This window comes from Nicrophorus vespilloides, unplaced genomic scaffold (genome assembly GCF_001412225.1).
Source record: "Nicrophorus vespilloides isolate i.1.1-1 unplaced genomic scaffold, Nicve_v1.0, whole genome shotgun sequence".
In the NCBI taxonomy this organism is placed as follows: Eukaryota; Metazoa; Arthropoda; class Insecta; order Coleoptera; family Silphidae; genus Nicrophorus; species Nicrophorus vespilloides.
The window spans coordinates 1076839-1148927 of NW_017100098.1; the positions used below are offsets into that span (position 1 = coordinate 1076839).

Below are 72089 nucleotides of genomic sequence, written 5' to 3' on the forward strand. Positions count from 1 at the left end.
TTAATCTTTGCAATTAATCATTTGTCGCGGCTCGAATTGATTGCTTCAAATAGCGGCGCTAGAAATAATATGGGGAGTGCGAATTCGTAAGAGAAGGATAGAGAGAGACAGAGAGAGAGAGAGAAAGACAAAACCGTGTTCTGATAATATTTACATAAAGCTGTTGACTTTGGCGTTTAGTTTAATTTATCTTCTACTCAGAAGGAAACTTCCTTCGCGTATTTCCTTACCGAAAGCACGCAAAAAGGAATAAATAGAATTATATCGATTCGTGGTCAATATAATGTATACTCTCTGTATTTGTACTGAACTTTTTCAATTGCAAACTTGCGTTCGTGTGAATAATTGATGCGTAAGTTTTCAAAGTAATTAACGAATTTTTGGAGTGACTTCTTAATAAATGATACCGACTAATTGTGTATAGAAACTTTTATTTTGTTATTACCAGTGCGGAAAAAAATATAAAGGTAATCCTTTAACTAATTGATGGCTATTTTTATTAAGCTTTTCCCACTGGACTTAATCGCATGACAAAAAAGGGACAAAGAAGTAAAACAATGCTCAATCGATGATCAAAGTGGGATTAGTCAATAAAGGAGGAGTTTGCAAGAAAAACGAAAACATACGGACGAAGTTAGAATATGTTATTCCAGCGTTTTAATTAAAACCGTTATTTTTATTACAAGAATTAGAGATACAAATTACTTACACCATTAAAAACTTTTCTAATTAAGACATCATTTGCATTCGCGAAAACAAAATGTAATTATTATTTTATTTTGTTTTTGTATTAACAAATACCATGGACAAATAAATGAAACACAAGTAATACTTATGGGTCAAAATATCAGAATCCTTCTGTGGTACATACGGGTTAAGGATATTTCGTTGACAATAATAACGATTAACAGTATTTGTTTGATTCTCTTTACAGTTTCAGTCGAAAGATTATAAATTAATTTTTAATAAGGTTGATAAATTAAGATTGAAATGTATTATTTTAATGATTACGTGTCGCTCAAGCAAGGGCGGATCTCGAGATGGGATGTTCAATAATATTTTATGCATTTAATGCGTTCAGATGATGAATTGGAGTATTGTGAATGGATGTGCACAGACATATATTTAATTACTATATAATAAGTCTGCTATTGTTCTAAATACAATGAGTGTGTACAGTTTTCATGTAATGATCTTTGTGTTATCCATTTTAATTAAATTACGTGCTCTTATTACGTAATTACATACCGTAACTATATATTTATTTAGGGCGAAAAAAGAGAGAACACTGGCTAAGTTATATAACACCCTTTCTGTTGCAGAATTCCCTTAGTTTTTACGAGGGTACAATGAGACAATTTGAGGTGGCGTATCCGACGGTTAATGGCGCGTACGAGTGTTATCAGACTGGTGGAGCGGATGTGATTTAAGGGTTGAAATAGAGAACACTGAATCCCTCTTGCGACTAAAATCCGTTAATTATTATTACTTATTGACCTGCTTTAATTTAATCTAAACAGTGTATATTATTTACAAAAATATATTTGTTATGATTGGAAATATTTTAATTACTAGATTTGAAATTATAATTAATTATTTTAATTACTTGGTTTGGTCCTCGTAATGCTCTTACTTGTTAATGAACCACAAACTATTGAGGACCTCAAAGATGAAATTCGACACAACTTTGACGAAATATCCCAAAAATTGGTCAAAATGATCAAAACAGTACTGTTCTATATCACACATAACCTCCATGTCTGTACTTTCTAATAAAGCAAAAATGTATCAATTAACAAATGAAAAGATGTATTTTATAAAAAAATGGAGTATCAGTTTATTTTGGGACACATTTTACTTATATGTTTCTTACATTTTGCATAAAACATGGATTTTAGATTTAATTATTTCATGATTAAAAAAATAATCAACAGTGCTGTTTTAATATCAGATTTTAAATTAAAGTCAATAAGTGCTATTTGATGAGTAAACCTGAAAAGATTTATTTCGAAGGTGTAATGAACTCGCACTGCGTTTGCTAAGCCCTAGCAATTGGGAAGTAATCAATATTTCTGGCGCTTATAAAAAGTTTCCGATTTATTCTTTTTTTTTACGTAATGAAAACGCTTGTCGGAAAAATGCAATTTATAAAAATTAGCGAAAGCAGAATCATGCCCTCCGCTTGATGACGAAAAAAACTGTCCCGCGATTTATCAAAAAGGCAGGTGGAAGGATGAAGGTGCCAGGAGCAAAAAAAACAAACAAAAAAGAAGATATCAGGGAATATGAAGAGGAATGAGACAAATTGCCGTCAGGATGAGCTGAGAGAAAGCTGCCCGGGAAAATAAAATCGATTTGTTTGGATTACCTGCCTGTGTGGAAAGGAACGGCCAGATCTTCAACTAAATTTATTAACAAACAAGGCTAAGTAGATCAGAAATCTATGAGTGATTTATAAATAGGGTGGGTAGCATAACAAATACTATGATTACATTTAAAAGATTTAGAATGTAAAACATATATAAATTGATACTAATAGTTTAATTTAAAGTGTTTCTAATCTTATTTGGACTAATCAACTAAAGTCTTCCCGTCACTAATTATTTATTTTGTCTTAAATTCCATTTAATTCACAACTTTGATATAGACCAATATTATATTTGTGTAAAAAACTTTAATTTGTTTGTTCTTTTTTCTACTTTTTATATTTTGTTACTAATAAAGATTTTTATTATTATTAAAATGAATTAAATTTATTTCGTTATTTAAATACAGAATGGGGAATAGTTTTCAAAAATACCATGAAGTTAAATGAAAGCATAGTCTTGCTCGACGTGTTTACTTAACGAGCCTCCTGACCTTATCGATTACCTGCAGATGCTTGGGATCTAGATAGAATACAAAGCTCGCGCATAGCGTTCCATTTAAGTATAGTCCTGTTACAGCCGGATTGCCTGCAACTGGGACGTTCTAATGGTCATCCTCCCAGATGACTATGCTACTCATCCAATTTGTACGTGTCATATACAATTATACCCAGATTGTCATACTGACATATAGCTCAGCGTGCTAATTATGAATTTGTATCACATTTCAATATTGTTTTCAATTTTGAGAAGTAAACACATTTGATTACTATTGTGATATTAAAATTGAAAAGTATATTTTTACATAAATTGAACTTATGAAACCTCTTGAAATTATGCCAACCTTGTATAAAGATTATGAGAATATTGATTGTAACAACATAGATATTGATTATTAAATCTTGATTGGAAATATGAACTTTTACTAAACGGATTAAAGATATTCCAATGCTGTGTGTATTCACGAAAACGCCTCTCGCTGGGTGTGTTTATTTACAAGTAATTTTATTTCGAATTCGAGCACGCAATGCAAATACTCGATAATATCATAATATTTACTCCGAGCGATCAAGCTGAAGCATATTCCCGTATTATTCCTATCCTATATGTACTTTGTGAACAACCGATCACATCGTTCCTGTTTGATTGTAATTGGATTATATGTCATGGGCGTATGCTTTTTCATTCCATAAATAATTTATATATAAATTCCCACATTATATATTTTTACAACTTATTTATAATTTCTCTGTACAATTGGTTTTATGATATTCATTCATAGTATAAGTGTGGTACATACTGGATATCAGAATTACTAATTTTTCCCGTTTTTGTACATGGAAAACCAAAGTTATTCCACTTCTAATTCCAAATTTGATGATATTTATTTGAATTAATTAGTTATGGGACATATAACTTTCGTACTTATGTATAATTATAAATTGTTTTTAATTAAATTTTGATGATAACTTAGTATTAATAAGTCAATCATACAATATGTAAACAATTGTAAATGTTTTTTTTTTACTTTCGTTCGATTATTGTTAGCATTGTACTCGAACGTTATCAATATCACATTGATACATTCAACTGGGAATCTATGCCCGCTTAGAAACTCATTAAATTCTCAATTTTTCATATTAAACTCTCGTCCATCATTTTTCTGGTCGCGAGATGAGAATTCCAATATTGCAGGAGCCGCTCTCTCGATATGATTTACGAGCCGCCGCCGATTACCGAACGAACAAACCGCTCTCGCACAGCCCTCGGGCATTTCACCGCGCGGCTACCGATTCTGACAATTCTGCCATTTACCCTTTAATCTCTAAACAACGGTTGCAACCAGAACAGTCCACAGAAAACACACACATACATACAGACAAACAAAAAAACAAACACGAGCACAAATACAATTCTGACAGCATACTGATTAAAGGATTACTCTTGAACAACGTAGCCTTTGGTCATAACAAGTTAATTTAATGTACCTTTACCAATACAAGTATATTTTCTTTTATATTGTCTTTAAATTAGTTAAGTTATATAGAATTTAATAAAATTTCTCTGAGTATTAATTATTGGATTGTTTTAGAAAATATATTAAATTCAATCCTTATTCCGACCGAATTACAATTTATTTACTACCTCCGTAGTATATCTATTAGTTAGTTAGTTAGTCAACTAAATAAATAACGCGCAAATAGTTTGGCATATGTCAACAACAAATTGCATTTATAATCAGTAATAACAATACACTGAAATAAAACGTAGAACATGTTTGTATATTGTGCATATTCGTAATTTAAAGCAAGAAATGTGCATCACATCTTGCCAGATAAATATTACATAAACTAAAATTTGAATTGCTTTAAAGAGAACTTTAATATACTAGTTGAATGATGACTTTCTAATTTTTTTTCATGGTTACATCAAAGATCAGCAATATTTTTTCAATACAGAGAATACAGATAAGAAACATTTCCAGTTTTGTCTATCAATTAACTGCAACATTTGTAAATAATTAAATGGGCGATCTGTTATAGACCTTGCACAAGGGGTTCTACTAACTAATAGATTTGGCAAGTAGCCAAATTGAATCTGATTATATTATATAATAATATATGGGAAATATTTGGCGGATCTGTAAACAATTAATGTAAAATACTAATTATTAAATACATAATAATTCTTATAAATAATGTTGTGTATTGAATACTCGTAACTTGCCAAGTAATATCAATCATAGAAAATATTCGTTGATCAGAAGTAAATAATAAAATTGCAATTTTTTTAATTATTTTCTTGAATTGTAAGAATTCTTATTGGGACACGAAAAAGAAATAGCGATAAGAAAGTAATAGCAATTTGAACGATTTCGATACGAAAACATTTCTACGTATCTATGCGTTGCGATAAAAATCTGCAATTGTAGCTGCAAATCATATCGTTGAACGCTAAAGAGGGGATCGGTCTCTTTTCGTTATTAACATTTCAATAAAAGTAGATAAACTACACTTTCCTCTGATATTGTTTTTAAAAAACTAAATATCTTTTTATTAAGTATGTTTACAGCACTATGAATATTTATATATATTCTACTTGTAGAATAACCGATAAGTTTGGAAGTATCATATAAAACGTAGTAGTTTAATAAATGTTTGATCACGTAATATGTTATTAGCTATCAACATTATTTTGTGAGATTAAAAATGAATTGAATTATGTATATATAAATAGGCATAATAATTGTTCATGTGATTTAGAGCAATTAAAAAAAAATGCTGCTTAATCCATTAATGCGGTTATATTGAATGCACAGAATGCATTGGATTGCAGCGAGCGTTAATAAATAAAATAGGGGATGCTATTACACGCGTATAGGCTGAAGTTAATAATTTCCCGAGCACCGGTTTATTTGCTAAAATTAGTGGTGGGATTATAAAATAGCGGCGAGGTGAATAGAAAATAAAAGTGGTTATTTATAATGAGATCGATCCGAAACAGTTGCCTCGTAACAGGGTAAACTAAAATCTGCGGTACTCGAATTTAATTAAATATTTTAAGTTCATTAACTAATAACGAGATATGTGGGATAAATGGGTTATTCAATGTGCGAAGTAGAGATGTATAAATCTAATACTGAGTTAAATGGAGACGCGCTGCACAAAAAGGGTTTCATATTTTTTTTTGTCCAGGCAAATTGGAAATTTCGTCCGAAATTGAATCGGGGTCCTTTCTCACGATGAAAGGACAAAAAGGGTCTTTTCAGGACAGCCTTGTAAGACCCGAGCTGAACGTCGAAATTACGAGTATTTGCTTTTCACTCTCTCCCATGCATTTTTTATTTTATGACACCGATATAATAATTAAAGTGCACTTAAAATTACCACATGCATATAATCAAATTAATATCCAAAGCATGGTTGAAGTATTTTTTCTAACACTTCTTCATTAAGAAATATTTTATCCACATTTTTTAAATTTGTTTTTATAGATTTTTCTGCGGTGTTTCAGCTCTTTAATAAATTATATTTACCAGAAAAAATGTTCAAATTTTTCAAATTTATTAAACAAAGAAAAACTTGACTCATTGTCTACCATTTGGTTAACTTGTCATGCGATTAAGTCCAGCATCTTTTCAGAACTAATATCGAAGCTTAATCGTCAACATAACGGTACCTTTTCAAAGAAAATAGTTGTGTAAGAACTAAGCTTAGGCATATTTTCCTGCATAAAAGTTTCAAATTTTTTAAAGCCCCATAATTGCAAGTTAACGCTTTCGAGAAGAGCTTAATCTAATTGAGATATGGTGTATAACATGGCAATAAACCAGTCAAAATTGTTGCACGTAACCTTTAACTTAAAACAAGATTCATGTCATTCAGCCAAACTCAACAACAAAGTAGTTCAAATATCTTTATGGGTAAGATAAGGTACACCTGGACACAAGACTGACTTGGAAAAATCATATGGAGGCAAAGCGCGAAACAAATCAAATTAAATTTATTGGCTATGGAGAATAAATTTTTGATGTACAAAGTTACATTAAAATTAGTGACCATTATTCCTAGCTCATCAAATATTAACAAATTTCAAGTATTCTAAAATTTAATTGCCGTATAAAAATCGGATCGCATTTGGAATAAGGATAGTAGAACAGATTCTTCAAGAAATGCAAGGACAGGCTGGATTCGCATGTAAATCCGTTGACGGTCAACCTTTCGGACAATGACGTGAAAACAAGAGGATTGAAGCGTTTCAAGGCATTTAGATTTGACTAATTATATGATATATGATATACTAATGTCAACAGCGAACATATTTATTCAATGTTCTAGCAAATAGATTGCAAATAAATATGATAAAAACATTTATTTATATTTTAATTAAAGTAATAAGTATAATATCCGACTGTTTTTAATTAGTCGTATTTCATATTAGTTGGTGGGTGCATGTAGTTTTGCTTCTTTTGTACTTCAATTCCGCTCCACTTTCGGCTTTTTGTTTGTTTACTTTTTTTTTCTATGATGTGGGAGGATTTTTTTTGTTCTGAAAAGTATCAGCTGTTCCGACAAGATAAAACCGGTGGTGTTGGGTCCGCTGGAACGGCTTCTGATCACGCCACAATAATGCGGACGTTCCATAAACAAGCGCTTAGCTTCAGGGTCGAAAGTGCATTGCTCCAAATCCCGAAGCCCTTGCACCCTTCGTCCCTTAATACTATTTTAATTTTTATGCTACGTCGCGAACGCGTTCGTAATTTATTTGTTAATAATTATACGTTTTGGCGCATTCGGAATGCGGATGTCCGGCGCTCGGATTTGCAGACGGACGCTGAAAATGTGATAATTAAATTTCGCCATAATTAAAACGTAAATGTGGAACCGCAGCGAGCGAGTTTTAATAATTTGCCGTACGTGAGCGAAAACATACAAAATAACAGGGAAAATCCAGATCCGGCAACATCCTGCTGGAAAAACAATTTCATGCAAAATCATCCAAGCCCGGCATATCCACCGTTTGTTTCATATATATGATACAAATAGAAATCACAGTTTACATGTTCTCCTCCATAAACAATACAATTTAATATAGCGCATTTCGATAACAACATGCAGGCGATAGGTAGATATGTAAGGAAGATACTATAAATCATTAGGAAGCAAACATGAAAGAGTTTACTTTAGGTTACGGATACCTCAGCTCCAGATGCAAGGAAAACATAAACGATGCCAATAAAAAATGTAAAATAAACAGGAACCATTTCGATACAAATTGTATCAAAATAATTTTTAAAAGTCTACATACACTATTTATAATATCGCATTAAAAAGGTAATTAACTGTCTGAATCTAATTAACGACATTGAATAATCGATATTTTTACAAAAAAAAATTATTGAAAATATATTCACAATCGAATTATTATAACAGTTTGCTGTATTATAGATATATTAACTTTTCTATAGGCAATAAATTTGAAGCGACAAACGGTCCAATAGAACCTGTCAGAAACGTCTCCTTCCCAGAAAATAGAATTTAAAAAGTTTCTTAGTAAAAGTTCGTGGACCACTTTCATCAAATACACGAAGTTTTCTATTACATTTACTTTTTACTTTAAACGTATCTCTGAATTTGAAAAAAAAATTGTATTACAATTGATTTTTTAAAATAAATATATTGAGATAAATAAGTAAAATATACAAAATTAAATTAAATTTTTAACAGAACAATTATTTGCTACATTATATTTCATTGTTAGTAGATTATATTTCTAAGATCTGTGATACAATTCTTTGATTTGGAAAGGCAACAGAAATTCATAACAAGATGGTTAGAATCTAGTTCAAGTGCACCAAAGAAGGCAAGGACTATTTCATCAGCAGAAAAGGTTATGACATTAGTTCATTTTGTTAATAGATTATGTTCAGAAAAGTAAAATAATTAACTCAGAATATTATATATTGGATCAATAGGATGGAAAAATTCGTGAAAAAAGACCTGGTTTACAGAAAAAATAAATAATCGATCACCAAGATAACTGGAATATTGAAAAAAAATCTGGTAAGCGTTTTTTGTCCAATCAAAAAGCAATTGATGACGTAGATAGTTATTTTGTAGCTCTTATTTTCTACTTTAAAAAATATTGTTTACTTTTTAATTGCTGTTTTTATTTACTTACGCTTAACCTTAAAGTGTATGGCGTTACAGGTTGAATAAAACGTTCACACGTGACATCTCGTTTTTTCTTTTCGAATTTAATCATGGCTCCAATGCTGAACAACACTGGAATTAGCAGACTAACTCGTGTGTTCACTGCAGAAAGTGCTGAATCATTTGTAATCAATAGGAAATGTACAGAAGTTTGGGTTATTATAAGCTCTACAAAAACAACTAAAATCAGCGCATTATTGAATGTACATCTTTGCTTGCTCGACAGTTATTAATTTAGTAATATTATGGACTATTTTGATACTTTAATTTCGTAATTAACTTAAAAACATATTATTTAATGAAATTAGAAACACAGGCAACATGATATGTAAACTATTGGTTAATTATGAAAAGGGAATCGATACCAATTTGATACATATTATATTAAGCATTTCGATTCAGAGGTACAACGATTTGCAGCATAGAATGACCCAGTATGCTAACAGAAGCAGGAGCAGCAGCAGCTCGTTAATAATTCCAATAACGCCTCTACCTTCACAACTGCCGTCGCCGATTCCCATGCACGTAGTTACGGAACATCCACGAGTGGTCTGGTTTATTGTCTTGCACACCTATGTTTGATATCCAACCCAAATACACGAAATGTTAATATCACGTACTAGAATTATCGCCTAATTTTGCGTTGCAGGTCAGAGATAGAAATGCAACTAAGCAATTAAAATTCTCACCTACTAATTACTTGTATACTTTTTTTCTATTGAGAATTGTGGGTAGACGCGAGTAAAGACGGTGGAAATGTTCTGCTGGAGGACGTCGATAATTCGAGTACGTGATGGGAATTGAAAAAGATCGGCCTCGTCGTTATATAAAGCCGAGGGAAAAAAATCTATTACGAGTCGCGTCTCTGCCTCAAATCTCCTTATCGCAATACGACGTGTTAAATCTTACGCGCAGTTTCCTTGAATTTAATAGACACTAATGGCATTCCAGGCACTACCCACAGACGAAAAGAATGGATGCGATAAAGATATCAAAGTTATTGGATAATTTCACCAAATATCATTTTTCTTCCTATCTCGCACAATATATAATCAAATGTTTCAGCTTACTCTTCAAAATATCTACGTATAATATTATAATTACATTGATATTTACACCATTTTTACAAAAAAAAAATCACTTTAATACTCTCTTGAAGATGGAAGAAAACTTTAGAATTTGATACTTGTCTATTACTGGAAATATAAAAATGTCACTAAAGCTATAACTAAGATATATTCTGTTTATGGATATTAACTTAAAGAACTTTGCAAAGGTAATACGCTAAGTTTATAAATATAAATTAGAAAAATTTGCTTGGTATGAGGAAAAATCTCGCGAGATTTATTTTGCACGTGGGACAAACTGCAAATCTGTTCTACCGTTGACATTAATATGAAGAAAATATAAGCAAAACAATTCTTTGCAAATATATTTGCAAGATTTTCTCAAAATTGTCACTATTTTATAATCCGATTTGAAATTTAATTAAAACATTCTACAAATAATACAGATGTTCAAGATGGTGAAGATGTTAATTAATAGATTATTGTTGTCTTACTTTCAAGTTAGTATCCATAAATAAATTTAAATTTTCGGTATGAATTATAGTCACAATGGGGCTGCAACATAAAGCCGCCTCCCGATATGATCTGGATGATGAATGAGAGGCGGCAGGCGATCCTTTTATTCCTTTCTCCCAAACCCGAACGAAGATAAAATTCATCAGGAAAAAAAATGTACAACACGAAGTTTCAAAACATATTTAAATCGCAAAACTGTTCTATTATGTGCAATGCCATTTGCGTATTTAGATGCTTAAATTTAGGCCATCAATAATCTGCAAGTTATCGACAGCGTAAACACTACATAGAGGCAAAAAAAAAATAAAGTTTCAACAATAAAAATCCTCTTAAAAGGGTCATACTATAATAGCACATCAATATTAAATTAACCAGGATTTAAAAACGTACACATAGTTATAGAAATTTGATAAAAATATGAGTGTCCAATTGTACATTGATCCAATTGATACAATTTCATTTTGTAAATAATATCTTTGAGTTTCGTTTCATTCAAAAATGAAAATATCATAAACAAAATGAAATCGTATACAGAAAAAATTGTATTTGTAATTGTAAACTCGTGTCTAGGTAACTTATATAAAAATATAACATCATAACCATATTATTAATACCCTTTTACCTTTTGCGGTCTAGAGGAGGATATATTCGCAAAGCATCAATAATGAAACAGTATCATAAATCTTTTTGAATGCATTTAAATTACAGAAATTAAATTTTACATAAACTTTAAAATGCAATTGAAATATTACTAATATAATAATGTAAATTTTATAATGGATCTATTGAACACATTTTCCCATGAGATATGTAATATGACTACTCTCAATAAGGAATTATATAGTATATCAATAAAGTGTTCTAATCCAAAATTAGATTTTCGATTTATTGCTTTTCTGATTTCTATTTTATAAGCGTTGGCTTAGAAAAAGACGCGAAGAAAATGGAAAACGCAAAATTAAAGTAGAGTAAGAGAGAAGGAGAGTAAAAAAAAGAATGTCGACTGGGGAAAGGGAGAGAGGTGAAAATGTAGGTGGTTTCGCAACGAAGAGTTTTATTTGCATTTTGCCAGTCGCGGAGGCGGAGGCGAAGCAAATGCAAACACAATCTATCTTAGTTTTGACGTTTTAATTGAATCAGATAAAATGGAACTAAAGTTGAATATACACACTGCTTCGTCTATTCCCACCGAGTTGGAATGCTGAATTTTCAAATATTACCTTTATATGCGTTTTTTTATCAATTAATATAATATACTTTAGTTTTCAACATTGTCAAACGAAATTCATACGAATATAAACTAGCTTATCGTAAGTTGCCTATTGATTATATAATAATTGTATACTTACAAAACATCGTGTAAGTAAACAGATTAATGGAATACATTTATTGAAGTTGGTGTTCGTAGTAACTGAATCCTTACTTCCATTTGATGTCTTAAATGGAAGTAAGGATTCAGTTTCCTAATAGTTAAATTGTCCATTACCACTAACATAGACCAACCAACCAACATAACGTTCAAAAGAAAACTGACATTTTAAATGTGTCGTCATTTTTCTCGGTAAAACTAGATTAGAGGTGTTTTATATACTGTTATTGGTAAACATTGAGTAAAAATTGATCGAAAAACGAGTATAAATTATAATAAATCACATAAAAATTGGTGAAAATTTTCCTGAAACTGTTCGCAGATGCCGTACCTGGTTTGCTCATTGTAATGCTCCTACTCTTATAAATTAGAATCAACGAGTACTGTTATAAACAAAAAAAGTATAAATTAGACTTCTTTCTTTCGAGTTATCTTAATGTTCATCAATAAACTACAAACCATTGAACACTTTAAAGATGAAATGTGACACAAAATTGCCTAAATTTCTCAGCAATTATGTCCACATGATATGAAAAATTTCGTAAAAAGAGATTATCAATTAAAAATATGTTGTTTAAAAAAAATCAGTTCATTTTGGGACACCCTTTATATAACCATGATAAAAGGTATTATACTAAGCCGTTCTGTTTTCGTCCTATGTTCATATAAGGTTCATAAAATTATTTGCAATAGATGAAAGAATAATGAATCTTAGTAATAATCACATAATCGTGATTTAACGAACATAATCCGTCAAAAGACTATACGAACTGTTCGTTAACGGATCACCTATAACATATATGTGATATATTTCTTTATCTTAACATTATGTTTACATATGAAATTGATAATCATGTTCGAGGATTGAAAAAAAAGTAAACAAATACATAATTTTTAAGATGAGTTTCTCGTTTTTACTACATCTGTTCCACAATTTTAAGTATCTCCGTTTGTTTAATATAGTTATTCTCATGGTATGATTCAGAGGTGTATTTTAAGAGATTTTGCTATTTAATTTAGGATGTATTAATTTTACTAATAAGGTTAATTTGAGCAGAGTGGATATTAGTGAATATCATCGGTACTCTTTTTTTGTTGTTGTTGTTTCGGATTACGTGAATCCATCGCTTGGATTCTCAGGATTAAGGGAGGAGCAATTCCGTGAAAGGGTAGGCTGTCGAAATTTAATCAGACAGGCAAAAACAAATCCGGTTCGCTGGCCACTTGATTAAAATTCATACGTGCTTTAGTCACTAGGGTCGACCGAATGGATGGATGGATGTGGGATCTCTTAAGGGATAAACGCTAAGTTGCCGATGCCACCAATTCCGATTGTAAACTCCCACTCGTTGCCTTCAGATTTCAATTCCTTCGTGAGTTTGTGAACGAGGGCGAGCATAGAATTCTGAGGTGTACAACCAACGCAATCAATACATTTATATATGTTATTGTTATACGTGATAACCAAAACGCGATCAATGTTTCATGCATTGTACGAAGGCTGCCAGTTTACTAGTACACCTGTCGTTCACTGTTGATGAATTTATTTTGTGCTGTAATTTGCTATTTTCTTCGACGTTGAAAACTTTCTTTAGCCTTCTGCGTGCCTCTGTATTCGTGCAGGTAAGTGGAAATATCAAGTTTTCGAGTCATCTTATTGCTGTACGAAGTATTTAAATGTCCCTCGTTTTGAAAGGATGAACAAACCATACTATTTTATTCGTATTTCTAAAGTATTAAAGTTCCCTATATGGCTGGGTATGATGTATAGTGCATTCATATCTTTCATGAATTTCGTATACAGCGTTTTGTCATCCCAGGACGACAATAGCAGCTACTACTGGAAACTTTGAAATACAAGTTTTCTTAAGAAATAAATAATTCATAATTTCTGCTCTGCAACTATCAAACAACTCTTTAATATTTAATAAATATATAAATTTGAATATCAATAAAAAAAATTGAAATATCTAAAAAATACACTATAGCAAACATATTTCTGTTATGTTCTTAATGCACTTGTTTACTTTTATCATTATTACTTAATATGGTTGTAAATATATGATATTAATTTCTCCATAGAAAATCATTTGAAATCAACATGAAACATTTCAACTAATATAAGGAATGTGCATATATGTTAACATTTTAATATTATTATTTAAGAGTTTTATTTGTCTATAATCATATAAGTCAGATAATCATGAATGAATGTCTAAACAAAAGATTTACCGAAATCTGATTGAAAATATCATGTAAGTATCTGTGCAAGAAAAAACCCATTTTACCCATAGGTAGAACATGTTTTATTTAGTTGTCCGTAGTAGTTAAGAAATAATTCATCCTATACCCTACTCGGCATTGGAATATTTCCTATTACTTTTCACGATCCGAAACGTATTGTCCTCAACTGAAAGTTTTAAACACTTCAGTTTCATAGAAAACAAAACGAAAGTTGGAACGAAATGCGCAAAACAGCGGTTTTTGAGCACTCTGTTTAATTGCATATTTGATTACGATTCACGTGCGCTCCGAAATCTAATTTCAGTTTCATAATGATTTAAAAAATTGAAGATTGTTCTTTACTCTGCGGAGTATATATTGTGTTTATCCATTTTTGACCTCCCTCACATCTTATATCAATAAACGGAATTGGGTCAGCCAATATAAAAATATAATAAGTGTAAAAATAGAGAAATGAGCTGGATTTCGAGGGGTTCGCATTTTTTTTTTCATTCATGTCGCGCGATCAAGCGGAAAAACGTACACTCAATCTTTCATTCTAATCCTTACATCACATCTGAGCTTATGTCGTTCCGCAGAATTTCTTCTTATATTCTTCTACCTCATTTATATTTACTTAATACATAGATCTATTTTTGTTATTGATGTAATATTATAGTAGACTATTCGGTATATCAAATAGAAAATAATAGCAAAATTTTATAGGATTATATATTGTCATTGTTGTATCTTTGATTTGAAAATCAATGGTGCATATAAAGTATATGAAATAAAATAATAATAATATTATGTAGAGAAGTGTTTTCCAAATTTTTTCACATCGCGGCAAACATGGATACATACATGGTGACTTCCAATATATCCAAAAAAAAAATGAGTGTACAATTCTTCAAATAGTTAAAAACAACCGTTAACTAAGCCTTGCATCTTATTATAGTACAAGTCGTCTAGCCATTAAAAACTAGAGGATATACCTCTTTCTGCACCATAAAGTTACAGATTCAACATGATGAATTAATTGACGTAACTAACCATGCTTTGCTTCGTGTGGTACAGTGCACAAGAGGAAGATGGAGAAATATTTCCACTTTTAAAAGAACTATTAAATGATGCTGCTGTCAACCGGAAATTATATACAACGTAGTAAGCAAGTAAGGGTATTAAAAGTTTGAAGAACACTAGAGAGACCAATAAACTAGACTGAGATTAATTCAACTATATATTGAACATTTATTTTTCAAATAAATAAACATCATCTTTTATAGCCGACACACAGATCAAGAGAATAAACAAATATTTGTATTTTTAAGTATAGGATTTGATTAGGAGGATTGAGTTATTGGGATGACGCATTTCTGCGAGGATGCGAATTTATTTTCCAATAATTTAGAAAATGCGGATATTTTTTTTGAACGGTAAGTTAATTTCGTCCCTGCAGTAGAAATAAGCATGAAGTTCAAGGTTCAATTTAGAAAAATCTGCTTTTCGACGATGCGTTGCGGAAACGAAGCCTCCTGCAAATTTTATTATTTTCCTGCGAAATATTGGAGGCTTGCGGAGGCGGTAGGGCGCATGAGTCACTCGGGGGGCGGCTCGCGGGCCGCCGCCGAGCGAACTCAGTGCGGTTTTCGTCGCGTTCCTCGCAGAGTGAAATACCGAAGATACGCTCGAAAAGCATCAATAAGTCGTATTAATAATTCAAATATAAATATTACATGTAAATTAGAGTAATCTATTATCTGCGTGCATCTGTGTGATTCAGAGACAACATTTTGCAAGTGCTTTCTCTCATACTTCGATTTGCTTAATTGGATTAAAACCTATTATTTTGAGTAAGTGTTTTTTTCATCTTTACAAATTCTATAATTCTTATTCAGATAATTGTCACATGCAGGAAATTAACGAAATGTATTCCTGAGGTTACGGAGCAAACCGCAAATCCAAACGCCAATCAGACCAGCTAAAATTACTTATCGAACGTCCAATTGTTACATTTAATTGGTTTACCTATAATTTACATACACATAACGCATTATTTTTATAGTTATGAATAATTATAAAGCTATTGACCAGAATTATATATTTTAATATTAAAATAATAATTAATTAAACTGAAGAAATAGTATAATTTCATACAAATGGTAAATAACAAAAGTGTATAACTAAAACAAAATAAATATAGTTGTGAATTTCATTTGGATTACATTAAAGTCAAATACAGTGAAACCTCGCTTAACGAGAATAAACGAGGACATTTTGTAGGTTTTTTTTAAACTTTACACAAAAAAATTCACATAATATGTCTGAACACAAGTTTAGAAAATAATGTAGCAGGCTACAATCCAGGATTCCTCTTCTCATTATACGTTATGCGAAAAGTTTGTTTTGCTCGTTAAGCGAAATAGTCGCTAAGCAAAGATTTATAAATATAATATAGTGGATATTATATTTTTAAAACTTTTCAAAATTTTGAAATATTTCGAAAATAAAGGAGCACAAATTAGAAATGTTCTTTTACATAACACGCAAGAAAATAAATGTATATAAGAAATAATAAATTTAAAAAATGTATTTTTTTTTGCATGTCTCAAGAAATTTGTATTTATTAATGATCAAATTTATTTTAGTTGCAAGTTGATTTGGAATTTATTTAAGGTTTAAACATATAAATAATTATGTTCCATAAATTATTGGTTGTTTTCATTGAATGTTCAGTAATAATATGTCACAGCAACGGTTTTATTGCAACTTTTTCGAACAAAATCTATAAATTAAAGTCACGGTAACTCAAACCAAAGTTGTCAATTATGTTTTTTTTTTTGTTATCCATATTAATAAACTCATATAATTATGCATTATTATTAATTACATTAATAAATAATAATGCAAAAGTATTTTTTTTAATAATAATTAATAGAAAAAGAATTGATTAAATTCTAACAACAAAAATCTATATAATTAATTAAATATAGTCAAATGGCTACTAAGTAAAATAGGATTATCTCTTTCTGTCTCTACATTTTTTAAAATATTTATACCGTTTGTAGCTGCAAAATAGAGTTGCATTATTAAGGCAATGCGAAAATAGCAAAATCAAAATATTTATTATTTATACTAAAAAACATATACCTGAATAAATATAGCTAGGAAAACAATATTTTTATGTTTGTCTGTACAAATGTGATCAGATCTTTAACTCTTCTAGTCATTTCTAGACTGAATCAATCATGACTACTAATTATTCAATTTTTATTTAGTCGCTTTTACACAATTATAAAAAATATTATTTCATTAAGCAGAAATCTCTAGGAAAGTCAATATTCAATATGAAAATGTATTCGCAAAAGCATAATTTAATTGCCTATTTTTTATGCGTTATATTTAACGAAGTTTCTCAGACGCCACGCGAGTAACGATGCTACGAAAGGTCGAGCGTGTAACGAATGGTTATTCATGTAGAATAATGGTATTAATTACATTAAGTTAGGGGATGGTAACATCAGGAAGTAAATATATTTTGGTAGAAATTAAGTAATTTAGTTAAACCAAATGTTATATTTGTTATGTTAATAATTGGACATTTCATTTATTATTAATTAGCAACCCTTTCACAAATTCATCATCTAATACAAACGCACTTATCGATTTTTTGTATCACAGGAATTTATTACAAAAATAATTAGAAAGAAATGGGTTATGTTTTATTATTTTTCAATTTTTCATCACACCAAATGAGTTGTGTTGTAAAATTTATAAATGCGCGAGATATGCACACACCAGCACATAAAAGCAAGATGCTATTACTCTGAGAGCGTTCAAAATTTTAAGAGCCAGGAGTCTGCAGACTTCATACGTATAAGCTTTAATAATAGACGAGATGTTTTGTTCGGTCCGGAAGTCAGTTACATACTACTTTCCTATGTGTACATATGAAACTACTTTATTTTGCCATTCGCATTACTTTTTCGTTGTGAGAAGCTCTATGGACTATTTTATTTATAAGATATCCCAGAACTGTCAATCACTGAGTCAATTATAGTTCAATCTTTGCACAAGCACTTGCATTTATATACCAATTTCATTTATAATTTTTTTTTAAACAAGAAATAAATATACAAGCAAAAAAAGTTGTCAGTTGTTTACTTTTTATTTTTTGTATGACTGTTGCACTAAACGCAATATAAAAAGTTTCTAAAGGGTGTCCCAAAGTGAACTGATATTTAATTTTTTTTGTAATTTGATAATTGATAATATTTTTACTTTATTTGAAAGTAGAGACATGGATGTTATGTTTGATACAAAACATCTGACAATTGGCAGCACATATTCATTCTTCTAATGAAATTTTCCATAACTCGTTAACATAATTTCTGGGAAATTTGGACGATGTTGTGGTTTCATTAGCAGTGTCTTCCACATGAATATCATTGACCACTGAACCTTGTAAGAGAATAAAAGCAAATATTTCGACAAAAAGCGTGAATTTGAAGGATTTTGAGAAACACTGGCTATGATTTCATTCGAACGAGTTGTACGAGGATGGACCCTGTTTTTTTGTTTGTTTAGAACTGAACAGAATAATTCAAATTTAAAATATTCTTTAAGTGATTTTTTCTGATTTTAACGCGTTGTTCGTTCGTTGTTTATTTACTAATGACAAAATATAAAAATCTCTATTCTGGTTTTACCGCGAAATAAATGGTGGCAAATTTAAAATCTCAGTTGTTTTTGGGATAATGTCGTATTTCCACCAAATCCATTCTACTATAACATAATATTTAATATAATATAATACAAATTTCAAAAAATTGTTGTGGTGATTCAATTCGAATCGCCAGCAAAAATCGAAAGTTCACCACTGAATAAATCAATCTATTAATAACGGAACGTAATAATCGCATAACCTTTACTGATTTATTGAAGCAAAAAAAAAGGCTATAACATATATTCCTTTCTCTCTATATAAATATATTTCCTTTTTTGCAGGTGAAAAATCTTTTTTTTCTTGCGGAGATGATTCAATGGGAATGGATTTAGGTGGAATGGGTTTCAATTGAAGCTACGCGAAAGGAGAATGGATTTGCATTCGCCAGCGAAGGGACGATCCTGGAAGTGTTTGATTGTGTTCGTGCTCCTCGTCTTTCCCACGAGTACATTCGTCCTCGGACATACCACAAACGGTGAGCCACTAATACTGACGCTGGTCTTTCGCCGCGATTTATGTCTTTTCTCTTCTTTTTTCCGCTCTTCTTTATTCATTCGCTGTGACAATTTTTATCGCCCTCGAACAATTTAACTTTTATTGCCTTTAATCGATTTTACGGCGCACCCAACGACGCTAATAAAATCGTTTGCAATACTTTACTTTATAACTTACAACAACTCAAGAATAAGCTATGTTGATTTGTAACTTTTAGTCTAATTTTACATTAAAAGTAAAAAAAATATTCACAACGATTTTTTTTGACGTGATGTAAATAATTGATTTGTTTGTTTAGAAATGTGCTTTTAGCTTTTTACTACAATCATTATTATACGATTAACATAGTATATCGCTTTGCGGTTCAATATTCATGCATACTTAAATGTTTTGATATCATTACAATATAGTTGTTAATAAACATGACTTCTACAAATTTACATGTAATATATAAAAAGAAAACAATAGACATTAATAGGTTGCTTTTGGAACTTAGACATGATAATTAAAATTATTAGTAAAATTGTGGAAAATATGATCGAATTACTATTATTAATATATATTGTAGTATATTTTTATGATAATTTGTGAGTTAATAATTAGTAAATAAGGATGATGAATATTTAAACAAAAATATACCAAGAAAATGAAAAGAAAACACATTTCCGTGCAAGAGATTACCATCATTAAGAAAGAGCATGGAAGTAAAAAGCCAAATATATAAAGCATGTCGTCGTATTAGCTTCCAAGGTAAGCCAAGTACAGATTAGAGCTTGGGAAACCTTTTGTGGTCAATGAACCGTAAATACGTTAAGCTCGCGCCCTATTTTGTCGTAACAACACAAATTCACGGTTCTAATAAAACAAATATTGAAAAAAAAAAATATATTGCTATATTTTGTATTCAAAATAATTTAGAATTAACCCGTAGGGACAAATAAAAAACCACAAGTACTCCATGTGGATCAAATTATTGAGTTTTAATATGATGCATACTGCATATCATAATTACTAATTTTCCCCATTCTTGGTACATGAGAAACCAAAATTATTCCATAGTACTTTCGAGTTAATATAAATTTGTAAGCGGTAAATTGAACTCATAAATTATGCAAGTATACTTTAAGTTGTGTAGATATTCAGTATTAATATATCCCGTAGTGCTTGAATAGAGCCCTTACAAACTTACTTGGTACTGCGAGAGTAAGAATGAAATAGAAAGAATTTTTTTGAGGTAAAACTTAATTTAATTCCTTTAATTTTATTATTCTAATGCAAAATTCAATTTTACTCATAAAGAAACCAATTGCAATTATGTTCTTTCTATATAAGCTTATGATGATAACACAAATGAATTAGGACATCAACGTCGTTAAGATATTTATTTTCTCAAATTAATATAATTCTATATTGGAACTGAACATGAAACTTAGTGGTAGCAAAATATATTTGAAAATTTATTAAAATGTCTTGAGTGAAAATGCAGTAATGCAACGAGCGTAAAAATAGGTTTGTGGAATTGCTAACATCCATTTTCTCATCTTTCACTTGGAAAGTTTACTGCTCGAGGAGTTTCGGCGACACCAGATGGACAGTATACTCGTTGCGTGCAGCACGCGAATTATTTCAAAGATCTGTTGGTGCCAGCCGTTTTTTTTTTTTCAAAGTACAATTGCACGCAAAAGTAGATTCCACCTATCCGCAATAAATTATCCCATAGCAATCTAAAACCTTTATTATGAGCATCGTTCGCAATTACCTTAAGTTTCCAATTAGAATGCAATTACATCAGCTAAAGTAACGGAAAAGATAAAGGACATAATGGCACGAGCAGCAAAATAAAAGAAACGCGAGGGTGGAGTACCCTCATTACAACAGGCGTTGTTCGGGGCGTTCAAATTATCCGTTGCAGCAGCAGTAATTGAATTTGTATATATTAAAATAAATGGAGCGCGACTGCAACAAAACATCTAAGTGCGTTTTATGTTAGTTTTTCATCCTGTTGCTTAGGGAACGTTAAAAGGGAGTAGGAGGAAAAAAAGTGATGTTAATTAAAAATTAAACGGGCAGCTCATTAACGAAATTAAACCGTCGATTGAAGTGGAGATTAAAATTCGTATTACGAAGTAATATTTCGTTTTTCTGATTTAAAATATTAGATTTTCATGCTCGTCTACCCTCAGCAATTGTTTTACTTCGCCTATTGAATTAGCCTCTGCGGAGAGACGGTAAATCCCATAAATGGGCGTCTCTTAAAAGTCGTTCTACATTTTGCCAAAGCTTCGTTGTTTACATTCACTTCAAACGGAAGCGGAAAGAGCTAAGGATTCATCCACAGCACCAAGGAGTCGAGACGCTCCGCTCTAACGTTACAACATCCTTCCCCTACCCTTGTTTCAAGCTTCTTCCAGATTTATGACGTAAATCTTGCGTTAAATTTCTGTTGAATTATATATAGATATTTAGTATTTATATAATATTTCTATATTTCTAATTACAAAATTTAATTGTTTTCTGATTGTTTTATCGGAAGTAAACTCAATTAACAGATAATTCATTTTTTTTTTAACGAATTATTATTTTACACTGAATTGGTTAATGTATATACAATAAAAACAAACTGTAGATATGAGTCTAATTAAAGTAACTGGGTCTCAAACGTTCTCGTATTACATGCACAATTTTGGCGTATTAGGCTAACGCCTACTAGGGTGTCGTATTTCCTTTTGAATATATGATAAAGGAATATCATCCACTTATTGAAATAGGTAACATAATATTGGTTTATACAATTGACATATCAAAATACAAGTATTGCCTAAACAAATTCCGAAAAAAATGTGAAATAGATACAATAATGTGTACGATCATACAAATGTTATCTTTGGATGTATTAACTAGTTATTATTAGTACATTTAATATATAATCATTCATTTGATATTTATACATGTAAATATTTAATATTTATTCGTACTAAGAAGTGGATAATAAGCAGATAAAATTTTCCGGATTATTTCGTTTCCGGGAAATAATTCCCAGTTATTATGTTTTTTTTTCAATACAATCATAAATTCGGCAGTCAATGTATTTGTGTTTAAAAACGACTTTTAAAAGAAGCCCATTTGTGGGAATTTCTGACAATAATATTCGATTATATATGTAAAAATTAAGTTTTAGAGCACTTTGTAATATATCATTAAATCTCCACTTTAAATTATCAATAGACTTGTGGGAAATTATTTGAAAACAACATCCATTTCCGTTTTGTTTGTTATTTATTTTATTTTGTTTTCTTTGTATTCTCTTGGTCAATAAACTTGATTATTATTATTATTATTATTATATTACATAATACAGTTCTTTGTTTTTCTTGTAGAATATTTTGTTTCATAGTTCATATTTTTTTTTAGTAAAATCTAATTCTTCTTCATTTTCGTCATTTGATTTTATATCTTCTGTAGTAAACGGATCATCTATATTTTTTGTAAATGCGACATTTTAATTTTTACTTGAAGAATCATCATCGCTGGATGGTTGTACATAGCCTATATCTAGCAGCATCACCCCAAAAGGGTTTAACTCTTCTTTTTTTTCAATATTAATATTCTACACTTTCTCCGACAAAGGTTTATTAAAAAAAGCACGTCCTGATGATATTTCTTTTTTTTATGTCGTATAATTTTATTCACAATCTGTTCATCAATGTGAATTGAGTAAATTTAAGATCGCGGTTGACATTAAATGGATAATCTTTCCCGGTGGATGGTTACCATTATGATGATTTGATTTTTATTAATTTGTTGGTTGGCTGCCGTGTTGTAGGTTAACTTCAGTAGTATATTGATGCGATCGTGGTTAGAGCGACTTAACCATTCGGCTATTAGTCGCCCTATGATATTTTTTAAGCATTTTAATTGCAACCTTTTGATAATTTGAATGTTCGATATGCTGGGTGCACCTCATAATTGGTTTCAGTATTGCTTGGTATATTAGTAATATATTTTCCATTGATATTCCGACATTTTCCGTAACAACTAATAGATTTTTCTAAACTTTATTTCTAATTGTTCCCTCCCAGTCTGAATGTGTTAATTCAAATATTAACATGAAGTCAACTGAAAAGATTTTTTTTTTATAAATTTACGATAATCGTAAATTTGTCGTGGAACCGTGTGTGTCACATTTGCTGCGCCACCAATTGCCACTGGTTATTACACAATATAGAGTTATTTTGTGTCTGTAACTGATGTCCGATTGTATTAGTTTCTGTAGGACAATTAGTAGTGGTACAATTTAAACAAAGACATCGAATTAATCGAGAAAAGTAGTATGTATTCCATAATCAATATTGCAAACTGTTATGTACGAAATTGAATTGACATTGAGCGGATAAAATATACGCATTCTATTTAGGTATTGTTGGGATGATAATTCGGTTGGATGGCGATTATTAATGGGTTGAGATAGAAAGACAATATTATATTGGGGTGCATATTGAGGTGGAATGCTGTAGGTAGAGACTACACACCCAATATTTGATTAGGTTCTGCCGAATCCTCGAGAATCGTTCAATGCAGTGATCATAAATTCACGGGATTATTAAATTCTGCTCATGACCATAATTTCCCTAAATTTAACCCATGCTATGGTTATTCCATTTTATAGCCACTTTTGTTTAATAATATGTAACATATATATATGGTGACCCAAACCAATGTATACACAGTTTTAATGATCATAACTTCAGTTTTTATTCACATATAATTAATAAAGACATTTCAAACGAATCTAAAATGTGTAATGTGTTAAGCAGTGTATATTTTTTTTAGGGGCACCCTGTATATGTAGTATTAAAATGCCCGACATACATATTGTCAATGAACATGACAAAAAAAATGAAATTGTTTCCGATCGTGATCGTTTTCACGGCATGGCATGACAATAATTTATAAAAATAAATAATATTAGCACGCTCAAATAATAACACAGTTCGTTAATATTAATAATAACGGAAGGAATTAGTCGTGTGATTGATACAAATAGTCATTTCCAGCGGTTCGGAAAGTCACGTAATACTATTGTATCATATGTATCAATCGCTATGTTTAATATTCCTAAAACTTACAACAAGCTCGTATTAACCCGTAACAGCTACTATCCGGTCAATTTGACCACGCAATAGTGTAGACGTGCAAGTTGTTTAGATATTATAATATATGTTCAATTTGACCCTTACTGAAAAGGATAAAATGTTGTACAATGTTCAAGACATATTTGTTGAGAATTTATTTGAATTTGAGCTTTTCTAATTTTATATCAGATGTAGATTATGTAGATTCGTCAATAAATGTTATAAATTAGAAGATTTGCTTTTTTGTATTTTTTTTCTTATTTTAAGTGTGTACTTTTGTGTTTACAACACACAGTACTATCATAAATGATTTAAGGTAAAGTTTTAGATATAATTATTAATCATTACTTGTTAGAAACCTTGGAGAAATTGTTATTTTCGACGTGTAAATTCATGAAAGACTTTTTTAATTTTAAGTTAGGAATTGGTGTTAATTTACTTAAACTATTATTTATTTTGTCTTCGTTTTTGCATGTTAAACAGCACGCTGCGACGGTACACAAAGTTTTCGATTGAAATCGATGGATGCTTGAGCATTTGAAACTAAACTAATTATATAACAACATTTCATACAACAATAGTTTGAGAACACTATTGCAACTAAGTAATTACTTGTTGAAAGATAGTTCTGACACTTTTTCTAGTGACCTCTGTGTCATAAGTACTACATATAAATAGATACATTTATTAATCTCATTGACTGTCCTTCACTTTATTAATATATGAACGATGACAACAGTTAATTAATACAAATAATTAAATAAAATTTTTTTTTTGATTATATGTTGAATTGTATAGATCTAGTTTGTGGTTAATACAGGTAAATTTTAATAAGAAATACAGGTAATTTCGATAATTTTATTTTGACTAGTAAGTTAAAAATGATGATGTTTTACCAATTATGACCAAAATCTGAAGAATCAAAATTACTTCGTCGATCAAAATATAAAGTTTTGCTTTTTTATTAAGTGAAAAATTTTCAACTGAAAACATTTTTGGTAAATTAAACAAAAATTACGATAAATTTGGATTTCCTAGTTGTACTTGATCAACACATGTACAGTATCAGTATCACAGTCTACACTATCCACTTGAATGAAACCTGAAGTCAATGCATTTTCAACTCTCGTTTTTTCTTCTGTCTTCGGAAAAATTAGCTTGATATAATAGAATTAATAATTTATTTTTTAAACGATAAGAAGTGTGTGCATTTTACGTTGTATCCCTTTCTTTCTATTTTTTTCCCTTTTGTAGTATGGGCGGAATGACATAAAAGGACCTGGCAGAATTGGGGTATAGCAGGACATATAAATTGTACAGCCGTAACGCAACCCTCGAAACATTTTCCTCTTTTTTTCTTCATTCTTGTTCTTTACCAGGGCCAGGCGACCCACGTAAGATACAAACAAATGGCCCACATTTACTTCCCTAGGCCTCCCTATAAATTTGAACGCAAATATTTATTTTTTTCCCTCCGAAGGTCCGCCTCGTGCTCTCTGCTATAATGAAATCATTTGTTAGTATTTTGGGATATTTATTAGATTAAGTCGGAGACTTTATTCCCCGAAACTTAATAAAATAGACCGCAAAGTTTTCCGAAGTTCTTAATTTATATATTTCTTTGTCTGTTTTCTGTTGGGAAATGTGCGTTGCATCGAATATAAATAGCGGTCATAAAATTACCTTTATTATTTATATTATGCTGGAAAACTATACATAATAATAATATTAAATCACAAAATCAATATTAATGATATACGCTGCATGCAATACTTTATTACCATTAATTAAAACAACTAACCTTGACAATAAGCTGACGCCCTATTGGCAAGTATACCTCGCCACAAACATTTTCTCCAATCGATACAATTTATAAAACTTTGATCTTCTGGCTTCAAATAATTAATGATCGAGCAGCGGCGTCGATAAGAAACTGAAAATTGCTTCCTCAAAGTTCATCCATTAACGATAGAAATTGTAATCTGAAATACTAATTACATGAATTTTGCTGAAACAAGAAGAAAAATAACCCTTAATAATTTATTCACTATTTCTAAATTCGCTACTATTACCCGGTTATTTTCACTCCGAAGGCGAGATCAAAATCCGCGAAAATTGCCTTCAATTACATCGGGATTACTTAATTAGAAGCGATAAATTCATACTCGAAAATTGCCGTATAAAATGCCGAAAATTTTTGACTCACAAACTTCAATTATTAGATATTTTTTTTTGTAATTTGCGCCAACCACACGCGATGCCCATTTGCGACATTTGTGATTCGGGAAAAAAGTGTGAAAATAAAAAGAAAGCTCGTTATTATGTGAACCGAATAAAAGTAGATGATGCGGTCATCGTATTACACTGAGTTTTTACGTGTAAATCGATACATTATTCATTTTGAATACTAAAAGAGGTGACCTGACCTCATGAGAATTAGGATATATAAAAATAAAGTAATTACGCTGTTGTAGTAGTGATATTTCTGGATATAGCGTGTATTGATTTAAAATAGTAAGTATATAGAATTAACGTTTACGTTACGTTAAGATTTTATTGTCTTTCTTTATATATCTATTTGTTACAATTCTATAAAAAATATATAGTATATATAAAATTTTAATTAAATGCTTATAATCAGAAGCCTTTTGCAAAATTGTGTGCAGATTTGGTAATTTTACATGTTTCTTGTATCTTTTATTCGACCTCGTTTGTCTCATGATTTATTTGGAAAGTTGACCTGATTCCACACTTTGAAAATGGATTATTGGATTGATACATGTCGTTGTCATTTATTGAAATGTGAAGAGCGCGAATGTATAGAATTCCTCATATTTTCATATTGATACTTTTTTTGGAGACATGTTTGATTTCCTAACGCGTCGTAAATAACGTATGTGTTCAAAGGTATGGTGAGATCCGCATCCACCGCTGAAAAGATGCTTGCCGGGGCTTCAAGATTCCCCTTGGGAAGTTTCCTATCTTCGGCGGTTGGGACACATTTTTACACATAAAAAATATATAGAATGTATATATACGCGCATCTGAGGAACGCACGGATCCACTGAATTTATATCGAATTTGATGTAACCTTATTGCATTTGTTATCAGCTGGATATAAAATAGACATGGGTTAGTAATAAATAAAAACATGGAATTATTATTAGAAGAATATGTTTTCTTTTTCTAAAAATAATAATCTGAAAATAACAATAAATGTTCTGTACATGGTGGCTGCAACCAACTTAAAACTGCTATAACTTTTGAACCGTTGGCAATGTTGTGTCCATATTTCGCCTAATGATAACTGATTTTATTGTTTACAAGCCTGCGAAAGCATTTGCATCTCAGTTTTTTGGAAAAAAACATCATCAGCGATGGAATTCAAACGTAATAGTGTGATAGCCCAATATTTGAGCGGAAAACCAAAAGTGACTATTGTTAGAGCCCTCGAACACTATAATGTGAATAAATCTTTCATATTTCGATCCATAATATATAATGAATCTAGTTATTTTACACAATACTATTTTGATGGTCGGAAAACATTGTATAACGTGGTAAAAGTGGTTTGGAAACTTAAGGCTCGAATTGAATGAAATCCGCGACACAGTGGAAGACAAATGGCTACTCAGCTGAACATATCGAAAATAACCATGATAAAGTGTGGTAGGATAAGTATATTTTGATGTTTTTTTTTTAATTCCCCCGACTTACGAACAACCCTTTAGAACGGAACTAGTTCGTAAGTCGGGAGATACCTGCATATGTTTATGAAATTGATTGCAGTTGGTTGTGCTTATTTGAAATTGTAATATTTAAACAGTTTGGCTGTGGCCTTTTAAAATGAATTTATGTCAAATCTGGTTGTTAAATTAATAAATTAATTGAAAATTTAATTTTGCCAAACGCAGTTATGTAATTAATGGATGTATTTATCATTTAATGAAGCAGAACTGCATCACAACGTAATAATTATATTGCATTAATGTTGTAACATTTTCAACAACGTTAATGCAATATCTATTTAATTGCTGTGTATAGATATTGCACTCGCGCCATATTCATATATTATTAATATTATTTTGAAATATATAATTGTATAGAACTTGAAATATTAGATAATGAACATATTATTCTAAACATCCTCCAGAATTATAACAATTCAAAACTATTCATTTTAAATAATGGATACGTCAAAATTTGCCTGTTTGTTTCTGTTTTTTTAAAACTTTAATACAATGTTATGAGATACCGGTCAATTATTGAATGGAAATGTTTATTACGTGACTATTACAATATTTAAATTTTATAATGAAATAAATTAATTCCATATATTTTGTACTTTGATCATTCAATTTCATTAATTATTAAATGCATCTATGAATTGTGTAACTGCGTTACGCATATACAAATTCTGAATTATGTAAATAAATTAACGGCGAGTATTGGCACACATTTACTTTCAAACGACGCACTGTTATTTACTGCAGCTGAATTCATATGAAATAAATTGCATTCCAATTTATAATAGTTATAGATAATACATTTAATAGAATAAACATCTTATTTACTAAATCATTACTGATGCACAATAGACAGAGCTGTATTATTTAAGGTTCAACCATATAAAATTATTTCTTCAAATAATAATTGCTCACACATATTTAACGCTCGAAAAATTGGTGTTTTCACATTATAGTGCTTTTCTCGGAAAATAAACGATGCATATGAAAACTGGATGGTTGAGGATTGTATCGTGTATTCATACATGGCTGTTATTCGCGTTCAAAGTTATAAAATGAAAAATTTACGCTCGAAAAAGCAGTGTTTTAACATTTTAGGAGTCCATTAGAAACTATAATAGATTGAATAGATTCATATGAAAGTTGAATGATTAGGTAGTATTCGTTGTAATTTGCGTTCAAAGTTTAAAAAAATGAAAATTTAACTCTCGATAACTAAAAGTTTAATGGAAACACAGTTTGAGGTTAAGTGAATAAATTATTAATATATATAGTCATCAGAAGAGATAATTTGATCGTATAAGTCATGAAACAATATCATTACTTCATTATAATCAATCTCACTGCAAACTCTAAAATTTATTTTTTTTCATTTTATTTCTATGTCTTTATTTCTTTAAGTTAATTTCTGCCTTTAAATATAGAAAATTGATGCATATTTTTAAAACAAATTCAATAGTAGAGTGCACTCAATTACTGTTTATTTTTTGTAATAAGGACAATATGACTAGCAGCGGAAACAATGTTAGCTCGCGTTTACAATTTCGCTTTCCAACTTATTCCGAGACAAAGGTTATTTGTAAAGGACGGAAAATAAAATGAGCGTGCACAGCGTAATTTCATAAAAGATTTTGAGAAGTGATGGTGATGATATTTCATATACGGCATACAGAGAGCCTCAAAAATTCCGGTCATTTTTCATCGCAGGAGCACGAGTTTTCCGTTCTGAAGGCGAACTCCTCATATTAACACCAGTAAAACGAAGATTCTGCACGCGAAGAATGATGTTCTTATATGATTGCAGATGGCGATGGTATAGGAAGAGTACGAAGGAGCTATGAGACCAAGCATCGGGGTAAGGATGTGAATGTAAAACGTGGTCCAGGTGGCGGCAAATTGGGTGGAGGAGGCAGGGATGGGGCTGGTGTTAGCGTCTTCGCCACCGAAAACTGCACCGTTGTCATGGCTCAGCTTGGAGGTACTGCGATATTGCCTTGTGTCGTGAGGAAGTTCAACACCGGCGTGGTGAGTCTATTAATACAAACACGTACTTAGTTCTTGACGTTAAAGCTCCCATGCGGTCGCCCGCAAACACGGATTTATACCTGAGAAAACTTTAAAAGCTCATTCCTTCTGCCACCGTCACATATAAATGGTAACTACCTCTACACATCTTAAGGTTTCTTTGGGCCATTTATGTGATGTTGCCATTCAGCTGAGTTTAAAAGTATTTAAAGAAATACTTTACATTTTATATGTGGAACTCGAAAAAGGGACAATAATTGAATAATATATTATACATACAAATGTGAAATGCTTAATGATATCACGACGAAAATAATATATACAGTATTTCTAGTCCAAATTATACGTTTATGCAAAATATTAAACAAATTAAAGTAAAATAAAAAATTCATCAATAATATTAATAAATAACGTATGTCTAAATAATACAACAATCTGAATTAAATTAATTATCAATACAAATGTATTTTTAGACATTTATTATAAGATTATGTTGCTGGAAATAATGTACTATAATGAAGATGTGGCCAACGTAATAATAACTATAAATTTCGTACATTCGATAAATAATGTGTAATAAAATATGAAGTTCATATAATAATGATTTTCTTGAATTGTGAATTTGTACTGTCAATTTTTGAAAGTGACTAAAAAGAATTACAAATTCATAAACTCTCAACTAGCAAAGAGTTAATGATATTGTGATGAAGAATTTTTAAATTTTTATATCAAAAACTTTAGTCTGATCACCCTTGATATATATATAAAGATTAAATTTTTTTTTAACTTTATAATATTATACTAAAATAATTGGTGGAAAAATGAATTGCCCATTGTAAATGTACTTTTATATGTACGAACTTATATAATTAAATTTATTAGTAACTTCATTTAAATTATATAGTTCATCATGGTGCATATAATAAAAAGATATTGCTATTAAAGCAGTTCAAATTTCACTTTGATTAGTATTAAAATTATTTCATATGATTTCTATTAATGCATCATACTTAAATGAGGATGATAATGTGATACGAGTTTTAGTTGAATCTGTGAGGAATTTGGACCATAAATCATGTGGAGAATGTGATTATTGCATGATGCACACGTACACGTATATTTGGTGGATGCGAAAGGTACACTTTTAAAATCTTGCGCGCAATGTGAGCCGATGCTCGTTTATCATTTTCCAGTAAGATATTTACCTGGAAACACACAGACCCCCAGAGATTTTTTTTAAACTGATGTTGTATTTTACTGCAAAATATTTTCCTCGTTTGTTCAGTTATGTATCGAATTTCTGGCTTTCAATCGTCTTGCTTTTGTCGATTCGAGAAATTCAATTACAATTTGATTAAAATGTAATCAAAATGTTGAAATTGAACACAGATGTACTAATATAATAGTAATGTAGTACTAATTTAATATAATGTTATTATAATATACGATGCTGATGGATTAGTTATTATGAGATGATAAATTTTAAATATTTAAAAATATTTCAAGTAGAAAACAAATATTTGTTATAACTGTTGGAAATAAACTTAAAAATCGGTATTTTTACAGGTGTCGTGGATCAGGAAACGTGACTATCACCTGCTGACCGTTGGTTTGACAACGTACAACACGGATGACAGATTTATGGTGGAGCACGTCAGGCATTTACAAAATTGGGGTCTACTGATTAAGCACGTTCAGTTCTCCGATGCTGGGATCTACGAATGCCAAGTATCCATTCATCCGGCTACCAGCATCATCGTCGAACTCAAAGTCACAGGTAAAGATTTCTCCAACATTTTCCTATCTAGTGTTCCTTTTGTTTTATTGTTTTGTTGTTTGTTTTATATAACTTTCATTATTCCTCTGTTAAAAGAGCTCCATTATGCAAAATGCTTTTATCTCATTGTCAACTTTCTCTCTGTACATTTCTGAATGGGATTTTAAAATATACGCATAAACAATTAAGAAAATAAATAAATAATTATTTAAATATAATATAAACTAATAAATTCAATCAAATATTATTACAAAAGAAATAATATGATCAAAATTTGTTGATTAATACATATAAGATAAATTGTTAACATTATAACTTTAAACGTTAATTTGTTGAGAAGCATAGCGACTGAAATAATGCAATTAATGAAAGTTTCTTGTAAATTATAAACAAGATTTTGGAAACTGTATAAGCACTGTCGCAATAGCTAAATTTACGAAGCCGAAGGATCAGAGGAAGTCGAGATTTTAATATAAAGTTAGTGCAGTGTTATGTGTCGTTTAAATAACCAATTTTGTGTTTAATTATTTTTAACTGATAATTTCATATGATAGCATTATAATTCGTTAATTAATCGAAATAACATAATACATTAAACATTAGAATTAAATAGTCTTAATTGTTTATATATAAATTTATAAATATTAAAATTTATACAATTATTACTTGACTAAAACGTTTAAATTATTGTTTGTGTGTTACAGAAGTTATATATATTGGCAAGATTACTAAATTTCATTTTTGATAAGTGATGTATTATACTAAAGAATCATTCAATTGCAGAGTAAAAATGAGATATTTAAAAAAATAATATGTCAACTTCTAAAAACTATGAAAACCCTTGTTGTTAAAACCACTTTTTGTATTAAACACTATAATATTTAGTATCATAATCAAAATTAATATTGACCACTTTATTCAGAAAACTATATTGTTAACTCTGCGAAGACTATAACATGTATTTTTAATGAAAGCTAATGATAAGTATTCATTTAAACGCAGGTATAAAATGCGGATTTGTTCAGTCAGGGTCAAAGCTAATTATAAAAAAAATACTGTTTTTTTTATATGTTTTCCATCATTCGTTTCCTTGCGTCTATAAAATTAATCCTTGATGATGATGATTTCTGCAGTGCAATAAAAACATGTAAGTATGATAAAGGAGTGTAAAAATCTGCTGTAAAACTGGGATTTATGTTTCTTGTCGTTCGTTCCTTCATTTTACCAAAGGATGAAATAAAAATGTTGCTCACTCGCTATGGCTGTGTAAGCCTCGCCCCAAAAGCCATATTTGCTCCTCAATTAAAGCGGACCCGAAAATTAATTTCATTATTGGCGTATGTGAGACATAAAAAGAATAGCAGAAAGAGAGAAAAAGAAAAACATTGTGGTATAGGAAAACGAACAAACGAACGTTTTCCCCGTTTAATTGCTGCAGTGTTAGCGGTCCATTTGGACGCGCTACACAAAGCATTTAATCTTCTTCAATTCTTTCATCACGATATTTATCAGTTTTTGCTTCGGAACGGCGAAATTAATAAGAACGAAAAAATATTGGATACAAAAATTAATGGATGTGATTCACAAGAGTTATGCAGAAACATCTTTTATAAAAAAAGGAAATTAAATAAAAATTGCAGAACACTGTCGTTATTATGTACTGTAATTAACATTGTAAATAAGTCAGTATTTTTTTTTAAATATTGCACGGAATGCAATGTACAATTTTCGCTTTACATTTAAATTACAGTTGAGTATTTAATATATAAATAATTCATTGTCTCCCTATATTTTTGTTTAAAAAGTTGTCATGTCAAAATATGAAATATACAATATATGTTTATACGGATAAATGTATTAAACAATATTTAGTAAATAATTGATTTCTAATTTAATTGGCGTATATTGTAAGCTATACCTCTATTATTTTGATGAATATTTGAAACAATTGGTTTTGTACATAATAATTGGTAAATCAATTAATATATATTTTTAATGGGGCAACTAATAGACGCATGGTTAAGTCGCACTACCCACGAGCTAGTGGGCGCAGGTTCAAATCCTGGTCAAGCCAGGCCCTTTGTGAGCCCTTGCATCAATAGGGCCATCGTTCATCACAGATGGACAGTGAAATGAATGAGGTTCAGCATATGGACCTTTTAAGTCAAGTCGATGGACAATGACAGTGTTAAGGATAGCAGCATATTCACAGTGAAGGGAAATAGTGGAATCGCAGAGCATCAATATACTACCAACCAACAAATTAAAAAATCAAATCATCATAATGGTAACTATCCACCGGGAAAGATTATCCATTTAATGTCAACCGCGATCTTAAATTTACTAAATGTTCAGATTGTGAATAACATTACACGACATAAAAGAAAATAATATATATTTTTAATGCGCAATGTTCAACAAAAACTGTAAATATTATTTTGTTTATAATATACGATTTTCCTTCACAGAATAGGCAGTTTTTAATATCTCTTTCCCAAAATTTTGGCGACTTTTCATTAACATATGGATCCAGGTGATTTAGGACTTGTTAAATATTTTATTTTTGTTTTCATAAAGCGAATGTTCTATCGACTTAAAAAAGTAATAAATTAAGTACAAATATTTTGGCCCGCGTAAACGTTGTTGCATGTGGTCTTGCATAATCATGCTTTAGAATTCTAAAATACTAAACTGATCGTTTCTAAGCAGTTCTGCTTTTAATCTTACTAATTGGGAATACAACACCTCTTCTGTAATAGTCTGACCAAGTTTTAGTAATTCATTGTGAATTATTCCCAAAAAATCCCACCAATCGAAATGGAGAACGTTTGCCAAAGTTAGTAGGAAACAGGGAAGACAATGATATATCTTTTGATGAAACACTTCTCATATCTAGTATCAATTCTTCTAACAAACGTATCGATTTCATATCTGAAAAACAGAGATGAAAAGTTTCTGAAAATTTCTGCATTCAAATATGTTATGTACTTTTTAATATCTTTAACTGTTGAGCATGGACCAGAAACAAAAAGATTACTAACAGAGTTTCAAAACCATACTAAACGCGACATAACTCAAAGACAAATGGTTTCAAAGTAACTCAATAAAAAAAAATCATTTTCTTACAACATCTTGTTTTTTTCTTAAATATTCTATTGGGTATGGTATTAATATTAATTTCAAAGACAGATCAAAAAGTGAGCGATTACCTTGAAAGTAATGAAAAGCTTTAAATCTGAAGAATTGCTTTTTAACATCCTCAAAAGTTTTTCTCCGATGTAATTAATCTCGTCGTTTCTTTGTTCCATCATCCAGAGGCATCGGCCGAAGTACTTGGCGCACCCGATTTGCACGTTCGTTCCGGTTCATCCTTGCGTTTGGTCTGCACCATGAGGCAATCCACGGAACCCCCATCTTACGTCTTCTGGTATCACGAGCAAAGAATGATTAACTACGACCCGGGAGTCCATGTAATTGCGGATAGATCTTCTAGCATCCTACTGCTACCAGACGCCGATAAAAGTCACAACGGAAATTACACTTGCTGCCCTTCGAACGCGATTCCGGCCTCGATCAATGTCCACGTTTTGAATGCAACGGCTGGTAAGTCGTAGAGAGCAAAGAGGAAAGAAAACATGAATGAAATAACCTTTTGCAATTTTCCCTTTGATTATATTCCAGAGGAGAAACCTGCGGCCATGCAACACGCGAATACCGGCTCCAAGTCGATGTACTGCAGCAGTCCTCGTGGAAACGCGTTCATGGTCCTACTACTTCTCGCTCTCTTTTTAACATAATTTGGCAATTGAAGATCAACGATTGCGAGATTTAACACTTATATAAATGTGATTTTATTTTTTCAAAACTAAGAAAAAAAAACAAGACTAAGGTCATATGGATCGATGTATTATATATGTATATATATAGAATTGTAAAGATGAGGAAGGAATTAATGTTAATTGCCAAAGATTCACAGGGCCTCGGCAATCGGAGAGGAAATTGTCATTCCAGATTCCCCCCGTTTTATTATATATTATTGTATATTGATTGTAATGGGACTTGATTTCTCATCTGTCTTTCTATTATTTAATAAAATGATATTCATGGAAATATAATCAATATAATCAAACGTTTTTTCTTTCTTTCAATAAAATATATCCATCAGGATGATTCGAGAAGAGGATTTTTCAACAATGTGGTAAATATTTATTTAAAGTTTACTTAATTAGAAATAAAGTAGTTTTTAATGTAGACATATTTCAATATTAAAGTAAAATTTGTGATGTACATACACAAAATGTTGTTGATGTTTCCGGCCTGCAAATATTAATCTAGTTATTCCATAATTAACAGTTGAGTCTATCTAAAGAATTATGCACTTCAAATGCTCACTACAAATTCCAATTTCCAATTGGATTATAAATAATTATAACGATCACGTACATTGATCCAATCTAGATGTGGTAATATTAGTTTTTGTACTATTGCAATATGAACTACAGAAATTAATCGATTATTAGTTTAACCAGAATCTACTTCGGAAAAATAAATAATACAGAAGTACTATCTATGACTCGATTATTAAATATTAAAAAAATAGATTAGTAATATATGAATCCTCCTAATGGTGAAGATTCATATAGAACTCTACTCTTGACACCAGCGATATTTAATGTACGATGAAATAAACGTTTTTCTTTGTATTTTCATTCACAGTATTAGTGTGGTGCATACTGGAGATCAGAATTACTGATTCTTCCCGTAGTTCTTCTAATTCTAATATTGATAATATTTCAAGAAATCTTTGCTATAAACTTTGACCCAAAATATACTGTACAATAAAATAAGTACCTCTTGTCGCGACTTTTTTGTTCTACTGAAAAGTGCATTAGAAAATACTAGCAGGTCAATCCAAATCTCATTTTCATAAAAGTTTCTGATACAATTATGGACTACGTGAATAATAAATTTTATATTAACTTACAACATAAAGTAATAGATGCTCATAAAGTTGTTCATTTTGTATTCAGGTTTCATTTTTAACGAGTATCTCTTTGTTCGCTTGAACGTACACACGTTGTTTGCAACCGATCCTCTGAATACACAATACAACAATGTACGTTCGTGTGGATATGAACTACGAAAATTGCAAATAAATGTAAAAAAAACAGTTAAGGTATATTATAGTGAATTGTCTTAACATGTGAAACACATATTTTCCTGGTCTGCCTACTTCAGTTGATTAAGCAATATGTAAAAAAGTTGAATGAAAGTTTGAATATTGAAATAAACGAAGTGAGAAACGCTTATTCGACCTTAAGAAATGAAAGACATGAAAGCGCATCTCCGAAATAAAAGTATAGCTATAGTAAAAAATGCAGCAGCTTTACGCCGATCCGGCATCTATAAATATTCTTATATTGTATTGCATACTCAGGTCATAAAACGTTTTCCCAATCGACGAATAAATAACATTGCAATTCTATCTATATATGTAGAGCTGAATGTAGCATAGTTTTAAGTCTTTTATTATATCTCATCCTTATTTACAGAGTTCGTATTGTCCATTGCAGTTTTCGTTGTATATTAATTTGATGCAACAAGATTTTCCGTTTTCATTTGTGTGAAGCTTTACCCTGGAAATAATTCACCAAATAAATCCAATGATTTCTTTTTTTTGGGATAGACGCGAGGATTACACAAGGATCGTTGCAAATCGCGACCGGTGGATTCATTCTAATAAAACCAGAGGTATTTTTAGCCATTACTACGCTTTAACGGTTAGAGAGGATTCTACCAAACTGTGCTTTATCGATACCATAAGAACGGATCAAATTGATTTTTATTGAGATCTCTACTTATATGAAATTAACTAAAATAAAGCATACAAAAAAATAGAATCCAGCGTAGTTCTAATTACATTATTATAATCAATTGCAATTTATATTAACCCTTTGCTTATGAAAGATGTTCAAGGTCAACTGTTTTTGCGGTTATTATGTTGTAGAGTATTTTCATTGTAGTATAGAGGCGATATATCCGCCGTTCGTCCGATATTAGATATTTTATCTCTTTAATTGATTATAATATTATGTAATTATCTACAATTATTTACAGATACTAACTATAAATATGTACAATATTTATATTTATAAATACATTACTTTTTATATTGCTATGTTAATCATTGCGAACGTAAAGTTATCAAACATATTACAATTACGGCGTATATCGAAATGTAAAGTTTTTAAATATTAAAAGTAATAAAGTCACTTTTATGGGGAAGCTGACCTCATAAAATCTGTATATATTTCGTAAGATTCTCTTACATAGACTGTCGAGATTTTTATACATTGGAAGAGTAAGATGACTACCGGTCATAAAGAAATATAAGTTAAGTTAACTACTGAAGTTCGTCCATCCATCATAGGAATAATATAGATTTGCAATTATAATTTACTATAAAAATAACATAAAACATATGTTTAACTAGTAATTATTGGTAAAACAGAAGAAAGAACATTACTACCATTCACATTAAGAAATTGGTTTAATAAATTGTTGGTTCAAAACTCGCACAGCGTCTATTGTGTAAATTGGAAATGGTGAACGAAATGTTCGAAACGACACAATTCGTTTCAATTATCGAAGAATTTCATGCGGAAACGTGTTTTATGCTTGTAATTTGCACGTTTTCATAAATACCCACAATTAATCAACGTAAACCAAAAAAAAAAAAATTAAAAAGCAAATATTAAATGTTTGAATTATTGCATTTATATAAGTGGTGTTTGATAATTTCCCTTTGTTAACTTTCAGTTTTTCCCACTTTGATGCAAGTCTTCGAAATGTTTTTTCTTCATAACAGAGGATTCCTAACTTTTTGTTACGCCTCCTTGGAAAAATAACATTGACGTCTTGCTTCAATTTTTAAATACTTATTACTTTTCAAAAGAGTGGCAGGTATATCCGCCTAATTTTTTATAGTCTACTCAGTAGTCTGTTTCAGACGGAGTATCATGTTTTTGATTAAGGTTTAACGTAAGCCTTGTAGAGGCGCTACTCAAATTTATCCGTCCGCAAAGGGTTAAAAAAACATTCGATTGTATATTGATGTTTCGACTTATCCCACTTACGGTGCCGCCTCTTTGCCTCTATTTTAAAAATCAGAAACTGATTAATAATTATTAAAATATTAACACGTAAATAATTGTATACTCTAATTAATGACTATAAAGTAATATATTTATGTCAAAGACGTGAACTTTAACCACTATGTTAATCAAAGTTTTCTAATGAAAACGTTTACTTTAATATGATATTTTTTTTATTATCGAATTGATAATTTTAGTAAATTGATACAAACATTCCTTTTTCACTGAAATATTACGTTTCAGAGAATTTTTATTACGCTTTTAATGAAAAATATGAGCACTTTCAGTCTGGCGCAATTCACTAATAGATATAATCACTACCATTTATAATTGAGTATAGGTTGAAGATTAAAAAAAATATGTACGGTACAGAAATTTGAAGAGCGCTGATTGAAGTGTTTAACGTTTATTGCTTGTTTAAAATGCTCTTGCTATTTTTGTGTAGCCGTATCCACACATGATTTTTATTGCAATTGGGGAGTTTTATGTATTCACGAATAAAAAGTAACAGCAAACATTAAAACAACTGTGTTGGAATATCCTTTGCTCGAAATTTTAATATTTTTGTTTTAACAGAGGCGAGTGTAACAAAAAATATATAAAAAAACGCAGGATGCAAATTGCGACTGTGCTTGTATGTAGAAAGCGAAATATTTTCTGTCCGGGCTTTCATCATTTATTCAATCCTCGATATTTTCTATTATTTATATTAATTCTATCAATCGAAAAAATCAATAATTATAGAAGCTTGAACTTTAACTGTTGGGAAAAAACATACTCTACTTTCTATTTATTATATTTAGCAAAAGAATAAAATTATTATTTACTTTCTCACTGAAAATATTCAATCTATAGATTAAGTATAGAATTTTAGAAATATTTTGAATCTACATTAATAATTAAATAGACGAAATGCTGCAACATTTGTAGAAATCAGAGCCTTTACAATTTTTTTGGCGTTAATGTAATTATATGGTCCTAAATGATTTGGGCATGGTTTTTAAGGGCTGTAGTCCAGGACCCTCGTTTTGTGGTTAAGCAACATGGTAGCATTGTTATTAGATAGTGGATGATATATATCTCTTCGATCTATTTCGAAAATAAATATGCACTTATATTGTGAAATAATAAAAGTCAAGTATGAATTGTCATATGCACATATTTTTTTTTGTATGCGCTTTGTATTTTCAAAATTAAAGAGCTTTGCATACAATTCTTGTATTTTAATGCTTTTGCAAACAACAAACTGAGCATAATTAAATTAATGATAAAATAGTTTCGACGATATTTGTTCTCTATCGAGTGTTAAAGTTGAATTAGTCTGGTACCGTGTTTGAGAACAATTTAATTATTGGAGCGATTTCAGAGTATTTCGTAGAATGGGAAATCGGACCACCTATTTTGTCCGAACTCCAATTCCGCGGACACGGGAATTAATTAATAAATTAACAAACCCTGCGTGCAATCGACAATTACCGATTATGCATCAATTAATAAATTGATCAAATTAACTAGAGATTTTAGGTGAACAGCAAAAAAACAAGAAATACAAAGATATAGGTAGTTGGAACGAAGGATCGTTTTGTTTTTCAATTTATACACAAACACACAGACACACTATCAAAACAATCAGAGGGTCCTTCACTTAATTAAATGAATATTCATGAGGGATGTTCTATGCGGAATACATTATTTCGAACTTTCTGGATGCAGTTGAAAGTTGTAAATATTTTTTCATTAAAAAAAACTCGCTTCAATTAAATACGCACTTGCTGATGCGCATATATAAAATTTTTCGTTCGAAATATAATCTCACATTCTTTTCATACTGCTTCTCGAAAATTTAAAGAGATGTTACATATGAATATTTTTTAATCCTTTGATTTTCGATAACAGAACGACATGTAACCGGTTATTAAAGATGTTTGAACGATTTTATCAATTCAAATAAAGTAGTATTTCCATATAGGTTTTGGTTTGAATATGAAACTGAAAACATTGATTTGGAAAATTATTGATAACACTTCGAACTTTGTAAATAAAACTGTTACGCAATGAAATTACGTTAATGCCTCAGAACCCTATTTCTCATCATATTCAATTTAGTTGAATTAGATATCAAACAATTTTCTAATTAGAAAAAATGTTGTTACTATCGTAATTATTAAGTAGAAAACAAAACTAATTATTTGAATTAAGAAATTAATGAGCAAAACGTTGTAATTGTATATTATTTTGGGTAGTATAGTTATAAATATGTAAAAGTTAGTTTCAAAATGAAATCGGGAACAATAAAAGTATTTGATTGGATTAATTACGAATATAATTAACGTGCGCCTGGAACAGCGTTCGCTTTAAAAGGACTGAAAGTCGGCCCGGAGTGTGGGTAATGCGAGCTGGATACGCAATTAGCGTGAGGCAACGACGCGCATTGTTGCATCCTTTGGTGCGTGAATTAACAAATGGATTTGGATTGCTTTACCATGCAATATACTTAAATTGACGCTAAAAAGTAAGAATCGTTGGATTAATGCACAGAGATTACGCATTGTTCTCTTTAACAGATCGGATATAAGTGATGGTATCTTTAGAAGCGCTGAAATATGCGAGACGATATTTTAGGAGCTGCGTTATTAGGATTTTCTGGAATCACACCGCATTCCCAAATATGTTTCGTGCATTTGCAAAAGTGCAATATCATCTCTCATGTGTTTCGCAACAAGTGACTTATTATAATAAAAGAGAAATTTATAGATTTGAATGTAGAAAGAAAAGGTAGGTAGAAATATAAATACATTTAAATGACAACAGTTGCGGTTAGGTCATAATTGGAAGACTTTAAATAATAAGAATATTAGGTTGGAAATCAAATGAAGGTGTTGGTTAGTGGTGTTCTTGTTTGAGAGTGATGAGCATGCCTTTGTGATGAGCATAATTAGTGGCGTTTCTAGTTACATTTGCTCTGTGTGAAGCTTTGGTTGCGGATGTGCGTGTGTCTATGGAAAGAGAGGATGAAATGTTTGAGTGTGTTTGGAAGTGACAAGCATGTGTAAGTCTTGGAAGATGGACGGCCTGGCGCCCTTCTGGATTCTCGTCAGCGTGATGAACGACCTCTCCTCATCACTCACTCGCTCACACCCCCGTCCGACAAATTACTTCAGGCTCCTCTTTCTGCTTCCCTGTCTAGATTGCATCACGGCTAAGCCTAAAACAAAAATAACATTCCCACCTTCATACAATTCATGAATAATAGAAGTGTCTCAAATCAAAAGATTGTTTGTTTTCAACTAATATGGATTACCAGGTTATGTTTACCTAGAATAATAAAATACTACAAGAATGTCGTTCACTTGATTAAATAATTATAAACATTCTTATCAATACACAATATAAAATAAATTCGAAAATGTCACGTTGCTATTTTATAATAATTTAATTCATTTACTCAATTGTCTAAATTGTTTCAATTGTGGTTTATAAGAAAACTTGCAAATCCTGTTGCATAATTTTTGATAAATCATTAAAATTTTTCAACGACAATGATTTAAAATCGCAAACAGTATGGTCTTTTTTTCTTCTTATTGTTGTTGGTGAATATAAAGCGTTTTCAATCTTTCTTCCCTCACGCTCATTCACCATTCCTTACGGAATAAATCTAGAGAAAGAAAAATACCGCTTTGTTTGTCCAGGGGGGGTTTTAATATAAAAGATCTGAGCATGAAGATTTATTATTCTTTAATCCATCTTAATTACGCGACTAATTTCACCTGGGCGGTTCTGCGTTCTTTATCCCTGGGATTTAAACCCAGAGACCTGAATAAAAGACGAATGAAAAGGAAAAACATAACAGTCCGTTAGTATCCAAGATCGTTCGGAATGTTTAAATTAAATGGGATTGTAATCAATTAAATCAATTAAAGCTATTCAATATTTAGCAATAGGTTTAGTAATCTATAGAAACAACTTAAATCTACGTTATATGGAGATTATCTTATTGTAAAAGTTATTTGCATGAACAAACATAAAGATGTGAAGTGTAAATTTCGATTTAATTAAAATTAAACTCTTCGAGACGTGCAATAAATTTGGAACAGGACAAAAACATATTAGAATTTCTAATAAATACTGGCATTCTTCGATTCTGATATTTGTTACAAGGAGAATCGCAAGGGTATGCGAAGTTCTGTGAGTTTTCAAACAGGAATTTCCTCGCAGTTCGTTTCTGTATCGAACTTCGGTTTTTGCTTTTTGTGTCAGCAGGTGCGAATAAGTTGCTTATACAGCCCTTCGGAATTTAATAAAAGACAGTGTGGCAAGTTCGTCCATATTTTTGGATGAAGTTGTAATTCGGACAGCAAAAAGGTGCTAATCGCTTCTTCGTTTCTTCCACCCACCACAAGGAAGACAAATAGGGTGATAAAATCCATGGAACCCGTCGAACGCAATATTGTTTCTTATTTTATGGGATGAGTGATAGGAGCATCGTCGTATTAACTTCATTTTCGGCTTTATTATCATTATTTTTAGAGTAATTGCTACGACTTTAGTTTCCACAGCTCGAGATATACTTCCATATTCAACATCTTAAGAATATCTTACACTGAAATTTAATCATATTAATTTTTTAATATAAAATTACAACTGTTTTTCAAACAGCATATACACAGCAACAACGAACCGATTTCCTATAGAAATAAATAAAAAATATATCCAATACATATTCAGTTATAAAATATAGAATATTATAAATTTGGATGGTTTGAATGCACAGACACAACGAACATTTGAATATATATTTATTTTATTACTTTTTTATTGAGCTTAAAATTGATATTGGTTTGTATGGGCGAATTAGAGGAAATATTGTGGGTTTTCATCATTTTTATAATTTTCTTTTTCACGTGGGAGGATTACCTCGGAGCACCTGAATGAGAAAATGGTCGAGGCAAATGGATGTTTAATAAAAATGTAAAGTCAAGTCCGGGCCGGGATTTCGATTAACCCACTTTTTTTTCGGCTGTTGTCGTTCGTGTTCTGATGGGAGGTTTGGAGGGAGGTTATAAGATTGGGAAGAAAGCAAGAAGTTGTTTTGTCTGGTAAATATCCGGTCATTACTGGAGCGCGGAGACACGCTTAAATCTTAACACATTCATGGTACAATGGCGCCTCGATAAATCTTGCAGCCCGGAAAGCCTCGGGGAGGAGCGACTCCGAAAACCAAGGGATGAAAAACTTGTGGAGCGTCCTTCCCATTGTTTTGCCCTTTTTTTATTGTTTCGCATTAGTTTGTTAGAGAGTTGAGGACTGGAAATTTATTCGTGCATTGGGGCAAGAGCCCCTCTTGTTTCATTTATTCACCCGGAAAATATAGACAGGAAACACAAGCGTTAGGATGAACGGATATTATTTGCTGTATACATAATATATCATCTCTTCGGTCACTACCTTTTCTATAATACTTATATCAACAAGCGTGTATTTCATTTAATATGGATTATTACAGCATAAAATTATATTCAGTGAAATAGCAAACTCGAACTAAATGGTCTAATTTGTTACGGTTCATTGTTTTTTTATATTTATATTTTTTAATTGTTTCAATAATAACACTATCAAAATAATATGTATTCATTCGTTGTTCATTTTGGTAAAGTAAAATGAATTCACGAATATTTTAAGGTTTTAGTTTCATCAAAACTGTTTTCCATTCATCTGAAATTAGAAAAAATATAAGCTTAAACTGCCTATATTACTTCATCTTTATTCTTCATTTGATAACGTATCATTATTTAAATCAATTTGAGAATTTTGTGAGTAAAAGGCAGATTAAATAACCTTAACGAGTTCAATCCGTTCCAAAAATTCCGGATTTTTACTCGTATAGTGAAACATATTAAAAAATACATAAAATATGTGTACACAAGTTTTAAAAATGATGTAGCGCGCAATCCAGGACTTCTCTTCTCATCGTCAGTCGTTATGCGAAACGTTGCTCGTTAAGCAAGTCATTTTTTTTACAATTCATTTTGCTCGTTAAACGAATTGCTCGTTATGCGAGGTGTTTGTTAAGCGAGGTTCCACTGTATTTCTTGTCAAAATTTACCGGTAATTAACAACTTGAAACTATATGAACACTTTTTCATGATTGATATATTTTATGGTTTACATGATTGATACGTCATCAGTATAGATACGGATGCAATAAAAATCACCAGCCAAAATACAACACTTTTTACATCAATAAATTGCAGCTAAATTATACGAAATGGAATGCACGTCACAAACTACACATCATACTAAATTCATATAAAAAAACAGCTACCAAAACCATTAGTAAAACATTGTTGTGTTTTATTTTTTGTACGAATTTTACATTGTTTTATAATTAAAAAGTTAGTTATATATTATCCATATTTTTACTTCACACATGAAATTGTGATAATTTGATTACACGTGTATAACAGTAGGATATTTGATTATATTACATATTTATTAATAGACTCTCCGTAATATAAAACATGATTGTAATAGCATAATCTAATACAAGTCCTGAATTACCCGAACAATGGCTTCCAGTGCGCTGCCTCTAACGGTCTGTTCAACCATGATCTCATTTCTATAGCACTTGAACTAAATTGAATATAGTACGGGTATGTCCTTGTTTCCATATTGGACCAATGCACGTAGAGTGTGTGTGTGTATTTTCAATAGTTTGAAACTAAAATCGAGTTAAAAATGAAACAAAAGTTAATTAGTTCTGTGTTCATTGTAAACATTATGATCTGCGATGCTGATAATTGAAATTGGTTTCATAGAAATTAAAATGAATGACATCGGCAAATTAATGCGAATTTAAAATTAGAAAATCTGATACATAATTTAGTTATGCCGCAGTATGAACACACACAGTAAATTACCGCAACCAATTATAAATTGCATTGCAAATTGCTACAGAATGTGATAATTAGATGCAATGCCAATAAACAAATTAATAGGGGAAAAACTCAATGGCCATTGAAAAAAGTAAAACAACGAGTGGGAAGGCTGCAATTGCCGAGCGACAACTGAAAAATAAAATGAATAACGAAGTGGAACGAACTAGCACTTTTTTTTTGTCTCGCCGTGGTTTGGGCTCCTGGCTTGATTTGAAAATCGATTCAATTATTTCCAATATACGAATTGGAAAAGCAACATCGCGTATACTCTAGCAGGCAAATTGAATTCTTTGCATTCTTTTTTTTCTTTCAAATTATTGCAAAATGAAATGATTTTCTCTTTCTTTTTTCTGTTTAATATACAGTTTTACAAATGTTATACAAACATGAACTTTCCATATTCATTTCTATTTTCATTATACGAATGTATGGCGAAAAGGCATATGGTCGATAGTTGTTTGTAAAAGTTGTTTCATTATTATGATTGTATAAATATGTTATATGTCCATTTATGTTATATTTAAATTGAGATATTTAATAGTTTACGATTCAATAGAATTAAAAATATACGTTTAGTATACTTTTGTGTCACATTAGAAATACCTAAGTTTAATTGAACACCTGCCTCAACACCAGCAATAAGAAACACCTACGTTTAATTGAACATCTGCAAAAAGAAACACCTACGTGAACACCTGTTATAAGAAAAACTCGCATAAATACCTATTATAAGAAGCATCTGATGTATCGTTATACATATTATTAGATGACACAATAAACCAGACTCTTTAACGAATATTTTAATAATAAATCACAACAGACAAACGAAAAAAAATATTTGATTTAAAATTGAAATCTTCAATAATAGTTGTTATTTAGTAAGCCGTTTATTATTTGTATGCTACAGTTAGTGCTACTATGGTTATGTCGCTGCAGTTGTTGTTGTTGTTGTTGTTGTAGTTGCTACGGAAATTGGTAGAAAATTGACTGCAAACAGGCGTTGTTTTGGCTGCTGGCTCCGTTGGGTGTTCCATTTGTATGCAGAGGAATCGCGTAATTTAATCGACTGTGCTAAACGAATTTATCCTACCGATTTAATCTGGTATGATCAAAGGTTCAGGACTAATTAAGCGCTTGTCATATGCTATTATGATGCCGTTTACTGCTATCAACCTCCTTTTCGAAAGATCTCATTAAGTTTAATCCGATTCACGTCCTCCCACAGGACCTTCCCCCCTCTTTTCTATTTTAATTATTCGCTTCGCAGCCAATACTAATATCTATGGCACCTTTCTCTTTTTTTTTCATTTCATTCTGGCACATCGCGTGCTTCCTATAATTGGGGGGTGTCTCCGACCGTGGGATGCTTCCATTTCGTCCGCGTGACAAATGCCCCCACATTACGCCAACTGTGTGGATGTCATTTCCATTTAAATGGAGTCTTCGAGGGGGCGGATATTGTCTAGGTCGTGGCAACCCGACACAATATGCTCCCTCAGCACGTATTATCTTTACATCGGATCTTCCATTTCATCCATTTATTTATATATATATAGATATACACACTACTGATACAACCCCTTTCTATCAGTTTGTAGAAAATCTAGCAATTCGGTCCCATTACAAAAACACATCTGCACCATCAATACACTCGCTTAAAATACATTTTAGAAACCAGATGAAGAAAATGTCTTAAAGCATAAACATTGCAGATTACTGTTAATGCTTGTGCAGATGGATTTGATGCTACTACAGTTAATCCGTATTTTCAGTGAAGAATCGTTCCACTATTGTTCAAATATTTAATTTTCGAAATGAAAACATCATTTCTGCATCTTCACACCATAATAAAAAATAAATAAAATAATTATTTTGTTTTCTTTTAACTATTTGATTGTTTTCAAAATATTTTTTATATAATGAAATACACTAAATTATCTTCCTACAAATGGTATTGGAATAAAAATTGGTATAGATATCAACATATTGGTCGACCATTTAATGTGATCGATCTCTGGTTGGCAACGAACGTTAATATCAAACATTAATCGCTGGAATGAAATAAACGCTTGACCATTAATACTGTGGCAATTCGGGTTTAAAAGCCATTAGTCTCATTTTTTGTTGTTGTATGTATCTATGAAACTCATTTGTGCAATATGAGAACAATTTTGTAATAATACTTTGATTACAATATTTCTACAATTATGTATTTTTTTATAATCTGTATTTCACAACAGTAATGTTCAATTATTTGTTAACAGTCAAATGAATAGTCATTATGTAATTCTAATATTGACAATTATCAACGTATACAAATGACTAAAACTAAAAAAAAAATACAACAATAAATATATGTGTTGAATTATGATATATAATTACTAAGTTATTAAATAATAAATTAAGAAATATCATTTGCTCCATACATTATTACATATAAATTATTTAATCAGAACCTATATTCAGTTCAATAGTTTATCATATTATATATCTATATATTTTTTATTTTTATTATGTCGAACAGTATTTATTTTAAATTCTATTGCTGTTGTCATTAAGTAAATATTATAGCGGTTGACATTTGTTAAGGTCATTAGTACATTGATGCCAGTCCACCATTCTATTTGTCTATGTATCTGGTGCTATCCTTCACACTGTCATTGTCCTTCGACTTGTCTGGAGGTCTATATGGTAAACCTCATGTGACTGTCCATTCATGATGAACGATGGCTCTATTGCTGCAAGCACCGATGGTGCTCACAAAGGGAATGACATGGCTGTGTTTGAACCTGTGCTTACAAGCTTGTGAGAAACGCGACTATCCGTCGGCTTTTACTATATAATATTAATAAAAAAAAGTAAGGTATATAACGCCGCAATTAATTTTAAAATGTTTCAATTAACAATAACTCTTCAAATACAAAATATTTATAGTTTGGTCACGGCGTGCCCTGTTTTCTGTATAAGCTCCAAATAGCAGACATAAATTTATATTTACACCGTGCATTTATTTTCCAATTCTAATATTTCGCACTGAAAATTGCATCTTTAATCCCGGTCGACATTGGGCGTAATCTATCTGCAGCCTTTTAAAGCCCCCCGCGCCTTGCCGCGCAGCTCGAGGAGATAGAACACTCTGTCTAGGGGCAGTAAATCAAGTGCGGGGGCCGCGCGCCGCCGCCGACCCTGTATTATGTGTGTGTGTGTGTGTATGCGAAAAGGGGATGTTTCAGTTGCGGCGATAACATTCGCCGGATCGTTACATCGACAGCATAGGGGCGACCAAAACATTAAGACAAGATACTGCCGCTATTACGTCAACGCCGGAGGGCGAGATACGGCAGCCCGCGCCGCCGTCCCAGCCGCCGCATCCGAAAGCCAAATATTTCATATTTTATTCTGCAGATTAACTCTCCCCCGGATACACAATCCATATTTTTTTTTGTGTGTGCTCGCCCCGGCCTTCAGCCATCAAGAGATTAATTGTTTCAGCGAGCATCTGAAATAAATTTCCCGTTCAGCTGGAACAGGTTTCAGACAATTGCGTGATTGGCATCTCCAATTTCATTTTCTTAATTGAAACCTAATATTTTTATTAAATTATAAGAGTATTTATTGCAAAATATAAAAATTATTAGAGAAAAACTTTGTATTTCCGAATTTTAGAAGGTTTAATGTTATGTATAATTTCTAACATCAATTTAACAGCACTTAGGGGTTAAAATGATGCCGGCAGATAATCATGTGATGAGGACGATGCAGCATTGCGGCCAATATTAGGAAGTCTATTCGAAGATAATTTGTAAGTTTGTTGACCGCAAAAGCTGAGCAGAACCGGAGGGCCGTAATTAGATTACGTAACGCCGCGGTGCGCAAAGTTTCTGGGCTTTACCAAAACCAACTCCTCTTTATTCTCTCTCTCTCGTACTCTTCGACGCTCTATTTTCCTATATCTAACATTGTAATAATAGGTTTTATGTGAATAGGTTATAGAACTAACTTGACCACAATAAACCCGACCGGAACCATTCATGGATGATGATCTCGTTGATGCGTGACTGTAGGTAGCAACGGTCCATAGCTGTGCATAACCTCTCTAATTCACCTCCGCCTTAAATTATCTGTGTCACAAGTTATGGCCACCATAAATTTTTGTAATCTTGCTCTTGTTGAAAGGTGCGCCCGATGAAAAAAAAACACAAGCTATAGATGTTACGCGAAATATTTTTATTAAGCCCTGATAGGGGAGGAAAGTTGACGATAAACTTTTATGTACACAGCGTCTACCCATCCGTATTCTGGAAGGATGCACATGCACTTTCGCATTCTGTACTAAACTTCAGCCATCCATCAACTGTTACCTTTACCCCAGTTTTCGTGTTATTTGAAGCAGCGTGCATCTTGTTAAATGAAGATGACACGTTTAAGCTGGTCACCAGTTGCGAATAACGCAGAGATAGTTCAGGGATATCTGATTATCCGTGCGGTCACGGAGAAAATTAAGTTTCTATCTTTTCAAAAGGCCGTTCCGTTTCTCGCCATCGGACACCCTAAGCTTATTTACTGCACGATGACTCAACGGTCCCCCTTTCGGTTGAGGATAAAAAGAAAAGTAAGGGAGATACACATTCAGTTTATCTGCTGCCAACGGAATGAGACGATCAGTTTAATTAACCGTTTTCAACATTAAAAGCAAAATCCTCCAATTCTACTACTAAAGATATTAATAACCCTAAAACTGTTTAAGAGATTATTTCTGCAGTATTAGATAAGCCCTAAATTTTATCCGAAATTTATTACTTTTTTTTTGTATGTCTATTTCATTAGAGCTAATGCCAAATTTGCTAAATAGCCACAAGATAATTGTTTAAGTCTGGTACAATTATTTATTTTAATTGCCTCAAAAATCGATGTTACTTTTTATTACTAAAATGTGTGTGACATATTTTATTATATTAATTTGCATATCTATTTAATATATATATGTAATTAACTAATTAGGTAAATTAAAATACAAAGTTGTTTAACAATATACAACATAAATCCTTTATGGGTTTAGAGTAGCAACGTGCAGATGGCAGTAATTGCAGGTGGGAAGCCAAACACTAAGTAAATGTTGGTTTGCGGAGACGCCAGATGCACTTCAGTATACTCCTAAGTTCTCGCCGCTGCGACCTCCCTTATTAAGTAATGATACCGAAGATGACAAGCTTAAGCCTGCCGTAATTTAAATCAAGAACAATCCCTCATTAACAAGCACTGCCGCCGTCTCAGGGTCTACCAACAAAATTAATGATTCCGTAGTTGCCACAAACCCTTTCAGCGCAGTCCATCTGTTACCACTTTTTTTTATACCGATATCGTGGTGAAGAGCAAAAAAGAAGGGATGGTTCTCGTCGAAAATTGAGAGAAGCAAAACGAAAATACTGATAAAAATACGACAGCTGAGTCTGGAGTTGAAAGCACACAAAAAAATACTGAATTCAATATATAAGAAACGTAATAGGATCTGAAACGTTAACAAATACACAAGCTATTATTGCATTAAAGAATATAAATTAACTAAATAAATAAAATTATCGCAAATTTTAACAAAGGGGGTTAATTGGAAAAATAACTAAAAAATGTTTATTATATATTGACAATCTATGAGATTTTATCAGGTTTGTAAATTGCGCGAAAATTTAAAATCCGTTGAAACTAATGCTGGTTCATTGTGGCATAATCAAAATATAGACTAATAGGCACATATATTACAATGTATATGCTATCTCAACCGTTTAAACGCTTTATTAGTACATTAGTCTGGTTAATCTAATGAGTAATTGTAATATCACCTATAATGCGTTGGTTAAATATGTTGAAATAATAAATATTTTTATGTCAGTATTTTTTTTTTATTGATGATTAACTATTGAGTTTTAGGAAAACAAAATAATACATTTATAAAAAGCAATTAACATATAAAATATTTACTTAATATAAAAATCATAATTAATTGAAACTCATAAATTAGAATTTCTTGTCAAAAATTAACGGTAAACCTGTTAACCACTTCTCGGTAATGGAAGCCTTATTAGTAACTGTTTATTTTAGTAGAATACATATACTACTTATATGATAAAGTATATTAAGGAAAGCATTGTACTTTATCAAGGAAATTAAATTAATTTTTCAAGAAACAAAAATATATCGGTCTCGCATTTCTTCAGTGCATTGGTCTGTGCGAATCTTGAATTTGCAGTAATTGTTTCCGCTTTGCAGAACTTGAAACTGTCGTGGTTGGCCCGCAAAAACCAAAACTTTTAAAACTAGTTTATAAATTCGAAACAAAACTTAGCGTTCATCATAAAGCGTAGTCTGAGTGTAAAAACATTAATTAACTTGTCCCCTTAACAAACTTTGTTTATACACTGTAATAATAAATGTAAATTGTAAATAATAAAAATTTGCAATATTGCATAAAACACTGTAAGTAAGCACAACCATTTCCATTTGCCATAGATTCTACATTTATCATATAAAATGTCTACTTGTGAATGTTCTTTTATAAGTTATTGTTGGTTTTTTTCATCATTTTTTGTTCTAAAACGCCATTTTCGAATTTTAAAATCTACTTTCAGAACCATTAATCATTTGTCTTCATTATATATAAATTGAATTAATTTATACCAAATGAAAAATGATAAATGAGCTGTTGAAAAATATCTTTTATTTTCTACATTTTCTAAATCCTGTTTTAATGGACAACCTATGTTTTTTTTTGGTGCAACTTCCATTAATAGTTTGTTTCTATAGGGAAAGGAAATTTCAGCATCAATTTGTTTGGAAAAACGGAAGGAAAGTAGAAATAAATATTTAACAAATTACTAAAGTGAAAACCGTTTTAAGCATTGTATGGGTTTCTGTGCATGTATGAGAGCTTCCGGAGTCTTTTCCACTCTCGCAGGAATAGGAAAACGGAAACAAATTGATTTCGATGAGGTGGCGCTCGAGACACATTGCGACCATTTGTTTCATTGCCACTGTGTGCTTGCGGTTGTAAGTCTGAAAGGGCCCCAAATGAGAATACGACGATCGAAACCGAAAATGCAAATTGCCGATCCGATCTGGTAACAATTAATTCTCCTTCGGAGCTTCTAAATCACCCGGTCTTTGTGCCTATTATATCCATCAGTAAATCTAAATCCGATATGAAAAGCTGTGCCCAGATTTCAAGCTTTTTATGTAAAGGAATAGGAATAAAACTAAATAGATAGTCAGTGGGAATTGCGGTTTTATAGCGCTGCTATTCGTCAACTGAAACAGAGCGTGCAGGAACGGCGGTTAATCTTTGACTCTACTTATAGTTTTTTATTCACTTTTCAGAATTTCTATTACAAATGAACAAAAAGTAACACTTTTCGCAGAGGAACCGATAATGCTTTTAATTTAAAAAAAATATATGCAAAAGGGCGATTAACAATAACTAATTAAATTTTCGTTAAAAGTTTAATACATTAACAATCAACAGACTTAATAAATATACCGGTAATACTTATCAAAATTTTCATATATTTTTATTTTCAATCAGTATTCGTGCAAGTTTGTTGCAACAGTTTGAAGTTGTTTTGAGATGTAGAATTTGAACTATATAGCAAAATAATGATTTAATAATGGCCAATAATTGCACATTTTCTGTAGGACATTACAATTTAATTGCAAGTGATTAGGGCAGAAAAACAATTAAAGTCGGAGTAAAACGCGTTTAAAAAAATGCAATAATCATTATGAAGGGAAGCGCTAGAAGGGCTATTACGATTCACATTACTCCAGCATTGTTGCTTCGCGACATGACTTTGTTTCGCGCATATTTTTTTCACCCTATTTGTTGTTCGCCCGCTTTTGTTTCGTGCGATTTAATGAGCGATTAGTGTCAAGCCGGAAACGGAATCCGGAAGAAATTTATTTGGGGAGAGGATTGCGCCGCCCTTTGTCTTAGCGCCCTTTCTAAAACGTAATCCTTTCCTTTTTTCCACCCCGAATCCCGATAGTGTTATCCGACAGTAAACGTCTGTAGACCTCGCTTTTATAACCGACCGCAGATTTCCATCCCGTGATATTTACTGGGATTTGAAGAGAGCCCAGCAGCCTCTTTTACGAAGCGAATAATCGAACATAGAAATAGATAGAGAGAGACCTGGTGAATCTCAAGATTCGATCGGCAACATTTGAATTTTTATTGAACACTGATGGAATTACTTGCAGTTCAAAAAAAAACACCGATGAATATAAAAACGATATTTATCTTAATCAACATATTTTTAACAAACTAATTTACTAAAATCAATAAAAAAAGATATTGGGATGGCGGATCTGGCGTTTTAGTAGGCGGGTTTTTTGTTAATACTAATTACAGTTTTTTTTTTACTTTTTTTTTAATAAAAATATTAAAAAACGGCTATGAACCAAACCAATATTAAATATTTTCAATTACCTAAGTATATATATAGAAAGAAAACATAAAGACTCATAATTCAGTAGCATCGGTGTTTCAAATTAATTTTAAAATTAATATTAAAACATAATCATTTTAATTTGCAACAGATGCTCTTCATAGAGATGTTCCGGTTTCAGGTAGAAATATATAAATAGAGAAAAAGTTATCCGACGTTCGTGAAAGAGATAATAAGTTTCGTGATTACACAACTATAATTACACTTCTATTACTTCCTAGGTAACTGACTAGAATTGAATTAAAATTTCGTAACAATTAAAATATTATAAATCAGGGATTCCCAAACTTTTTTGTAACGAAAATTTATATCTTCTTTAATTGTTTCAAGTAGTCTATTGAATATATATTAAGTATAATTGATTGAATTTCAACAATATTCTCATTTTTCTAGTCATTTTGTTATCATACTATAAAATAAAGAAAAAAAAAGGTTTTGTTGCCATAGGTTTATCAATTACCAAAAGAAGCTATATTGCAAAATTAAAGATTTCAATGAAACGATACCTTTCAACAATCAAGAAACTTCCTGATTCAGAAGCAAATTATTATAGTTTTCATAATTATTTTCGCACAATTACATAAAACTATATCAATATTTTTTTTAACTATTATTATAACTAATAAAATTTTATCAGCCGAATGATTCTTCAGAATATATATTATTTGTTTAATTTCGATAAGATTTACTTTTATTTGGCTTAATTTATATTTTCATCTTTTTATATATTTACATATATGTACGTCTTATTTGTTTTTCAGAAAGCATTTGTTTTTAAATGACAATTTATGTTTTTTGTGTCTCTTGACGGAAAGTCTTAGGTCGATAGCCATTTGGTTGCATTGTAACTAACAAATATTATTATTAAATTTTAAAAATATATTTTTTTTATTCTTCTACTCCATATATCTAAACGGATTTGTTAATTCTGAATAAACATAATAGTTATCAAATTGCTCGAGTAAATGTGCAATAAACAGCACATTTTGAATTTGTCAAACAATGTATACAGATGAATGATTTCATTGTCAATGGCCATTTAGGAACAGAACTTTCTAGCAAGTATCGTATTCTATTACTACATAATACAATATGTACTAGTGTTTATCAGCATGTTAGTTGAGGTAAACGTTTAACTACATGTATTTATCCTTTCAGTAACTTTATAATAATATTAACCCTTAATTCTTCGTGATGTTCTTTTACAAATCGTCAGTCAGTATAAAGAAGGAACATAAGTCGGGGTTGTCTCACCTTTCAGGTTTTAGAATTTATTGTTGGTTTTTACCCACTGGCGTTTAACAGACGCCGCTCAAGTAACGAATGGTTAACTGCGAGCAATAATAATATGTAAAATACTCATCATTTGTTCAAAAATAATAATAGTTATTTTATGAAGAATATATTATATTTTAAGAATATTTTAACTTTGAAAGCAAATTCATTATCTTTCTGCTCTATTCATTTTATGTGTACAAACATTTCAAAATTTTCATCATTATGATATATTTGCCAAGCGCAGTTTATGTTATTGATTATTGCATGCTATTTGTGTATTAAACAGGTTAAATGCGTAAGTATTTCATTTTATGTAGCTTCGTATTCATATTCATTTTGTTTATTTTTGTGTTTGTAATTTGTTCTGTATATATGATTTGTTGCAATTGTTAATGTTTTTTTTTTGTTATTTACAATCGTTGGAACAAAGATTAACATGGTTGAAAAACAATGAAAGAGAAAATTACTCCCTGATGAATAAATATTCTCCATTTAATATGGTTGGCCCTAATTATCCGGTTAATAATTGAACGATACAAAATTGACTTGATCGAAGCAATCGAAAAAAAAAAGAAGACATGCTTGTTTAATACCGCTGAAATGAGTATTAATGAATTCGCTGTTTGCAAGCGAAATGAGTATAAATTGTGCATTGTTAAGTGACGCTTTTGTTTTAACGACTGTAATTACTTTTTGCGTAGGCATGATTTATGCGAACGTTCGGACACAAAACAACTTTATTCATCCTCGTTCCATTCGTGCAGCAGGAAAAATCGTCCCCTCCTCCTCCCCCTGATTGAAACAATTACCCGGCATTTCATAGTCCTGGTGATGGGTGTGCAGTGCAAGCGTGCAATTGTTCGGCTCTTTGAAACTTGATTGTCGGGAATTTTAAATAGATTTTTTCCGTTTTTATGTTTTAACTTGAAGGGTCCGGGCTTTAATTTTATTTTTATACCCCGCGGATTGAAAGAGTGCCAGTCGAAGTTTTTCAAAGCCTCTTGAGGAATCACAATAAAATAAGGAAAGAAGGCAAAAAGGAGTAAAAAGAAAGAACAAGAAAAAAAAAACAGATGGAAGAGGCAGAGAAGTAAAGAAGAGCCTCCAAACTAAGTTTCTTTATTTATTCGCCCTCGGTCTCTTGGTATATCTCCTTTTACACAGTTTTTGCTTAATGAAGCGGATTTACGTCGTCCTCTTTCAAAGGCTTGCAGGGAGTTGATTCAATTGTTGAGTATTTCTTCTAATGCGTTTCCTAGCTGCGGGAAGGACAATAAATAATAAGCGAAACTCAAGTTTGCCCGGTCGCAATTTGTCCCCTTAAGCTATGGAAATTAACTGTGTAAATCTTGAGAGGGAGGAAACCCTTGCACGTCGATTTTTCAACGCTAAGGGTGGAGGCGGCAGCAGCAGCAGCTTGCGGTACGCGGCAAAGGCAATAAATTAATTTAATTTCGGACACACTGGGCCCTAACCAAACAAACAGTTTAAATTGTTATTTACTTGTAATTGCTGTTTGTGTTCCCGTAAAACCGCCGGCAAGTATTCTAGATATTCGCAAACGATAAAAACCGCCGCATTCTTACCTCGCAATTGTGAACATAAAATTCTTTTGGGGGGATAATTAATGAACGTCGCTCGATTTACTCCACTCACCCTATATAATGCGGCCGTGTCAGCGGCTTCCGCCGGAAGTGATTGATGGACAGAGGAAATCTTCTTGTTCTTCCCTATATGTAGTCTGGCGGATGGAGATTAAACCGCATCGCACATCCAGCACACCCGAAATTATTAATGAGTGCGCTGACTGTCGCCGCAACTTTTCGCCTTCCAACTTGAGGGCTTCATCGCATCCGCAACATTTCCTACTTAATTTTCAACCGAATTTAATTATTTCCTAATTAATTAAGTACACTGTTTTTTTCAGGAACATATACAAGCGAATACGAATTTTTGATTAATAAACTTGGATTTTTCTCTTAATACATTGGGTAAGTTCAAGCAGATGGTTGTGGTTAAAAATTAGGGAACTTTTAAAAATAATTAAAAATGATTCACATAATTTTGAACTATATTATTGAGGATCAAGCAAACCTTATGTCCTTCAAAAGCGTTGTATTCTTGTATTGATTTTGAGATTACGATCCTTATGTCATTATCCTTATGTCAAAGTTAAGACATAATAGATATACTTACCACTTATAAATCTTGCATAAAGTTAAAATTTCTTACTACTTTAAATTCCGTTCGGATAATCTAAAGTTTTCGTTTCTAAGCGCGTAAAGTGAATTACTAGTTTGCAGGAAATAATAATGAGATCTGTGAAACGAGTAATCCTTTCAGGAAATAATCAGGTATTCAGCAGCCGCATCGAAGTGTATTATACATTTCTCTATAACTGTGTGTATATGTACATAAAGTTGTGTATAGATATAGATATATTTAGAGAGTGTTTCTATTTTACGTTGTTCCTCCTTCAATTTCGAAACGCAATTTTCCGGTTTTATGAACAGTTCCTGCCGTTCCTTGCTAACACGATGCCATGGGGTTGAAGAAAACTTTATTGCTCCCGCAACTGCTGGAAACTTTGTATATAATAAATGTTTTACGCTCATGATCTATTAATTCCAATAGACTACAGTACAGTACAGTGGCGGATGGCAGCCGGCATGTCGCATACCCATGTTTCCGGCATCGGAACGCGTCGAATTGCGAGGGGCGTCGGTGCGTGCAGATTACATAACAACCGGAGGCGCAATTTGCGAAGTGCAGTGCACACCGGGTTACAAAGGGCTGAACAAATAAAACGGGCGACGGTCGCTCACTGCACTGGATTCGGACCGATAGTTGCAAGAGATGTAAAAGAAATGCTGGAAATGTGGAAGTTTTCAAATATTCTCAGTATTCTCATATTCTGTATGAAAATTGGTGCAGACATAACTTCAAGTAGTGATGATCAATTTTAATTTGGTTGAATTTGTTAGTTTATTTTTTATATATTTATTATGAAGCTGATTTTTATTTAATTATTAACTAAAGCAACCCAGAAATTTCGATCTTTTATTTAGAAAACATGTCTTCTCGTTACTTATAATATATATAAATATCTCCACATAAAATTTATAATATTGTTATGTATGTAGTTAAGTGAAAGAATAATGAGATCAGGGAAACATTTGGGACGCATATTACGTATCTAGGACATCGATAAATCTATAGCACATGATCTCTCACAGATAAGCTATAATTGAATCGGCGTGTATAGATAGTATATCGAAGAAATGCATTTACTTGTGATCATTCTTCTTACATGCTACAAACGAAAACGGATGTATTTGAAGTGCGAGAGCAACAAAGACCGATCCAGTAAGATAAAAGTAGTCATAAAATAAGGTGGACGAGGCTTTGAAGCGCTTGGTCCATTTATACGCGACGCTCGTTGTTTATTCTTTTGGTCCGGGTTACGAGAAAGAGGAGATCAGAGATAAAAGTGCGATTCTGTTCCGGAACGCACACGTAATCTCAGTCGGCAGGCGCACCCAACTTTCATTGTTGTTTCTCGGACTGCTTTCTCGCAGCGCCTCGTCTTCTCAGAGGATGGATGGAGGAGTTGGGGGAATGGAAAGACTTTAATAATTCAATGTCCTTTTAGCCACAAAGATTTTAATGCGTTACGTTTCAAACTTAATTTCGTTTTTTTTTCCAACCTTGAATAAAGAAAGATAACGAAGAAAATAAAATGGAATAGAAAGGAAGAGCAGGAGGAGAGAATATCTCAGAGTGCATTAGCACACTTTCCTTTTTCTTTTTTTTTTCTTTTGGACGCTTCTAATAACAATTTCTGGTAATAATGTAAACTGAACGTGTTCGCTCAATCTATATTCCACTCAATCAATGCTATTGATACAAAGGCAATTTCGCACATCCATCCCACTTTATTTGGTCGTCTTTTCGGAAACTCGACGACCCCTATTTCATCATTTCCGCTTTATTTTATATCTCCACGCGATGCGTTAAATTTTATTAGACGGAGACGTTTTTCATTCCCGGATTCCCGTTCACAAAGCCGCAGCAGCATCCGCCCTGCATCGCAAGACTTATTTCATCTCCCCCTCTATTGTGTGACCAACTTCCCAGTAGATTGCATCATTTAATTTTCTGAAAGTTTTAGCATCCTAATCCAATTTGCTCTTAACGTATACGTTCATTCTATATCACACATCTTATACTAATCAACATTATTGTATATCATATATAATAAAACTATTTATATATTTTTATTTTAACTTCTTATTGAAAATAGTTTATACAAATACATTTATTTTCTAAAAAAAATGAAAAATCTCCCACAATAGAAACTTATGTCTTAATTTGAATTTAAAGTACTACTGTACACACTGTTTTATATAAATACAGATATCTTTACGGTAAATCTATAATATTAGATATAAAATATATTGTGCAGGTATATAGATCTCGTTATAAAGATGACATTTATAGTAATGTAATAATGTTGATTTTGGTAAATCTCAGGGTTTGCGGATGAAAAAATATATACCTCGATTTGTATAGAGAACGATAACTGTAATCTAAAATCAATGCGACATTTTAACGATGACTATTTCTACAGTAATTTGTGAGTGGAATTATTCCGTAGGGAATACGGGAGGTCAACATTTTTTTTGTCTCTTATCAAACAGATTAAACTATAGCATAGTTGTAATATATGAAAATAATAATAAATAAAAGTTTGACATCTGTGTACATGTTACACTGAGAGTGTAAACAGACAGTTTATTATTCACATAATGTAAGACGTAACTGGTACGGACAAATAAGTTTATTAAGTATTTAAAAAAATAGAACACTTTTTTCTTTACGATGTAGGAAGGTATTTCACACAAATAAGTTAAGTCATTGAAGGTGAGTAAGAGGTTGGAATGTGGCAAATATTATTAATATAATCTAAAGGAGGAAGATTAATTACTTTCCTTTTTCGAGCAGGGGAGAAACTTATCAAGACATTATCGCTTGCGTTTAGAAGTAGAAGTAGGGGGGCCGCCAGATTAAAACTTCGCCAAGACAAGTTCTCAAAAGGAGTTAATTATGCTGCTCCCCGTTTAAAACCCACCCCACACCTTCTGTTCCCTTAATCCGTAGACAATGAGTAATTACATCACTAATTCGCCGCAATCAAATAAAAATCGGCAGCGCAATTTCGCCTTGCCGAAATCTATCTTACTAGATTAAGGGAGAGGAAAGGGGTGGTCCATTCCAACGTATAAATTTCTTTATCTCAATACATCCCCTGGGAGGTGTTAAGCCGAGCCAAAGCCAAAACGAAACTTATTGCTTTCGCCAGCATAAATATCACGAAAATAAATCCACTTTAATTCACTCTTAAAATACATTCGAATAGTAATTTTATTTAGTTTGCTTCTCTTTTTTTTTATCTAGTAAATATGTATTGATTTTCTGTGGTCGATGGTTTATGGAGTGTGGTCGAAAATCCTCAATCATCTGACACAGGCGATAATCCTAATCCGCTCGGTGAAGCACGAATGTGCAATCCCTGACAAGCTGCTAAGTCTCCAAATGTAAAATTCAAATGGAAGAAGAGAGAAGTGGATAAGGATGAAAATCCAAAGCGCAGATTTATTGGAATTAGAATATCAACTAGTGTAATTTCGAATATCATCAATCATCGAGGAATGTGCTGACGTTTCACATCACTTTCGATTTCGCACGTCGCATGTGTGCTTCTCTCCCTTAATTAATAAGAACCCTGCGCCCTCTCGACGTTTCATTAAGACCGTCACTGCTTCTCACACAACACGTCACTTTCTCCCCACATTTCGACGATACACGAATCACAAGAGCAACGATACATAATTACAATTCACAATTTACGCACATTCATAATAATCATAAATTCTACAAAATCTCACAACATATAAAGTCAGAAAATATTGGGAATATAGGAAAACTGTTATAATTTATTTCTTAAATACAAATAATTCTAAAAAAACACAATTATGTTATTTCATAAAAAAGAATTGTCGCACATTTACGTTTTCAAATAGCTATCAAAATAAATTTAAGTGAATTAAATTAGATGCTTAAAAATGATTGCAACTTGTCATGTAATAATAAAAGCATTCATAATGAAATCTTTATAAAAAGTATCTGACGTCAAATAATAACATTTATTTTCTATTATAGATACATTGAAGTTTTTTACTTGAAGTAATGAATTGTTTAAATTTTAAGAATTGTTAATTGCAAATGCTCTCTAAACATGAAGCACTATCTTAACTCAACGCTAATTCACGGATCACTGCACCAGACCATAATTAATATCTAAATACAACGGATCATTAAATATCCATATCCACTTCTATGGCTATCCGAGCTATATAGACAAATACGATCAACTTCCAAGTAGTTTCAATAGACACTTCATTAACCCTGTCCTATAGTTAAATTTGTATTTCATCTTGAATCAAATTACTTGCATTTTTGGCTTATAAATAAAGTAATAAAAAAAGTCTAAAATGTACTAAACTCACGCAAATCATTTTTAACAAAACCGAAATTTCAGAATATGTACACAATTAATTTATTTGACAAACTTTCCGGACAAATCAGGAAATGTTGTTTGTTAACCGATCTTTTGTTGTGGATGGATAATCGGGTTCCACTGTAATTAGTTTCTCGAATAAATATTTCAACAAACATATGACAAAAATCTCAAATAGAAAAGTTGTCGTTGAAGGTATCATTATTTCCTAATTTCTACAAAATTTATAATAAACGTAGGAAAGGCATGAGAAGTAACACGTATTCATTTGCTTACCGTTAATGAGTATTTCCTTATTCGTAATTACTGTATCGCGTGGTGCGGTAAGAAAATAAAATTAAAGTCAGTTATAATAATATTTTTTCAAGTCAATAGGCAAATTTTGGAAACCCGATTCGAACGTGCACAAGGCACGCGACCTTATCTATTTCAAATAAAATTAACGAAAAGTGTGCGACCTCATTTAAATACACAGAAATTATTCATAGAGGTGAGCCTGTGCGGCTGTGGTTAAAATTTAGATGCAAATTTAGTATGTTAATACAGTACACACACATAGAGAAAATAAATAATGTAGGTTATGGATCGCTGTTCCCGAGGGCCATTCATTCCTCGATTCAAATAGCAATAAAGTTTTGAAAACTCGCAGAAGAATCTGCGAGCAAATCAATCAATGAGTTTTCTTTCAGTTATTTTCAGGATGCATAGCGGAAAAGGACCTTTCCGGTATGATTTATCTATCGCATGGAAATGCTGCAAGTAGTATTCGGAATGGTTGGAATTAATACCGGGGATTTTGATTACCGTTGGGAATTACGAGAGTCGACGTTTGATTCCCGCCAGGACCGACGGGTCGAGGAGCCTGGGGGGACTCGAACCACCCGCCATTAGGATTCCCGCCGAGAGTTTAATTGCTTTCCCGGCGCATCCGCCTTATTCCTTTTATTTATTCAATGCTCTTTAATATTACTTTTACTTCATCGGTTTCACTTTATTTATCTTGAATTAAAAGTAAAATACCGATTTTATATTATCCTATAAAAAAAAAATAAGAAAAACCAGCAAAAAAAATGTAATAATTGAGACCGAAATTCAGATGAATTTATTTCTCTAAAAATAATATTCTAATAAAAGTTGGTTATATAAATTCTCTACAATATTAGTTTTGATAAAAATAAAAAAGTATATTATTCAAACGATATTTCTAATTTTCAGTTTGCGCGAATCTAGTCATATTATTGTAAAACTATGCGATAATATGATTATTTTAATTTATTTGAATATTAATTATAATTTAAAAGAAAGTCATTATATAAGAAAATGTTCTCTGAGCAAGTTGTCACTTGATTGTCCTTGATGTATGCTTTCTTTGGTTGTGGTGTAAACGAGTGAGCAGAGGAAATTCGTTACATTTCGGTGCCAGTTAATTTTCTCGACGAGTGCACAAGGGCTTCGGTTTGCGTTTTACCATTGTGATTTGATGAGATAAAAGCGGCGTCCAAGCGAGAAAAGCCTTCACGTCTCCGCCGCCGCGAAATTCCCAGATTGCTTATGAAGGGAGAGGAAATAAAGATCGCATCTTTAAATTCTGTAACTAAAAAAAAAATACAGTAAAGCGGGAACAAAAAGAAGTGCGTTGATTACTTCTTTTTTTTTCTTGCTATTTGCGCGAAGGGTGATGACGAACGCAGGAAATCCTTTCAAATGGCGTTGTAAAAGTTTTCAGTCGCGCTGCAACTGAATACATTTATATGTGTATAATATAGTATAGAAGGTATAATACAAATCCCCCAGGCTTTTATAACTTTGCAATCTAATATCATCACATCTGCATTATTACGTATCAAAATATGTAGGAGCAATACCTCGAATAGTTCAATTTATTACATAAAATTTGCAAATTTAATATATAATCCATATTCATTGATAATTGTATATCAAATGATAGAATAATATTAGTAAACTCTTATTAATTAAAATTAATTCATTCTTTCTACAAATTTCATATTTATTAAATTTGATATATAGTGATTTTGTTAAATTATTGTTAGAATAACATAATATGATATTATGGTAAATGTAGCATTTGTTTGTGCAAAAAGTTGTAATTACCACATAGTAAATAGGAAAAAAGAAAATCAATAATTACCTAAATATAAACTAATAATAAAATAACAGTTTTAATTAAGATTTGGACGACTAATAGCCGAATAGTTAAGTTGCTCTACACTCGATTTAGTGGGCCCTCTCGGTACTTGCAGCAATAGGGCCAACGTTCATTACAGATGGACAGTGAAATGAATGAGGTTCAGCATATGGATCTTCAGCCAAGTCGATGGACAATGGCAATGTTAAGGATAGCAGCAGATTTACAGTCAAAGGAAATAGTGGAATCGCAGAGCATCAATATACTACTGAAGTTAACCTACAAAACGACAGCCAACCAACAAATTAAAAAATCAAATCATCATAATGATAACTATCCACCGGGAGATTGTATCCATTTAATGTCAACCGCGATCTTAAATTTACTCATTGTTCACATTGATGAATAAATTGTGAATAAAATTACACGACATAAAAAATTTCTAACTTGTAAACTAACAATTTGTAGTAGTTTTTATATTTGCTCATGTGGCGTTTGTATCAAAAACAAATGAGAATTTCATTTCTTTCTTTCATTTTAAGTGTAAAATATAAAAACAGTTTTAACTCAATTATAAATGCGCGATAGTAATTAAATATAATTCTACATAATATATAAACTCATATAATCTCATAACTCTGAAACCAGGTTAAAAAAATGAAACAAGATATTATTATATAGCGAATATTAAATATATGGCAGCTGCATTTCGTGCAATGAAATCAGGAGATCCTTCTCAGTTTTAAGCTCGCTCCATTTCCGCGCCGCTCTCTGATTCAGTACTAAACTTTATTATATTTAGTTTTCCTGTCGGGAAATAAAAATTCTGCGACGTTTGTGAATTTCCTCCTTCGTGTTCCAAGCGAAACAGATATTTTCTCGTTGCATCTGTGTGCTCTACTTAGCTTATTCTTTAACGAACGCTTTGTGTTGAAAATAATTAAATGTTTCAAAGCCCTGTCTCTCATTCTCAATTTGTATTTGCGGCAACGGAAAGTTTTATTAAAACTTTCGTGCTGTGATTGCGAAAATGAACTGGTACAGATATTCGATATGTACAAACTCTGGCGAGGAAAGCAAGCTCTGATTATTTTCAACCTCTACTCTAATTTCATCGGCTTCAGCTGACAAGAAAATAATTGAGGTAAGCTTTTCCACATCATTCTTCCAATTCTCTTCTCCTGTTAAATGAAACTGTTTTCGCTCCAGCGGAGAATTCCTTTATAATTGGTTTAAAATTTTATTAATCTGAATATGAAAACGTTGAAACTTTTCTGTTGCTGAATTCATAATCACTCATTAAACTTAATGCAAACTTTGAATCGAAATATCTTTAAATATTAAAGCAAAGTCTGAAGTAATTAGTACGAAGTAACTTCTGGTTCTCAAACATCTGTTGAATGGAAATAATTTCTAGTAGTTTTCTTTCGTTCATGCAAATGTAATATAATCTATTCCGCTTAATAGGGACACCGGTTAATCAGCTCATTAGGGAGAAAACCTAAAGAACGGAAACAAAGCCGAATATATAACAAAAATAATTTGTTTAATCGGGACAGTAATAGTGTGAAAATACTACTTGCCAAACCTCCTCATACGACCTCCTGTCGATCCAATCAACTGGCTAGAGGAACACAGATAACTATCTAGGACTGAGACGATTTCAACCGCAAGACCTTTCATCTCGTTACTTGTACATTATTAAAACTAAATGAAGTATATTATACAGTTTCTACTTGAAAATAATGTCTATGTCTAAATACATTTGTATGATAATTTGAAAAAATGAATATATAATAAATATTGAATTGATAATATTACAGAAACAAGCGAACAAAAATGTATGTGGGATTTATATATTTACTAGTACAATGGAAATTCAAATACTCTACGATTGTGATTCTTCCAAGTTAATTGTATCATATTTATTTATTATACTGCGATCGGTTTTAGGTGGATTTCATTACGAGCAGTTCTATTGAATCGAGGAAATTCGAGTGAACGTAATTTGAAATGCATAGTCTAGACGGATTTTATCGTCTTATTGTCTTAAGGCAAAATATTTTTTCGTCCGCGAATTTATCGCTCAAAGTCGTAATTTCCCAGGAGGATTTGGTCCTGAAGCAATGAGATGTGGATGCGAGGATGGCAGTGCGGTCTCCGGTTTTCCGGGGAAAGAGGAGGGTATAACGAAAAATTTCATATGTGTACGTGAAGCATATTAAAATTTATTAGCGCGGAAAATTCTTTTGTCACGTCAAACACCCTTGCGGCTCTTCTCTTCTCTTCCTCATACCGGACGACGGGTGCGGCTAATATTTGCGTCCGCCGCTTTCGTACCCTATTTGATTTCTTTCTTTTTATCATTACCACTGCGAAAGCTGCAGAACTGAATGCAATATCAATTTCAATACTGAACCGTTCTTCGGTCGTTTTCTCTCTACATATTTTTTTTGTTGGCCTCGTTCATGATCTTTCTGTATTATTAAAACTGCGCCTTCTTTATTGACACTGTGTAGGGAAAACGTTCCCGGTTACCCTCTTCGGATTTTAATGAAATTCCGGCAATTCTGAATGGGCCCATTAGTTCACCATTGTCCGGTACGTTTGCAGACCCAAGACATTTGCACAAAGCGTTTTAATTTCGACGATTCGCGAAACGTTTACATTTAAAATTACGTGTTGTACATGAATATGAGTATGAACATGTGCTGTGAGAGCGTGCAAACATCGTATCAACAAAATTGAATATCGATTTTCTTTGTTTTGTCCGTTTTTGCACCGTACGGATTTCCTCTGCAACCATCCTAGATCCATCGCATGTAAATGTAAAGAAAATATTTCATGAATATTTCTCATAGCCAACAGATAGTGCGATTGCATCATACACTTTCAGTCGAGATTATTAATAGATATTTGTTTTGGTGATTCATTAAATTATTTTTTTTTACATTTATTGAAACTTAAAGTAAATGAAATTAGTAAAAATGTTTTTTACATGCAAATACTTTGTCTATAAATACTTTGTTTTTCCTTATATCAAGTAAATAATATTATTTGCTGTTAAGCCTAATAAATCAATAAGGTATATACTTTTTTTGCCTGTATTTCGGCGTTTCTTGATATATCGTCCGTGTTATTGGAGAAAAGCAATAAATATAAGCATTGGAAAGTTTCTCTTGTAGCCCTCTGTATGTTTACGGAAAACTTTTTTAATATTCTGATTGCTGGGAAGATTTAGACTTGGAGAAGGAGGAGAAAAAAAAAGAATATTACGAAAGTATATCACGCGTGCTCTGGATCAGTAACTATTTCTCGTGCTTTTTGTCCATATGCACGGGTGGTGGAAGAGGAGGAGGAGGAGAGAAGGAGGACAACCGGTGGAAGAAATCGTTATAGCAATCTGCATACATCGGATTGCTTCCGGTGCCGGAGTATTTGTCAGTTCTGTTGGGAAACTTGAAATGTGGCCCGGGGAGGAGAAAAGAGTCTCTCCTACGAGACTCCATTTAAATGGAAATGACGGCCTACATCCGCCACCATTTACATTCTGTTATAACACTTTGCGACGACAATGTGTATGGCTTATATTGAGACATTGATTGGAGCGCTATTGGTAATAAGGAGAAAGAAAAATGAGGAACGGAGAAGTGGAAGTAGAGGGAGAAAAGGAAAAACGAGAGTACGTTCTTTCGAGCAATAAACATTCGGAAAAAAATTCTTAATTACACTCATTATTAATAATAATCCCCCGGTGGGAAATAAATTCCTAAAGAAAGTTTCCACCCCGGATTGAAGCGCTCCGTTTCACCTCGAAACATTTAATTATTAACTTTTCTTTGCACAAAAATACGAGGAAAGAAAAAACTTTTCCTTTCAATTTTAAGTAGAATTATATGATAATTCTTAATGCCGTCAGAATTTATTATATTTCATTACATATTATATTTCAAACCGAATTACTTTGCAAGAACAAGATTAATCTTTTACGCAGTTTCAATAAGAATTGAACTTAAATTAAAAGAAGTACAGCTCTGACATTTTAATGTGATATTATCATTTAAAGTATTAATTTATTTTTTCTTAGAAATTATGTTTCTAATATGAATTTATTTTATTCATGGTTAATTTTAATTTTAATATTATATTCTCTATCAAATTAGAAACGTAATTGAATTTAAAATTGAATGTGTTAGAATATTCAAATATTGCTTCATCATAAGTACTACAGGTGGGTCAGATTGACTTAGCTGATATTGTATTCTTTATAATTTAATTGTAATTAAAAAAACAGAAACCTTTTATTATTTTCAATTACATCCTCTTTTTTTATACAATAAATATTAATTAAATATAAAAACATGAAATAAAAAGTCTAAATTCTTCTTTCACCATTGGTTTTAATATAAAGTTGGGAAACAACGTAAAACGCAGCTCCATAATTGGACGCAAGTATTTTAATATATTTTTTTCCCATCCTTTTTAAATTTGTTTTTTTTTATTCTCATTGCATTGTTTCTATTCTCGTCTAGTTTTTTTTATAAATCATTTAAAAATAATATATTCTATTTTATCATAAAAAAAATATCGGTAATTTCTGTAATCACATTGTTCGTTAATACCGGTTAATTGATTACCGGTTGTGGTTTACAATAAGTAAATTGACAATCCAATTTGGAAAAATAAAATAGAAGTTGTTTCAGACTAACCTAAAACTATGCTGAACAATTCAATCAAGCGAGTAAAATGTAATGCATATGTTATTGGATGAGATATTTGCACAGGTTTTGATTGGTTAGTCAATTTGCTCACCTAGTACAACGTCTTCAATTCTCGTGGCCTCTGCATCAATATTTAACTTATAGAGCAAATTAGAACTCGCATCAACAAATGTCTTAATTATAAATTCCTTCGGTCCTCAGCACAGATTCGTGCTATATCAAATATTTACTACTCATCTACCACCTGACGCATATCTTTGATTAATCTCTGCAATGATGAAGAATGCTTCCATTTCCTTCAATAAAATTGTTTTAAGATATTATTAATATAGTTAAAAAAAAACACAAATTATTTCAAAATAAGTATAAACATTGTTCTCCTTTTATATAAATGAGTTCGAGATGTAACTTTAGAAACTCGTATATTTTAGAATTCGCAAATGTTGTTAACAAGGCACGATTTGAAGTTACGCAACTCCAAATATTATTCATCTAAATAAAAGCTAAGTAACCGAAACTTTTTCCTCGCATACAAAATCCCCCGTTTCCGTATATTTACGTTTTTCGATTGTTATTTCTACGCGAAAACTTCGTTTTATTTCTTCGCCGTCTTCCCATCTGCTTTGCACTGATTCCCGGAAAATGCGTGGAAAACCCGACGATCCTTTGCACGCGTTTTGTTACCTCGAATCAAATGAAAAACAAAACAGGAAGTGGCATGAAAGAGCTTTCAATCTTGAGAGGGAGGCCGTGCGCGATACGAGCTTACGTATAAAACTAACAGTCGTGTTCACGTAATGCAATTTAATACGACGTCCAATTAATACTACATTTGAATACATGTATCTCTCTATATATACGTGTATGGAAACTTTAGAAAGAGCGAGCATAGAAAATAGAGTTGGAATCAATCAATCTTGCTAATAGCTTTCTGATGATGCCCAATTTTTGCTCCCGCTTTGATCTCCTCGTTTCGAAGCTCAGGAAGAAGTTGATTGCCGGTGGCTGATAAATGGTGTTTGTGTCCCGAAGACTCCGGGAATAATATTTTATATTGATTGTAAAGGACCTAATTCGTTTTCCTAGGACTCGTTCCAAGGAAGCCCCGAACAACACCCCATAAATATTTGTGAACCAAAATGAAAAGCTATTGCTTACTATGTGTGTGTGTTTGTGTGTTAGTGTATTGTGTATAGCCCCGTACCACCTACATCACATCCTCCCCCATTACACGTACACACACACTCGCATACCCATAGAACTTACGAGCCTTCGCCCAATTTAAATGGAAATGGATTGTTTAAAACTCATTTCACCGGTCTCATTCCAAAACTACATTAACATAATCACAAATAACGTTGCCAGGCCGCAAGGAAAAATTGCCCTGCCTACAACACAGAAAAAAAGTTCCTTATCTTTACTCCTTCGTTTTCTTTTTATTGCGCCTCAAGATATATTTAATTTTGCTACCCTTATCCGTGTTATTTAAATAGAATATGCTTCATGAGGTACTCAATATTTTGAATAAAATAAATTATATATTGAAATATAATCATTTTTGTTAATTGTAACAAAACTAACTTCTGCTCAATTTACTCTTTATAAGATTCGTTCTTGAAAATCATTGTTCACCATATGTAGAACCGAAAAGAGAAAGAACAGCAGAAACTTGTTTTTTCAACTGATCACATGAGTCTGAAATACTATTTTTGGTGTTAAAAATCATCATGTATTTCTTCTCCAGGTCTTTCAAATTTAGATCTCGTTTTGCTGTTTTTTTTGATATTATCTCTGCCAAATCAGGTGTCGTATAATGCGCAATCTTTAAGGCTGAAATCACTGAAAATTTCAGGCTAGCATTATTCAATTTGAAAGTGAAAATAAAGAATTGAAACTTATACGAAACTTGCCAAGTTTAATTAGTTCTTTGGATTAAAACAAACTTTGTACGTACTTACATCGGGTAAGGATATTGTTCCAAATTTAAGTTACTTCGCGAATATCGTGTAAATGGTTTAAAACAAACATAATCAGTAAACATTTTAATTAGAATTTTTAATTATTTTAGCAAAATTCTCACAACTAACTAACACTGTTTGTGCAACAGTTTAATTGAAATTGAACTGTATAGGTATAAGATTTTATAGTTCAGCAAAAAATGTGTAAAAAAGAAATAAGATGATTCATTTATCAAAGTACACTTAGTAATTATTATTCGACATGTACAGAAAGCTAGAGGATTCAATCTACGATTCGTATTGTTATTTGGTTTAGAATCAAATAAACTATGTATTTGTTTAATCAACAGGATATGCAACGACAGATTATGGAAACAGATTGAATATAAATGGTGATCGCTTTATTGATAATCGTCGGCGTGCACCGGAAGTTCATTTAATTATCGCCCGCGGGTGATAAATCTCATCTGATGAGTATTATATACGAGTTGTTAATGTGGAATAGGGTTGTTGGCACACCCGATGGGCTGCGTTCTTCCGGGAACCGCGGTCTATGCAAATTGAAACATATTTAGAACTCATATTTAAAACTCCCGCCTGCATAAATCTTAATATCGGAGATTAGCTGTCGGGTGTTGGGGAACGCGGGAGGGTTTGAAGGGGATAG

General features: G+C 31.5%; 1 protein-coding gene across 1 annotated transcript; it reads left to right on the forward strand.

Annotated features, from left to right (window-relative positions):
- Positions 1–15883: 15883 nt before the first annotated feature.
- On the forward strand, positions 15884–36231 carry LOC108567824 (lachesin-like). Its single transcript, XM_017928519.1, has 6 exons — positions 15884–16107; positions 19262–19455; positions 30158–30378; positions 31945–32155; positions 35471–35758; positions 35837–36231. Exons 2-6 carry the CDS (start codon positions 19350–19352, stop codon positions 35950–35952), a joined length of 942 nt encoding a protein of 313 aa, XP_017784008.1. The 5' UTR covers positions 15884–16107; positions 19262–19349; the 3' UTR covers positions 35953–36231.
- Positions 36232–72089: the final 35858 nt, after the last annotated feature.

Coding starts and splice junctions, on each gene's coding strand:
- LOC108567824 (XM_017928519.1), top strand. CDS start 19,350: ATGGATTTGCATTCGCCAGCGAAGGGACGATCCTGGAAGTGTTTGATT. Junction 30,379..31,944: donor GGAAGTTCAACACCGGCGTG/GTGAGTCTATTA, acceptor GTATTTTTACAG/GTGTCGTGGATCAGGAAACG. Junction 32,156..35,470: donor CGTCGAACTCAAAGTCACAG/GTAAAGATTTCT, acceptor TCCATCATCCAG/AGGCATCGGCCGAAGTACTT.